Here is a 60,948-nt window from a genome sequence, read left to right as displayed (position 1 = left end):
GTTGGATTAGGTTTAGGAGTACTAATGGGCCTCGGATCCAGAGGCCCATCAGGAACCCCTATAAATAGAGGGGTGGGGGCGCCCTAGGGTTTCACACCTTTTGGCTGAACACACCTGCCGCGCCTCCCACGCCCTCGCTTGTTGCAACTCGCGGATCTAGCAGTCTGGCTTGCGACGCTTCCTCCCTGCACGTGTGGATACCTTGGAGGTGTTGCGCCTGCAGCACTTGGACGAGCCATCGACGAGCCACGACGAGCCGACGACGAGCCGCGGTACCGGAGGCGATCTTGCTGCACGTGGACGAGCTGCTGAGGAGCTGCTGGACGTGATCGACTACGTACGACTACGTTGATCGACTACGTACGACTACGTGATCGTCTTCTCTGCACCGACGCATATCTACATCTTCCGCACCAGTAGTGCGTCGAGTGGTAATCCCGTGATCCTTATACGGCAGTTCTTCCTGGTTATACGCGGTAGAAAATTTTGATTTGCGCTAGCGTAGCCTACCTCGTATCCCTACAGTAAACTCTCAATATAGATGTTTCGATCACAATCTTGTTTGTTAAACCTTGATACCACAGTTCATCTGACATCCGATCATATGGTATATGAGAGATATAACTCGCCCACAGTACTGTACTTGTTACATTATCGCTTTGGTGGCTTATATGGATGTAAGGCACCTCTTTATTTCTTTGTTGGCTTCTGCGTGTAAAAAACTCACCAAGCTCGCTGATGCTGAGTGATGTGCTGTGACGCATTAATTGTTCTGTTGCTCCGGCACGTTAGACTCGTGCTCGTTGACGCGGAGTCAAGCACTACATACAAAGTACTAGCTCCAATGAATCCGGCTCAATGTTTTTCAACGCCAGTCCAGGAATAATTTCAGGGATGACCCATGAACACGAACTTCTTGATTTGCCGAGTGTGGGCGGGCGGCACTCGGCGAACGGCCTCTTTGCCGAGTGTCGGCGTCCAACACTCGGCAAAGAACTAACGGCCGGCCCAGTCCGGTGACGAACGGTGCACGTGCGATGCACGCGCCGTTTTTTTACCGAGTGTCGGACCTTTGCCGAGTGTCTATGAGCGGTTTGTCGAGTGTCGTATTTATGGCACTCGGCAAACGACCTTATTGCCGAGTGTAATATGTTTGCCGAGTGCCCCGTTGAATACACTCGGCAAATAGGCTTTTTGCCGAGTGCCCGAAAGAAAGCACTCGGCAAAATTTTTACACTAGGCGAACTTATTGTTTCCGGTAGTGAATCATTATGGTCTAGTGCTATTTTCCTTACATGAGTAATTGTCGGTCAAAGTATTTTCCTAACAAGGCAAACTTTGCCAAACTCATTAGTGCCTCGTATAGTATTTTGATAGGGTATTACCCGTCCCAAATTACAGGTCATTTTAGATTCTTTAGTTCATCTCTTTTTATGCACATATATATACGTTATGTCTAAATACATAGTAGAAAATATGGATTAAAAAACTTAGCGATCTATAATTTGGGACCAAGCAGGGATCGGTTTAACTTGCGCAAATATGATCCCATGGATCCACCTTAAATTGCGGGAGCAGCCAATAGATTGTGGATTGTTAACAGCTGAATTCACCTTTAATTTGGATTGTAGAAGACCTGCTGATTGTGAGACAGAGTCGTGTTAGCGGATTGTAAACTCTCAATATAGATGTTTCGATCACAATCTTGTTTGTTAAACCTTGATACCACAGTTCATCTGACATCCGATCATATGATATGAGAGATATGACTTGCCCACAGTACTGTACTTTGTTGCATTATCGCTTTGTTGGCTTCTATGGATGTAAGGCACCTCTTTATTTCTTTGTTGGCTTCTGCGTGTAAAAAACTCACCAAGCTCGCTGATGCTGAGTGATGTGCTGTGACGCATTAATTGTTCTGTTGCTCCGGCACGTTAGACTCGTGCTCGTTGACGCGGAGTCAAGCACTACATACAAAGTACTAGCTCCAATGAATCCGGCTCAATGTTTTTGAACGCCAGTCCAGGAATAATTTCAGGGATGACCCATGAACACGATCTGTTGGCACCGACACCATGTCTCCCGCGGCGCGTCCCTGTTGTGTCTTCTTGCACCTGGGTTGCATTGGACAGAAGAAAATAAGCTTGTGATGGTGCTTGTCCTTTTCTACTTGATGTAATTTCCATATGCGACTTTTATTGATGTTTTCTAACTCAACCATAAATAAAATACATAGCAGCACTAATAAAACTATACCAGTTAACTAAAAATAAAACTCACTACGGGAAACCTCGAATTTGCCGAGTGTAATTACTTTGCCGAGTGTATTTTTTCGGGCACTCGGCGAAGGACCGGTTTGCCGAGTGCAATACCAAAAACACTCGGCAAACATAATACACTCGGCGAAGGACCGGTTTGCCGAGTGCCGCCAAAAAAACACTCGGCAAACACCCACGAGGCACTCGGCAATGATGGACACTCGGCAAACTGACGAGCACGTGACTTCCCCGTGCCGCCGCCGGCGCGGCTCCGTGACGGACGTTAGGCCTTGCCGAGTGTCTACGGGGGGCACTCGGCAAAGCCACTAGTTTGCCGAGTGTCGTGATGGGACACTCGGCAAACCTACTACTTTGCCGAGTGTCGGCATGGGACACTCGGCAAAGTGGCGAGTATGCCGAGTGCTAGGGGGAACACTCGGCATACTTTAGGGCTATGCCGGTTGCGGGCCGCCGGGGCCGGGGCAGGGGTCGCCGGGGGCGGGGGCGCCAGGGCCGGGCAGGGGGCGCCGGGGCCGGGGCAGGGGGCGCCGGGGCCGGGCGCGCCGGTTGCAGGGCCGCCAGGGCCGGGGCGGGGGTGGCTGGTGGGGCAGGGAGGCGGGCAGGGGGCGCCGGTGCCGGGGGCGAGGGGCGGGCCGGGGGCGCGGGTGAGGCGGCGGGCGGGACAGGGTGCCGGAACCGGGGCGGTGGCGGCCCAGCCGGCGGAGGAGGCGCCGGGGCCGGGGTGGTGGCGGCCGGCGGGGCGGTGGGCGTGCGGGGCGCAGAGGTGTGGCGGGCGGGGCAACAGGCGGCGGCGGGTGCGGAATAATGAACCGAAATGAATCGACGGACGGAGCTATGTGTTGGATAACTTCGAATCTTTGCCGAGTGCCCGCGATCTAGCACTCGGCAAGGAGAAGTTTTAACTACCGCCCAAAAATTTCACGCCGGGCACGTACTTTGCCGAGTGCCAGATCTGGGGCACTCGGCAAAGTTGTATTGTTTGCCGAGTGCCCAGATCGGAGGCACTCGGCAAAGTTAAGTTAGATTTTTTTATTTGAACCGCGGCCTAGGCAGTGGGCCCGTGCATCTAGTTTGCCGAGTGCCTCTTTGTATACACTCGGCAAAATATTATCTTTGCCGAGTGTTTTCTCTAGACACTCGGCAAAGTGTACATGAAATGACGTATTGTACTGAACTTTTTCTAATATACTTGGGCAAAATCGTGTCAACATCACTCAACAATGGTTAAATTATTTTTCTACTGATAATGTTCTATTATTTCATGCAGTTATAGCGCAAATTGCATTTATATGTACTAAAAATCTGTAATTGCATTTAATCAATAAAAAACAGTAAACGCATCCGAAAAATTTCCAAATTTTGACACGAACCAATCTGTGTTGCATGTTGCCTATACAAAAAGATTTGAAGCCAAACCTTAACTCAAGTGTCACTTGGACTACAAATCTTATTGTGTCCTCTCTTACTTCTATGAATCCTTCCAGGAGATGAGTCGGCTTGTAAGCATCATATGCCAGAAATTGGGTGAAACCTTCTCAATTTTTTACCACAGCCTCCACACATAATATCATGACATCTTGACAAATCTTGTGATTTTCATATTTCGTTTGCTTTTTTTAGAATTTAACAATCATTCAACCACACGTTCGTGGTCGTGTTTTTTAAAAACAATGTTCAAAATTTCTTTTCATTTCCTGGTTGAGACCTCAATCCGGACTCCATAATATGGATATAATTTTTCCACTGATTATAATCCATCATTTCATGTACCTGCAGTTAAAATCTTAGATGAATAAAAAAATTCCTATTAATGCAATCATTTCATTAAAAATAGCAAACAGACCACAAAATATACCAACTTTTATTATGGATTACAAAATCTCCTACGTGGGGAGTAGAAAAAGTGTGGAGGCCAGGGGACGAATTTTTTTTTCGTTCGCCGAGTGCAAAACGAAACACTCGGCGAAGTCTTGTGTTTGCCGAGTGTCCAGGGTGAGGCACTCGGCGAAATAATATGTTGGCTGAGTGTCTTGGAGCGGCACTCGGCGAACTTCTTGATTTGCCGAGTGTGGGCGGGCGGCACTCGGCGAACAGCCTCTTTGCCGAGTGTCGGCGTCCAACACTCGGCAAAGAACTAACGGCCGGCCTAGTCCGGTGACGGACAGTGCACGTGCGATGCACGCGCCGTTTTTTTACCGAGTGTTGGACCTTTGCCGAGTGTCTATGAGCGGTTTGCTGAGTGTCGTATTTATGGCACTCGGCAAACGACCTTATTGCCGAGTGTAATATGTTTGCCGAGTGCCCCGTTGAATACACTCGGCAAATAGGCTTTTTGCCGAGTGCCCGAAAGAAAGCACTCGGCAAAATTTTTACACTCAGCGAACTTATTGTTTCCGGTAGTGAATCATTATGGTCTAGTGCTATTTTCCTTACATGAGTAATTGTCGGTCAAAGTATTTTCCTAACAAGGCAAACTTTGCCAAACTCATTAGTGCCTCGTATAGTATTTTGATAGGGTTATTACCCGTCCCAAATTACAGGTCATTTTAGATTCTTTAGTTCATCTCTTTTTATATACATATATATACGTTATGTCTAAATACATAGTAGAAAATATGGATTAAAAAACTTAGGGATCTATAATTTGGGACCAAGCAGGGATCGGTGTAACTTGCGCAAATATGATCCCATGGATCCACCTTAAATTGCGGGAGCAGCCAATAGATTGTGGATTGTTAACAGCTGAATTCACCTTTAATTTGGATTGTAGAAGACCTGCTGATTGTGAGACAGGGTCGTGTTAGCGGATTGTAAACTCTCAATATAGATGTTTCGATCACAATCTTGTTTGTTAAACCTTGATACCACAGTTCATCTGACATCCGATCATATGATATGAGAGATATGACTTGCCCACAGTACTGTACTTTGTTGCATTATCGCTTTGTTGGCTTCTATGGATGTAAGGCACCTCTTTATTTCTTTGTTGGCTTCTGCGTGTAAAAAACTCACCAAGCTCGCTGATGCTGAGTGATGTGCTGTGACGCATTAATTGTTCTGTTGCTCCGGCACGTTAGACTCGTGCTCGTTGACGCGGAGTCAAGCACTACATACAAAGTACTAGCTCCAATGAATCCGGCTCAATGTTTTTCAACGCCAGTCCAGGAATAATTTCAGGGATGACCCATGAACACGATCTGTTGGCACCGACACCATGTCTCCCGCGGCGCGTCCCTGTTGTGTCTTCTTGCACCTGGGTTGCATTGGACAGAAGAAAATAAGCTTGTGATGGTGCTTGTCCTTTTCTACTTGATGTAATTTCCATATGCGACTTTTATTGATGTTTTCTAACTCAACCATAAATAAAATACATAGCAGCACTAATAAAACTATACCAGTTAACTAAAAATAAAACTGTAATATAACTATGACTACTTGGAGACGGATATGCAGGTTCGGAAATAGTACAAAGAACAAACCATGAACACAGTGGTGATACAATAACTAGATGATACAGCAAAAGTACGACTACTGGAAATAAAATTCAAAGCAGAACCCCTGAAGACGATTAGGGACACAAAATCGCCATTTCCCAAGACATAGGCAAACTGGACAGAACCACGAGCATAACTATGCCTTCATTTTGGGTTCCGAGCAAAGCGGAGAAAGTTCAGCGCAGCCTGGCTCACGCTGAGGGCGAAGGCCACCATGGCAACGATCGCCCCAAGGATCAACCACGGGTTGCTGAAGTAGGTGTGCCGGAGCAGCGCCATCCACCGGTTCCGGCGGTCGCGGTAATGCTTCTCCAACGCCACAGTGACGTCCTTGAGATGGTACTCGCTGTCGAAGTCGAAGACGATCCCCTTGCTCATCTTCTTGAACATGTCGGAGACCTCCTCGTCACTGCCCAGCTGGTGGACGAGGATGTCCTTCTCCGAGAGCAGCGTGACGTCCTCGGCTTTGCTCACCAGCTGCGACATAAAGAGCACGTAGGCCGTCACGTAGCTACCACTCGAGTCGAAGCTCTCCTGCTCGTAGGCAACTATGTTACGGAGGAAGTAGTCTGTCCGCTCGTCGACGACGATCCTTGGGATCCGCAGCACGCCGCGCGAGAATGTAATGTCAAGTAGAGAGATGGGCGGCCTCTGCGTCATCTGTTTGAAACGGATTCCTGTCTCACGGTACTCTCTTGCTCTCCTCAGACGCCTCACCTCTGGCTGCTGCCAATCATTTTCACCTTGGGGCATCGGTATCTCATGGTGAGCTCCGCGGGTTGTCTGGCTTGTTGGATGCAGGTATTGGTAGCAGAGGTCGACAAGATGATCGAATTTGTTTGGTTTCACTGCAGTTGGGATGTACTGAAACAGGCCCTCGATGAATCCACAGGCAACGTTGATATGGGTGTCAACATTGGCTTGGTGATGAACCAGAGATATCGCAGAGACAATAGCCTTGAGGACACAAGAGGGGACCTGGTTCTCAAGCAGCAAGATGTCATGCTGGATGGCGCTATCCATGGAGTAAACATGTGGCGCTGGCTTCGCTTGTGCCGACTTGTTGATGAAAGGCTGAAGCCCGCCGAGATAACTGAACAGGAAGCAGCCGTCAATCAGAAGCTGCGCTGACAGCGCCTGGTCGCCGCCGACCAAGTCGATCTTTTGCCTGTAATATATCCGAGGTTCTTTTACTTCCTGATCTAGCTCGTGGACCAGCTGCACAAGGGTGACGCCGGTGAGATTGCACAGATCCCTCACGACCAGCAACTTGTTAGCTTCCATTGGTTGCAGATCCGGTGAGCCCTGATGGTATGGCCCGATGGATACGAGCTTCGGCTTGTAGGCTTCAGGGTTTGAGACAAGAAGGCTTTGAGGGACCATGTAGATTACCGCTGCTTTGCCTTCGCCAGATGCAAGCTCCGGCAGGATCTGGTTCAGCTTGTTTTGGATGTACGCCGCCGTCTCAGAGCTTCCATTGCAATTTCTAAGGTTGGTTCCTACATGCCCAAAATCCAAATAATTATACAACCTATTTATAAATGCAAAAGATTTTTGTATTCTCTTTGGTTTTGCAAAAGAAGAAATGCTATTATTTGCATTGATAAGGGGACATGGAGGGGCAAACGAATACCCTGATCTTGCGTCTGCATCTCCGTGCACATTGTACCAGCAGCTGCCCTTTCCCCGCGGTTCTTCATCACCCTGCTGCGGCAGGTCAACAAAACCAAATAACAAATAAACAGCAAGTGGCAGTATAAATTGTTCCGCTTACAACGTTTATATGTCCTGGGTGTTCCCTCGCAAAATGTGTATGGAGCTTAACTGCACATGCCCTGGGCGTGAATGTTGTAGGACAAGCTCATTTGATTATCCACGGCTGGCTGTTTCAATCTGTTGAGTTTTGTGTACGTAGGTGTCTGTTTCTTGCTTTTGTAGCGTTTTCCTTCACGCTTCCGCCTACTAGGCATTGTTTTTCTGAACTCGTGCCACCCGAGAACAGCAAAAACTGCAACAACTTCTATAATTTTCTTTTTGAGGAACTCTAGAGTAGGCCTTCGCGGTCCTGAACATTGCCAATAATTGGGGATAAAGTTTACATCCCGGGATTTATGAAAAAAAGAGGTTGGAGAGAAAACAAAGAAAGCTACGTCACAACATGATTACATCATATAGACACTCCCTCCACGCACGTAGCCGTGATTTTTTAACCGGGCCGTATATCCGGTGGGTGAAAAGCTTAAGGTCACGAGCAGCGGCATGAAAAACTTGCAGAGTTGACATGGACAGCTTCTATAATTTTGATACAAGATCATTAAAATTTGTAAATATTATTAGGATGCTTAAATTGTTATGTATTGATTAATATCATATCTGTCTCTTACTTTAATTTTGAATAATGCTCGGCTCGTGAACCAAACAAACCGAGCCAAAGTCAATTTGTTGCTTGTCCACATTAACAAGACGAGCCGAGCTAGCTTGTCATCAAACTAGCCTTAATGAGTTGAGAGCTGGCTCATCAGCTAGTCTCTTCACAACAACTATCCTGGTTGATGCTTCGCTGTCGAGCCGAGCACCTGGCCTCATCCCCATGGACCGCCGTCATTCTTGGTCTGGCTGAACGCGGTCACCGCGAGTCGCCTCTCCACCGCTCCTCACCACAGCCACGAGGTGAGGGGCAAGCGGAGGGGGGAGGAGAGGGTTGGCGAAGGGAAAGAAGTGGAGTAGAAGGGGTTGGCGGACTCCAAACTCATCGAAAACTAGGTTCAATAACAATTTTAGGTCCGACCAACCCCATCCCCAACAAATTTTAAAATGAACCAGTGGTGAAGCTCTTCACCTCCGGTACATGGTTGGAACCCAGGGTGTGATAGCTTTTTTCACCGTGGGTTCTAACATTCTATAGCCTTACATGCTTTAGAACTGATGGTGATACTATATCACTAACAGTGATACTATATCACCGCCGGTTTATCTAAAACCGGCGGTGATAGCCCATTTGCGATAGCTCATTCTGTAGCAGTGAATCCACCTTCGATTGTGGAAGTCAGGAGAATTGAAGCTAGGTTGAAGCAGATTATTGAATTTCACAGTATAGAGTTGATAGGTTATAAAAGGCGGATTCCATGATCTTGATAGCTATAGTGTTAATAAGGGAGCTCTTTTATGGTACAAAATACTTCTAATGTGTGGTATATAGTATATATAAGACCTAACTTTTCATCATCATGGATAATTTAGTAATTATTACATTGTAAAAGGTGATATTTCAAATAGAATGGTCTTTTAAACTTTATACTATTGTCAAAATTAAAATTACAGTGATGTTATTTGTATTCTTTTACCATGATACCCTTATAGTACCTATACTTTATGTATACTACCCGTACCACAGGTGAAGATTTGAGTAGCATACAATTAATCTTGACTGTTAGATGTTTTTTACTAGTCATTTTGGAATACTAATATAGATTAGTATTGTGCACCGTACAATAGTCCTAACCAGGCATCGATCTCTTTCAGATCACAAGCTGTACTGTTAAATCCTGAAAGCATCTGTTTTATTGCCTTGTTGGGTTCTGCGTGGGAAGCACTCATCATGCTCGCCGGGTCAAGAGCTATTGCGGAGTCAAGCGCTACATCAATTGTTTGGTTGCTTCTGCATGTAAATAAGACCCGTGCTTGTGCGGCCGAGTCGAGCGCTACACGATATCCGGTTCACTGTTTTCAGGGATGGGTCACGAGCTTTCACGGCTGTAGCGACATGGGTTGATCTAGCTAGTTGCTGTACGATTGTGGTATTTCGCAGCAAGGACAAATCACCTTTGCATGCATTTGGACGTGGATTGGATGGGAGACAATGCAGCCCATGTGCCCATTTCAGGATAAATACCGTACGTCTTTCGAAAGAATAGCTAGGTCCAGTTACGTTGACTCGAGGCAACGACGACTTAAAAGGTTTGGTGCTGGTGAGCTACCTTCCCAGTAATATTTTGCCCTAAAATTTTAGTTATGCCTTCGTCTTAGGTTGTCTTTGTTTTTCTCTTACTTTTGTTATGTATTTGTTTATTGTTGGTATGGATGGTTGTATGTAATTTTTCACTTAGAAAATTAAAGGAACATCCACATAAACTTTATAGCTATACCTTAGGGCAACCTAATGTCATCACTGTATCTAAGGCAGGACGTGTATTGTCCTAATCCCCATCATGCGCCTGTGGTTTTAATTCTGTGTAAGTATGCCGGTAAACCTATAGAAATAAACATTCATAGTTGCTTTCGTTGTTGGCATTCGTACCATTTTTATTTTCATATAATTGTCAACCGGTAACGTGTTAACAGAAATTCAAATAATTTTGAATACTTTAAAAGAAAAGCATCTCTTCCTCAATCGCATTTGTTGCGTAGGTGAGATGGTAAGGAAATGTACCCTGCACCATGCATGCACATATTTCATGCGTGATGTCCTCCCTGCTGTTTGAAATATTTTTTGGCTGCAAAACTCATACTAAATCTAGCTTTACTACCCCATTGGAGACCTGGTATAAATGCTCAATACTTTTAGTACTGTATTCACTTCACGGTATCGGTCCTGAATCCGATACTAAAAGGTGGTCCCGCCCATACTAAAAACACGTTTCTCTGGTAGTGGCTCTTGCCAACCTCTAGGGTCGGTGTGTGTTGTCGTGGGTTCGCACACTTAGAAGGACCGTCGTTTCCATACAAGTACGGTGACTTCTTCAATATCGACTATCGGCTAGCTATACTATGCATTTAACAAAATTAAATCTTCCGCTGCCGAATGCAACCACTACTAGAAAAATAGCTTTCTTACCGGTTGGGAACCCCTTTAGTAGCGGTTTCGCTACTGGTATTGTTAGTTCGGTACAAAAGGGAATCTTTAGTACTGGTTGAAATAACCGGTACTAAAGAGGACCCTTCATTTTTTATTTATTTTCTCATTTTCTTTTCTATTTTTTATTCTATAATCGTATTTCATATTAGTTTCCTTTACATATACTAGTTCTAATACGCTAGTATATATAAAGTTGTATTTATCTTTAATATTACATTTGATATATATATATAGACATATTGTGCATACACATATATGAATAATATTACATTACCTCAACTTTTCAAGTTCAACATTTTGTATCAACTATTTTGAACCCGAGTCCTGACGGTGATGTAGATTTGATCCATCATTATGAAACTCCCCCGCTGGATTTACTACCTCGTTCAGAAAAAATCTAGAGAGTTATTCTTGAATTGCCCTGATGCAGTCCGCGTCGAGGACTCTTTCCTTCTTGTACATCATTTGTGTTATTAGCAAACATTATTATAAGTAGATCAATGGATTTACACAATTAGAACTAATTTATTGTTAAGAATTTTGTATACGTACCCTTAATTCATGGTCGGTCATACGCTTCGGACCTACAAAGCCAAGGATGAACTCAGATACGTAGTATCCGCATAAATTATTCTCCGACTCCTATCTCAAACACTATATATATGGCAAAAAAAAAGTTGCGAAATATTTGTTTTGTTCAAGGAAGTGTCACGAGCTGTGAAAATTCAACACATATCGGGAATTGAGGCTTCCAATAAAGTTCCTCCTTGACTTCACCCACGTGATTTCGACGGAATCGAGCCCATGCTTTGTTCAGAACGACTATGAGGTCTTTGTATTCATCTCTTAGTTTCCTCAAAGAGTCCATGACATAGATTGCGCTCACATCATGCACGACAACAATGAGTATCCAATGGAAGTTATACAGCCAAAGCTAGTTAGTCTTATGTTTAACTGCTAGTTTGAAAAAGAAAGAGATGGAAAACACGCTCACTTGAAGTTGTACAGTAGTAGTATGTACCTCTTGTAATGTTGCTTGTCGAGGAACTTATATATATTCTTCAATGTCCGATTTGGTTTATCTCTTAGAGTTGACTCATTTACAACATCGGGGTCCATGAAGCCTATGTCATTGTATCCTTTCCTCCAACAAGTTTGAATCTCCATCCTGCATGATACAAAATCGAATAGGAGTTAAAGACATCGCACAATGACTAGAGCGGGGATTTTGAAGTTAGAGAAAATTAAAAACTTACAGAATCCAAGAATTGATGAGTGACTTGTCAAGTGCTTCTTGATTGTAAAGGTAATATAATTTCTCCAATGGCACATTTATAATGTCTTCCCTACGGAAATAATGTTGATCTCCAATCCAAAAATCAAGCACGAAAAAACCATTGGCTGAAGCCTCCATATACCATTGGTGCAACTTGTACATCTTCGTTGTAAGACGGTCCACCAACTGCAGCCACACAATCAGTTTCCCATATTCATATTTCCATTTAGTGCTCTAGGGTGCTTTGGGACGTAATCCTCCCCTCGAAGTTGCGCTGGGGTGAGATTTGTATCTTTGATGAATTGTAGCAGGTTCTGATCAAACTTTGAAAGCACCTTGAGCGAGGCAATTGATTGGTTTGATTGGGTTCCGAGTTGTGGAATTGTAGCGGTGGTTTCTCTGGTTGTTTCCTTCGCTCCACCTCCACGCTTCTGATGAAAGCCCGAAGTTTACCCTTATCAAGTGGTGGATCTTTCTTCGGCTTCTCTCTTGCAAAGAAAGCTTTAACCTCAGAATCCACTACTGTGCAGAGTTTCTCATCCGTCATATCACATGGGTACTTGGGCTCTGGTTCCTTCTCCTTCGGCCCTTTCTGCTTCTTCGTAGCCGCAGTAGGTGAAATTGAAGGCGTCTTTCATCGTGTAGCCATGATCATAGTAGGGGGAGGTGGACTTATGCTAGGATCCCTATCTGGTAGTGGACTCATGCTAGGATCCCTATGTGGTAGTGGAGAGAGTACCCTGGCAGATGGCATAGGTGATATTGCCCTTGAGCCTTAAGGAGATGATCCCAAGGTCGGGGGATTCAGCTGCATAATCCTTATGTAGTGCTTGGGCCATAGAATCCAACCAGGAATGGCTTCTCCTAGATTCTTTTCCCCGTCACCTCCAGGGATATCCAGTTCCAGATCATCCCAACCATCGACCACTCAGTCCACCCCAACTTTTGCGTAATTGTGAGCAGGAATCTCGGTTGGTGCTTCCAACCGAGACTAAACACTAGTAGAGAATTGGCCTTTAGTCCCGGTTGGTAGGGTGCATATCTCTCGAAAATCCATCTGGGATAAACCAACCGGGACAAAAGGGGGGGGTCTTTAGCACGGGTCTTTTAACCGGGAGTAAAGGTCCCCCTTTAGTCCCAGTTGGTGTCACCAACCGGGACTAAAGGGCCTGCCACGCCAGGCGCGGGACAGGCCCTTTAGTCCCGGTTGGTAGAAGCGACCGGGACTAAAGGGTTACCCTTTAGTCCCGGCTGGATTCCAACCGGGACTAAATGGCGCCTGCATGGCACTGTGGCGCCTGAATATTTCATGCATGCATCACGTATACGTAGTACCGCGGCCCTTTTAATTTGTTAACCTTTAGTAGTTGAGATTTTTTTAGAACGAAATCAACTAGTATTTAAACGAATGGGATTTGTAATTATACAATTACTATATATATACACAATCCTTATACACAATTCATATACACAATTCAACTAGCTTAGTACAAATCGATCATAATTAGCGCGTATTATATATACAAATAAATCAAAGTATCTGTCTACAATCTTCCCGTCGTGGTGTTGCTGATCGGAGTGTCTAATTGTCGTCCATCGTAATAAAATTCTCCTTTTGGATTTACCACCTCGTCCATTATGAATCCAATGAGACCTTCACATATTGCCGCTACTCTTTCTTCCTTCAAGAGTCCTTGTTGAATATTTAACATCTATAATTTTGAAATTTGTGAATGTGACACGAACAAATACATATAAGGAGCTAGAAAATAATTAACTAGTAATAGTTTTATTTTACGTACTTTAAAGTTGTGCGGCGTCATCTTCGGTCCCTTGGGTCCCATAAAACTGTGCATGTGCTCACAGATGTAGTAGCCACATAGATTATTCCCGGGTTCCTATCTTAAGCACTTCAGTGCGGAAAAAAATAAGTTATGAAATATTCGTGTTATACAATGTGATAAATGTGCAGACTTCATACGTACCGGGAAGTCTGTGTTCCATGTAAGTTTTTCTTTGAATGGACCTTTGTGTGTCCTTATGAATTGTTTCCATGCGCTGCGGATTAGAATAATGAATGATATAGTGTAACAGGGATAAAATTTAGGAAATAAACTTTTGCATAGAGATAAAGGTCCAGAATTATTACAAGCCTAGCATGTATTGCACTTCTTGGTACTCCACCGGATCTTTCCTTAACGAATCGAAGACAGTGACGTGGCTTCTTTCAGGCTCAATTATAATAAGGATCCAGTGGAAGCTGCGTGCGTAAAATGTTCATGCATATTAGAGCTAACTAACATGTAGAGATAAGGAAAAAGACATCGAAAGTAGACGGTATACACACACTTACTTGAAGTTGTATGGAAGTTGTATGAAATCCTTGAATGTTTGTTTGTCTAGGAAATTGTATACTTCCGCAAAGGTTTTTTCCAGCGCTAATTGTATCTGTTGTTGGTTAACTACAGATGGATCCATGAAGCCTACATGTAGGTACGCCTCTCGGCAGCATGTCTGAATTAGCATCCTACATGAAATGGAAGACGAAGTTAGTACGGTGACGCACGCCAAAATTTACATGTAGAGATAAACGGACACTTACAGAACCCAAGCGCTGATCAGAGAGACGTCCAAGGCATCATGATGGTACACTTCGTATATATCCTTGAAGTCTAGCCACAACACTTTCTCCCCTTCATCGTGAAAATCTATCGGTTTTACCTTCAGGCCGATCATCTCCCTCGAGTCGGCGGATGCCATCATGTACCATTGATGGAATGCGTACATCTTTGTTGATAGCTTCCATACCAATGAAGGCTTTACTAGAGGTTTGCCTAGCTCATAAGGCCATCTCGGCTCAGGGGGCGGTGCAGTTGGCATCTCAACTTGCCCTATGCATTCATCAAGTCCCAGACCTGTTTCTTCCATGAACTTCAATACATTTGCTTGTTGATCCAAGGGCATGGCTTTTACCCGTTGAGCATCTTTTTTTGATAAATGGCTGAGGTCGGGGACAGGACCGCTGGAAGATGACTTTCCTTTCCTTTTATCCTTTTCATCAGCCTTTACTAAAGCCCGTTCATAGTTTGACAAGAGTGGTATCCTTTTCTTGGCTCCTTCTTCCATCCTGATAAAAAAGTTTAAATCTCGCCGACTTACTGGCGGTGGCTCCATCTCCCTTGCTTTTTTTTCTTCGGCTTGTTTCTTGAACCACTCACTGGCCTCTCGTTGAATTTCTGCCCACTGTTCCGCATGAGACATTGCCTCCCAGCGTTCCTTACAAGTCACTTCAGGCTCCTTTGTTTTCTTCTTTCTCTGTCTTTGCTTGGGAGGCGGTGCTCGTGACTTCTTTAGTGGTGGTGCAGGTTCCTTCAAGGGGGCCGCTCTTGGTGCCGGCGACGGTGATCGGGGAGGGGTGTTGTTATTGTCGTCGTCGCTCCCAGCACCAGGATGTGGTGGAGATGGAGACCTTGATATAGATGGAAGGGACGGTCCTGGAGCAGGAGATGACGGTCTCGAGGTATGAGGAGAAGGTCACTGCTGGGGATCTACGGGGACCGGTCTTGAGCTCTAAGGAGATGGCTCCGTGCCGGGAATAATGATGTAGCGTTTTCGTCATAGAATGATCCCATGAAGCGCATCTGCCAATGTCTTTTCTCCGTCGCCTCTCGGGAGGTCGAGCTCTAGACCTTCATATTGCCTATCAACTATTTGCTCTACGCAGACGCTGGCGTAGCCTGGTGGAATTTCCATGCCATGACTGCTCTGCCCCGCCAGGGTTGCTAACGCACTCCCGTACGCTACCTGTCATATAGCAGAAGTAAACAAGTTGAACTCCGATCTCGAGGCCTGGATCAATTGACAAGATTGCATAAATATTATGTATAAGTATACCTTAATAGTGAGGTTGCCGACCGGTGCATGCAGCTCACATGAGGTCCGTTGTGTGATGGCATCCACGGGGAACCGTTGCTCCTCCACAGGTAACCTGGGTGTCTGCGCATCAAGGACCCCTGTAGAAGCACAACTGCTCAAGAGGCGTTGAGAAGGGCTGGCGGTGTTATGAATCGGCAATGCTCCAGATTGGGCCAACTCCGCAACTGCGTGGGCCACCCGCCGATTGATTTCATCCATCATTCTTTGTTCTTGTGCCTGCACTTTAGATTCTAGCATCTGCCGCCAGCTCTCCTCGATCTGTTCCTTTCTTCACTTCCGGCTTCTGTACGAGGCGTTGTCGCCTCGGAAAGCAAACTTCCACGGAACCACCCCGAACCCTCGGCAACGTCCTGGGTGCTCCGGATTACCGAGGGCCAATGTGAGCTCATCATTTTCTCGGTCCACCTTCAACCTCTCAGCCTTAGAATCTTCAATGTTCTTCACAAAATGTTCGGCCTTCTCACGTATTGTGTCATTAAAAATCAACATCCCATCCTCTTGGCTTAGGGAGCCTCCATGAGCGTAGTACCAATTTTTTGATCGTTCGGGCCATTCAATAGTTGCAGGTACGATTCCCCATTCGATCAGATCTTGTTCCATCTTCCTCCACTTGGGAATTGCTGAGCCATACCCACCTCACCCTAGATGATGGTGGTAGCCCTTCTGACTAGCATTTGTTGTGTTGGTCGTGATCTTTTTCACACCGTCTTCACTCCTCTTATATTCAACAAATGCATCCCAGTGGTCCCTCAACTTTGGCCACGCGTTGAAGTCTGGAGTTCGACCCTTCTTAATGTAGTGGGTATCCAGCATCTTCTTGAATGTCTGGATTTGTGTAGCCATCTTCTTAAGCGTCCACGCTTTGACATCCTTCTCACTATATCCTTCGGGGAATGTGAAATGTCTCTTCACGTCTTCCCACAGCATATTCTTTTCTGTCTCCGGGAGGGCGTACGGATTAGTGCTTCTGCCCTTCCATTCTCTGATGCTGATAGGCACGTTGTCCCGGACGATTGCCCCGATTTGACTCACGTACTTCTTTGCTACTTTCTCGGGAGCAACCGGCCTGCCCTCTTCTGTCACTTCCGTGATGACAAGCCTCCCTTCCATCACCTTTGTACGACCTCGGGTCTTCTGCCCTTGCGTCGATCCGGAGGGCTAACAGTTCAAGATTCGTTAATTAGTACATAATAGTAACGGTGGCGTGAAACAATACAAGAATCGTTATATATACCTCGCCGGAACCTTCCGCCACGGCAAGTTGTTGCTGCGGCTGTTGCTCTTCATTCCCATCGGCGGACATGTTGAGGAACATGTCCGCCTGGGTGCCCTCTTCATCCGTGTATGATAGTGGAACGTTGTTGCCACTACCATCACCAGCGATTATCTGCTCCATGATATACCTTGCGGTCTCATCGTCTGCCATTTCAACTATTGATTGAAACATACATGGAATCATACATGACAGTCATTGAAATCGTCTTACTACAAATTTCTACAAAGTCCTACAAAGTCCGGAATCATACATGTATACAATGAAATCATAAAATAACATGAATCCTACAAAGTCCGGAATATTTATACAAATTTCTACGAATTTCTACGAATTTCTAGCAATAACCACATGCGGTGCCTAGGTTGTGACGGCGGCGGTCAGGGTGGCGGAGGCGGGGACGGTTCCCTGGAACCACGGGCGGTGCCTAGGTTGTGATGGCGGCGGTCAGGGCGGCGGTACGGCGTAGGCGGGGATGGTTCCCCGGAAGCACGGGCGGTGCCTACTAGGTTGTGACGGCGGTCGTCACGGCGGAGGGGACACATATACAAAAATCTAACTTAAAAATCTAACTTAAAAATATAACTTAAAAATCTAACTTAACAATCTAACTAAAAAATCTAACTTAAAAATCTAACTTAATTTTCTAACTTAACAATCATACTTAAAAATCTATCATAAAAATATAACTTAATTTTCTAACTTAAAAAAAAGGCCCTCCCGGAGCCAGTGTCGGCCGGCGCGGCAGCGGACCTGTAACGACCAACCCCTAAATCTCCCGAGTTAATCTTAATCGGAGCCCTTGACCTTAGTCATCTGTCTTGCTTGACCGCGCCTAAGTGCTCAGCTATCCGCCAGGTCCCGACCCCTAAGATCCGACCCCTCTCCGCTTCGCTCCTCTCCCGACCCCGGCGAGCTCAGCCCACCGTCGGATCCTGCAAACCTTCCTCAACCATCCGTTCTATCCACCGGTGGACCCGCGAGATCTTTTCTCCAGATCCTCCGCGACAGCCGCACTCGAGTTGCATGGCCGCTTCAGAGTCTTCCTGCCGCGTGGCTCGTCTTCTCCGACGCCCGCCGCTCAGTTTTGTCTCTGGCAAGCGACCAAGTGGGTTCTCGCGCCCCCTTCCCCAATGGCAGCGGAAGCCCCTCTGCACCCTTTCTGCTGAGCCTCGCCTCCCGCGCCCATCATCACGCCGCCAGATCCCGGCCCCGGAGCCTGATGTCGCCCGTCTTTTCCGTCCCTTCAGCCACAGTCGCGCCGCCCGGTCTCCGCTACCCGACGATTCCTCCACCGCCAACCCCGACCGTGGCCGCGACAGCTCCTTTCCCCCGCCTTGTCAGAAGCCGCCGGACAATCTGTTGCTCCGCGCTCGCCCGCGCGCCCGCGGCTGCCTGTCCTCTCACCTGTGCGCCCTCGATTCTAGCGCCGTTAAACCGGTCGCTTCTATCAAATCTTCCGCACGGCGACGCCCGCTTTCCGCCAAATCTCAACCACCGGTCTACCCGCTCCTACGCCGCCCTGACGGCAGAACGCAATGATCGCTGGCGTCACCCCCAGAGTTCTGCAGCACCGCCCTCTTCGCTCAATCGCCGCCCCGGCAGAGCACTCCATTGTTTCTCCCCGGCCTTCGCGCCGCTTCCCTTCTCTTTCTCCCGCACCACTTCTTTTCCTCTGCTCCAGCAGCTATAAAAGGAAGGCACCAGTCACCGGAGTTCCCTCCGCCGTTGTTGCCTCAGCCCTTCTCTCGTTCCCTGCTCAAGCTCCTAGCGCCACCCACCAAGTTCTTGAGGAGTTCTTCTCTCAGACTCTCTCTCAGTTTTCTCCAAGTCACCCCGCAGCTTGCTCCTCCGTGCTGCGTAAAAGCTCTCTTGTGATCTGCAAGAAGCACCGCCGCCGCCGTAGCATTCCCAGTCTTAGCCCTTGTTCGAAGCTTTAGTCCCTCCGCCCAAGTCTGCTTCTTCCCGACCCCAAGCTTTCCTTTCAGGAAGAAGGTGAGTTGCCGACCCCAGTCCGGCTCGCCCGACCCCTCCTATCCGCCCGACCACGGTTCCGTCCCGCCCGACCCTATCTGTTCCGCCGACCCTTATCCGCCTCCCCCGAGGGCTCGGCTGTGATCTTTTTCTTCAACCCGAGGGTGTATGTGTAAAACTTAGGAACCCTTCAGCGCTTGCGTCTGAGGATCCCTAGTTTTCCCACATCCTCTAGTTCAAGGATCAGATCATGAGTTCCTTCCCTACCCTTAGCTCTTGATCATCATCAGCTCTCTTGAACCTCCCCACCCTCCTGCTCCTTGTCGCAAGTTTCTGGGCGCAGGCTGACCCGTGTTGCTGTTGAAATAACTGTCTATGCTAACTCTTGCATTGCATTCGTGTAGAGCTACACCTCACCGACGGCTTCTATGAGTTGCACCCGGCGCCAGAAGAAGAAGCTGTAGCCGAGTTCCTGCCCGCGGAAGCCGAAGTCGCCCCAGAAGTCGAGCAGTTTCCTCCCCCTTTGCTTGAAGGCAAGCCTCGGTTGCATGAAAGTCCTATGTGTTTTACCAGACTTGCGCATGCCTTCTGTAACATGCTTGTGCATTTACGTATAGGAGTTGTGTGAAACCCTAGATGCATGACTTAGTTGTCCCCATGATCTGAGCACTAGCTGTTGGACCGTGTAGTCGCCTTGTTTAACTAGGAGACGGTAAAAGTCGAGTGATCTCCTGTCACTCGCGAGTTGTAGGAGTTGGATGTCTATCTTTCTGTTACAACTATAAGGACGATGGACAGGGCAGGGTTTTGGTAACTCTTTGGTGGTCGGATGTTAGCCCCGTCTGTCTATGAAAACTTGCTAAGGCCCGACAGTGGTGGTGTTCGTGATCAAGTGTTTGAAAGTACTAGCCTCATACTTAGTATGGGATGAGGAAGCCTAGTACCTGATTGAACCTAGACGTGAGCGGTCGCCCCATTGTTCTTGGAACGGAGTTTCCCCTGCTGGTTGTCGCACGTGGTGGCAAGCGTGGTCACAGGACGGCAGAGGCCGGGTCTGTGGAACCTTGCACCAAAGGAAATGGGCCCGACACGGGTTAGGGGATTGATGGGGAAGGCCGACACAGGAAGCGACCTCCGGGTGCGCGGATGTCGTGAGGCTAGGTTCACCATGCATGGTTAAAGAACTCGAATCGATTCGTCTGCCTCTCACAGCTTGAGATTGCTTGATCGCTATGTCACCCTGAGTAAATGAGGAATCTGATGATGGCAATGTTTGTTGTTATATCTACACATCTTGTTTGGTTCTATGAATGCTTAGAATAGGTTGCACAACCTAGACTGGTAAATGAACCTAGAACCGGAGCTAAAACTTGTAAATAGGGTTTTACTTAGTGCTTTTGGCAAACAAACCCCTCAGCCAAAAAGCCCTGCATGTCTAGACGGAGGAGTAGTTTTACTCCCACCGGTTAAGTCTTGTTGAGTTTAGTAGCTCAGCCTTGTTGTGGCTCCTATTTTTCAGGTGAAGTCGCTGCTTCCGACCCCTCTTTTGCTGGTGCTTGGCCTCCCCAGCTTCCGCCAGGCTGGACGGTCGAGTGGGATCCCTCCTCGGACGGCGAGGAGAGGACTCAGTGATGTTTCGGTTGGCCTCACCAGGACATCCGACCCCGATGAAGTCTTCCGCTAGTGTTTACCTTCTGTTGTTTTTCCTTTGAACCGTGTACAAACTCTGATGTTGGATTTTATGGCCGAACTAAATGGGTAAATTTGTTAACTCGGTGGACTCGTTGTATTCTCTGGAACCACTCACCTTCGTGTGAGTCGCTAAACTCGATCCTGTCTAAGTGGTTAAATCGGATGAAATCCGACGGCATTTTGTGTTAGCTTGACTTAAGCACGGGTGTTGCGTATTAGGCGGCTTAACCCTGTCTGATCAAGCTAATCCGAAGTGGATCCGCCACAGGACCTCTCGCGCGCGGTCGTCGACGGTGGCCGGGGTGACGAGGTGGCCGGGTCGGCGGGACGGCGGCGGCCGGGGCGGCGGGACGGCGGCGGCCGGTGCGGCGAGGACGGCGGCCGAGGCGACGACGACAGAGCCACCAAGGCGCGCGGGACGGTGTAGGCGGGACGGCGACGAGGCGGCGACGAGGGGCGACGAGGATGGAGGCGGCGACGAGGATGGAGCCGGTGGCCGGAGGTGACGAGGTGGGGGCCGGGCGCGACGGACGAGGAGGATCGAGGTGGGCCGGCCGGGGCGATGGAGGACGACGATGTCTGGGCGCGGTCGGCGGCGGGACGACGACAGCCGGCGCAATAGGGGACGACGATGGCGGCGGCCGGCGAGGGAGGCGGACGGGCGGCGACGGTGGAGCAGAACGCGCGGGACTTGGCGAAAATTTTGCTAAGTGTAACTGGCGTGGGGGTAGAAGGGAGTACAGTGCCTATTAACCCCCTTCTTTTATCCCGGTTCGTAATGGTACCGGGGACTAAAGGGCCTTTTGTCCCGGGTCCCGTCTTATCCCGGTTGGTGACGGGACCCGGGACAAAAGGGTGCGTCCGCCAGGTGGGGCTGGGAGCGTACCCTTTTATCCCGGGTGCCACCACCAACCGGGATAAAAGGGGGGGCCTTTTATCCTGGTTGCAGTTGGCAACCGGGATAAAAGGGTACGTTCGGGCGGGAGACGAAAAGTACCCTTTTATCCCTGTTGCCGTTTGCAGCCGGGATAAAAGGGGGGCCTTTTGTCCTGGTTGCTGTTAGCACCCGAGACAAAAGGTCTTTTTTCCTAGTTTTCTTCTCCCGCCTGTTTTTTGGAAATGGATTTTATTTTATCTTTTCACTGCATTTCAGGATGAAAAACAAAACCTTCACAGATTTTGTACATGCAAAAATTTATTTAATTAACGAGTAAATTGACAATAAGTATGAATTAATCATTAATTCTATACCAGTTCATTTAGCCTCTAAAATATTTATTTTACTGCATTGCTGTGATCAAGAAATTATTCAATTAAATAATTTCAATGCGCAGAAAAATCCATGTTTGTATGTGGTTAACATTGTTCATGTTTATCTAAAAAATCTTCACCTAACAAATTTAAGAACACATGAAATACATAGGGTAAATTAAAAATTGTATCAATAAATACACAAAGGTCATGTACATTTAACGCATTACAATACAACGTTGTAAAATTTCTTCTTCACGAAAGTTCCTTGATCATGATCGCGGCGTAAGTACGGAGCCTCTTCTTTGATAGCAGGATGCTTGGATCAACTTCAACGGCGAATGGAGGCATGCCATCAAACTGATCATAATCATCTGATTGGTCTGTTTTATCCTCGACTCCCACAATTTTTCTTTTATCTGGAAGAACTATATGTTACTTTGGCTCCCATGTCTCTTCTGGATTCCTCTTGGGTTTGCTACACATGTCCTTCACATAGAACACCTGATGCACATCATTGGCAAGTACGAATGGGTCATCACTGTATCCAGTCTTGCTCAGATCTACTATTGTCATTCCGTACTGATCTTTGGTGACGGCAGTTAGCTTCACCCAATTGCAAAGAAATAGAGGGATGTACAGCGGTCCGTATTCGAGTTCCCATATCTCCTGTATGAAACCATAATATGACTCCTTGCTATTATTTCTGTCCATGGCATCTATGCGGACACCACTATTCTGGTTCGTGCTTTTCTGGTCCTGGGCTCTCGTGTAAAATGTGTAACCATTTATCTCATAGCCTTGGAATTTGACGATTGTGCTAGCAGGTCCCCTGGCTAACCAGGCAAGCTGTGGGTGAATCTCAGAGTTACCCATAAGTTGTTGGCGCAACCAGGAGGGAAAAGTTTCCATGTGATGACGGGTAAGCCAAGCATCGGATTTGGTCGGGTTTTTGGAAGCTACCATCTGCCTGTGCTGCTCGATATACGGAGACACAAAGGATGACTGTTGTAGAACAGTGTAGTGTGCCTTGTCGAACAAATCAGTATCATTGCTCAAACTTGATTTCCTTCCAAGGGTGCCCATTCCTCGGAGCCTCCCCTCGTGGCGTGAAGTTGGAACCCCAATCGAGTCAATTGAATCAATAAAATCAACACAAAACTCGATCACCTCCTCTGTTCCATATCCCTTGGCGATGCTTCCTTCTGGACGGGCACGATTAAGAACATAGTTTTTTAGGACTGCCATGAACCTCTCGAAAGGCCACATATTGTGCAGGTATACAGGTCCGAGAATACCAATCTCTTTTACTAGGTGAACCAGTAAGTGCGTCATAATATTGAAGAAGGATGGTGAAAATAACAACTCAAAACTGACAAGACATTGCACCACATCATTCTGTAGCTTTGATAGCTTGGATGGATTGATTGCCTTCTGCGAAATTGCATTGAGAAACGCGCATAGCTTTACGAGCGGCAACCGGACATTTTCTGGTAGAACACCCCTCAGTGCAACCGGAAGCAACTGGGTCATCAACATGTGGCAGTCATGAGCCTTGAGATTTGTAAACTTCTTTTGTTTCATATTTATTATTCCCTTTATATTCGAGGAGTACCCAGACGGGACCTTCATACTATTCAAGCATTCAAACATGCTATCCTTCTCTTCCTTGCTGAGAGTGTAACTGGCAGGACGTAATCCATTATCTCTCTTTTCCGGATGTAGGTCATCTCGTTGCCCCATGGCTTTCAAGTCCTGTCATGCTTCCAATGTATCTTTTGAGGTTCCATAAACACCCATGAAGCCTAGCATGTTCACGCAAAGATTCTTCGTCAGGTGCATCACGTCTATTGCATTGCGAACCTCTAGGATTTCCCAATAAGGTAGCTCCCAAAATATTGACTTTTTCTTCCACATGGGTGCATGTCCGTTATCGTCGTTCGGAACAGGTTGGCTACCAAGTCCCTTTCCAAAGACTACATTTACATCCTTCATCATCTCGAACACACGCTTTCCATTACGGTGTGTAGGTTTTTTACGATGGTCTGGCGCCCCTTTGAAATGCATCCCAGTCTTTCTTAGCTGGTGGTGAGCAGGGAGAAATCGACGATGACCCATATAGACGACCTTCTTACAGTGCTTCAAGTACATGTTGTCTGTGTCGTCTAAACAGTGGGTGCATGCCCAATATCTCTTATTTGTCTGTCCTGAAAGGTTACTCAATGCAGACCAATCGTTGATGGTTACGAACAACAATGCTCGTAGATTAAAGATCTCTTGTCTATCCTCATCCCACACACGTACACCTTCTTCCTTCCAGAGCTGTAAAAGGTCATCAACCAACGGCCTTAGGTACACGTCAATGTCGTTGCCGGGTTGTTTTGGGCCTTGGATAAGCGCCGGCATCATAATGAACTTCCGCTTCATGCACAACCAAGGAGGAAGGTTGAACATACAAAGGGTCACAGGCCAAGTACTATGGCCACTACTCAACTCACCGAATGGATTGAATCCATCAGTGCTTAAACCAAACCTTATGTTCCTTGCTTCACTTTCAAAGTTTTAGAATGTTCTATCAATTGATCTCCACTGTGCCCCATCTGTGGGGTGTCTCAGCATCTCATCTTCCTTACGATCTTCTTTGTGCCATCGCATCAACTTAGCATTCGCCTTGTTCCTGAACAAGCGCTTCAAGCGTGGTATTATAGGGAAATACCACATCACCTTCGCGGGAACTGTCTTCTTGGGAGACTGCCCCTCGACATCACCAGGATCATCTCGCCTGATCTTATACCGCAGGGCTTCGCAGACGGGACAAGCATCCAATTTCTCGTATTCATCACCACGATAGAGGATACAGTCATTAGGGCATGCGTGTATCTTCTGAACATCCAATCCGAGAGGGCAAATAATCTATTTAGCTTCATATGTTGTGGACGGTAATTCATTATTCTTGGGGAGAATCTTCTTGACAATGTTCAACATCCCCTGAAATGCCTTATCGGACACACCATTTTTTGCCTTCCATTGCACAAATTCTAGTGTCGTACCTAGTTTTTTATGGCCCTGCTGGCAACCTGGGTACAACAATTTTTGGTGATCATCTATCATGCGCTGCAACTTTGCTGCTTCCTTCTCAGTTTCGCAATCTCTGTATGCATCTTGTATCACCTGACCAAGGTCATCAGTAGGGCCATTTTCTGCAAACTCATCTTCTCAGCCTCGCCCATTGTAGTACCTGCCAAAGCTTGGCCTGCAACCCAGTCCGGAATGGTGTCATCTTCCTCCTCCTCCTCGCCATCTTCCATTACGACCCCTAGTTCACCGTGCTTGGTCCAAACCAAATAGTTCGGCATGAAACCGTATTTAAACAAGTGGCTGTGAATAGCCCTCCAGGAATCCTTTGAATACTCCTTCTTGTTATTGCATTGGAAGCATGGACAACATACGAACCCATTCTCTGGCTTGTTCGCTTTGGCCACTTCGAGAAAATAATGCAAGCCATCAATAAACGCCTTCGAGAAAATCGATTAAAGATCCAAACAACATGGTACAATACAACAACATGAAGATCCAAATACACATATTTAAATTAAAGTCCCGAACAACATGATACAATACAACAAGCCATCCACTGGTTATTATCAAGGAGGACTTTAAGCATCCTTGGACGGTGAAGACGAAGGTTCCGCTGACCCAACCTCATCCTTAGGTTTATTTGTGCCGCCTGAAACGGTAGTACTAAGTGGACGTGAAACACCCGGGACTGAGGGTGGAGCATAACGACCACCAAAAGGAGGTTCCTGACCCGTGGCAACAGCTTCTTCATGACGTTGCTGCAAATAACGAATCATTGCTTTTTCCAGCGCGCTCTTTTTCTTCGGCTTATGCTGAGGGCCAACTATGATTGGAACCTTGCCGAAATAGGAACCACGATCGCCCCCACCATCGCCACTTCCTCCAGTAGCAGAAGCCATCTATGTACAAAAATTATTACCTTAACACTACATAAGTTGTTGAACTTGAAGACCGTGATCATCTCGCGAGCATGTCCTCAACTGGGCGGCACCGCACTTCGTCATGAAAGAGGTTAGATGCTACGGAAAAGGGACACGGTCACGATGTCCGTATCCACTCTTTCTCGTAGAATCGAACCTCCTTCTTGACATACGTTGCTGCTCGGCGGAGAACATCCTCGGAGAGATGAACACGGTATGCAAGTTCAACAAGTATGGATTTAAAAACCATATTGAATTTGATAAGATAAACCGTCTAGACAAGGTAGCATCATTTTTAAACCACTGCAATAATGTATACTATATATGACACATCAATCTCCCTCACATTCTAGCTCAAAATACCTCTCCATTTTTCTACTTCATCATCACATTCTAGCAAATAATCTTTCCATCTCCAAAGCATAAATCAAAGCATAACACGAGGATGAAGTAGCAAACCTTCACAACACTTGTGTTGGCCGAGTGAAATTCCCGCGAAAATGAGGGAAAAAAACTTCGGGCAGCACCTCCCTTGCTTGCTTCGGCACCACCGGAGAGTAGGTGAAGCTGAGCTCTCTTTGTCAATGTGCTGGACTGGCTCGGGCTGGAGGAGGAAGAAAGTCCTCTGTCTTGGCGGTATATAATGGGGATGAGTTTTTATCCCGGTTAAAAACTCCAACCGAGACAAAAAGGAACACCTTTTGTCCCGGTTGAATGGGTAGTCCCGGTTGGAGGGTCCAACCGGGATAAAAGGGACACCCTTTTATCCCGGTTGGAGGCACCAACCGGGACTAAACTTTTTATCCCGGTTGGTGGCTCCAACTGGGATAAAAGGGTGTCCCATTTATCCCGGTTGGACCCTCCAACCGGGATAAAAGGGTGCCGCCACCGACAGTGCTCCACTAGCCGTTGCAACCGGGACTAAAGGGGGGTCTTTAGTCCCGGTTGCAATTACCAACCGGGACTAACTCTCCCCTCCATTTTTGCCTACCGTGGCGCACCCCCTTTTGTCCCGGGCCAACTTTAAACCGGGACAAAAGGGGGCGCATCGAAAGCCAATTCTCTACTAGTGTAAAAGGACATTTTTAGTCCTGGCTGGAGGACTCTTTTAGTTCTAGTTGGAGCTACCAACCGGGACTAATTCATTTTATCTCGGCTTGTGGCTCCAATCGGGAATAAAAGCTCCATTTAGTTCCAATCCAGGTCCAAAAATAACTGGGACTAAAAACGCTGGATGGAAGGTCTATTCTGTACCAGTGCTAGATGGACGGGAACAAATGTATACTAAGTACATGGGTTTTCAGGTTAAGTAATTCATTTTTGTTTATCTCTAAAGCATAAAATGCAGGATAACAACAATAAATGAAGGGAGGATGAAGTAGCTAATATTACACTGGATGGAAGATCGTTTGTATAATAGTGACTGTTAAATCTCGAAGGCATCTGTTTATTGCTTTGTTGGGTTCTGCGTGCATGCGAAACACTCATCACGCACGCCGGGTCAAGCGCTACATCAATTGTTTGGTTGGTTCTGCGTGTAAAAGACCCGTGCTTGCTGCCGCCGAGTCATATCCGGTTCACTGTTTTCAGGGATGGTTCACGAGCTTTCACGGCTGTAGCGACATGAGTTGATCTAGCTAGTTGCTGTACGATTGTGCTATTTCGCGGGAAGGACAAATCACCTTAGCATGGATTCATGGCAGAGTGCAAAGGAGCTTCATATGGCAGAATAATCTATTTGTATATGCGACCCAAATTGAATACGTTACTTTTTTGACAGAATATTGAGGGAACAAGGAAGGAGGATGGAAAGAGCACATACGCTTCTGCCCAAGCAGGTACTTTTAATTTGGACGTGGATTGGATGGGAGACAAGACAGCCCATGTGCCCATTTCAGGACAAATACCGTATGTCTTTTAAAAAGAATAGCTAGGTCCAGTTACGTTGACTCGTAGTCAACAACGACATAAAGGTTTGGTGAGTAATATTTTGCCCTAAAATTTTAGTTATGCCTTCGTCTTAGGTTGTCTTTGTTTTTCTTTTGCTTTTGTGATGTATTTGTTTATTGTTGCTATAGATGGTTATATGTAATTTTGCACTCAGAACATTAAAGGAACATCCGCATAAACTTTATAGCTATACCTTAGGGCAACCTAATGCCATCACTGTATCTAAGGCAGCACGTGTATTGTACTAATCACCATCATGTGCCTGTGGTTTTAATTCTATGTAAGTCAAATGGTAACGTGTTAACGGAACTTGAAATAATTTTGAATCCTTCAAAAGGAAAGCATCCCTTCCTCAATCGCATTTGTTGTGTACATGAGATTGTAAGAAATGTACCCTGGGGTTTGAAATATTTTTTTAGCTGCAAAACCGTTATGCTTTATTACCTAGTGGAAGACTCGGTATAAATGCTCAATACTTTTAGTACTGTATTGACTTCACGATACCGGTCTTGAATCCAATACTAAAAGAAGATCCCACCTGTACTAAAAACACGTTTCTCCGGTAGTGGTTCTTGCCAACCTCTAGGATCGGTACATGTTATCATAGGTTTGCACACTTAGAAGGTTCGTTGTTTCCCATATGAGTATGGTAACATCTCCAACATCAACCATCGGTGATGTGCAACTGTTGTCATTTATGTGCAAGTATTCCACGTTTTCGCAGTACTTTTTGATTTGCATGGATGCGTAGCATGCCGTGTTACCCGACAATAACATCCTCGATTAGAGCTGGAGAATGAATGATAAACTGTGCTACTAGCGGCAGGTAATGCATCTGATAGCTCTCGCATGTGTCAGGTTACCTACCTGGGCAGGTGTGCCCCTGGGCCCCCAATTCCTAAGGGCCCCACCCCATGTGTCAGGTTACCTATACCTATTGACTAAATCGCGATTAGTAGTAGTAGATCCAATCATACTCCGCGTCGACAGCAGCCAAGGGTTACCGCTGCCGCGTCATGCAGGACTGCAGGTGCATACTCGTGCGCTGTGCGCATGACCAATTTGCTATTCTGCTATTCCTGTAATCCTGTTCGCTATTCCTCACTCCTGCCTGGTTCCTATTTGCTTTTCGTCAGGTTGTTCGAGAATCGTGAATCATGAATCGTGACTCGTGCTACCTGCAGTCTGCTGTTGTGCACTCGTGACCTCTAGGTGCTCAAGTTTATCCTATTCGCTGCTTGTTCACTGTTCCTCGCGATTGATGTGTTGACTGTTGAGAGTTCTATTCTACAAAGTTTAGTTTGCTGACCTTGCGATGGGGAATAATTTGCTTCTGTGATCTGGTTATTCGATTATCAATTCCCCAATTCTTCATATCATTAATTATTAATTCACTATCACAAGTTAGTTAATTTTAACTGATTTATAATTATTGTGTAGTTATAATATTTCAGCACCGTGGGATATCATGTCGTCTATAAAATATGAATCTGGTAATGAGAAAAGGAAAAGAAAAAGACGTGTCAATGAGTTGATAGAATCACAGAAGAGGAGCTATGGATAAATTTTTCAAGAGTAATCAGGGACCTAAGAGTAATACGGGCGCTTTGACGAACCCATATGAGTTGGCAATAGTTGTCGTGGATGAAGCAACTAATGGGAATCATGAAGAAAATGTTAACATCAACGTCGTTGATAACAATGTAAGTGACTCTGAGAACACAGTAAATGCATCAGGTGCACATGCACAGTTTGCTAGTGGTGATGAGGAACCAGTTTACACTTTAGATGTTTATGATCCAAGAAATTGGGATAATCTTGATAATAAACCAAGAGACATGTTAGTCGAGAAAGGGCCTATAAGAGAAGAAAATATCGAATTTCCTCTAGATGCTGCCTCAAGACATTTTTCATATGTTCATTATTCTAGAAAATTAAGCAATGGAGAGGTACATGATAGAAAATGGTTAGTTTATTCAAAGCATGTTGACAAAGTTTTTGTTTCTGCTGGAAGATCTTCAAGTCTAGCACTAGCAAGAGTCGTTGTTCCTTAGCAGGTGATGGGTTTAGAAATTGGAGGCATATCAGTGAGAAGCTTAGAGAATATGAAAATAGTGTCGAGCATATTAGTAACATGAACAGTTGGAATGATTTGAGAGCTAGACTGCGAAAAAATGAAACAATTGATAAAGAATTGCAGCAGCAAATCACAAAGGAGAAAGAACGGTTGAGGCAAGTTTTGTTAAGAATAATAGCCATTGTGAAATTTCTTCGTAAACGCAATTTGGCTTTCAGAGGAAGCAGTGAGCAGCTTTATAATGATAGTAATGGTATTTTTTGAGCTCGTGCTGAGATGATTGCAAAATTTGACTTGGTAATGCAAGACCACCTTAGACGCATTCAGAACAAAGAAATTCATTATCATTACCTCAATCATAAAATTCAGAATGAGTTGATATCTCTTTTGGCTTCTGATATCACAAGTTCTATCATAAAGGTTGTTAAAGAGGCCAAGTATTTCTCCATTATTCTAGATTGTACCCCTAATGTCAGTCATCAAGAACAAATGACTTTATTAGTTCGATGTGTTAATTTGTCTGATGGCAAGATAAAAATTGAGTAGTACTTTTTGGGGTTCTTGAAGGTGGATGACACATCTGGTTTGGAGCTTTTTAATATATTGCTTGAATCTATGGAGTCCTTTGGCTTAAAAATTAGTGACATAAGGGGTCAAGGCTATGATAATGGTTCTAATATGAAAGGAAAATACAAAGGGGTAAACACACGGTTACTGGATATCAATCCAAGAGCATTGTATGTGCCATGTGCGTGCCATAGTCTAAATCTTACTCTTTGTGATATGGCAAAATCTAGTGAGAAAATTATTTCATGTTTTGGAATTGTTCAGCATATATATGTATTATTTGCTGGTTCTACGAAAAGGTGGAATGTTTTGCTTAAACATGTTCCTAGTCTAACTTTGAAATCATTGTCCAATACTCGTTGGGAGAGTAGAATCAAAAGTGTTACAACAATAAGATATCAAGCTACTGAGTTAAGATCTGCTTTGTCTGAGTTACATCATACTTCTGACATTGAACCTAAGGATAAAAGTGATGCAAAAAATTTATTTGATGCACTTGGCAACTTTGAATTTCTACTTGGTATGGTTATCTGGTATGATATTTTATTTGCTGTAAATAAAGTGAGCAAGAAGTTGCAATCGCCAGCCATGTGCATTGACTCTACATGGAAGCAAATACAAGGTATAACACAATACTTTGAGAATTACAGAAATGAGGGATTTTCTTCTAGTCTGATCATCGCCAAAGGTATTGCAACAGACATGGGTGTAGAGGCATCATTTCCAAAAAATATCGTGCTACGAGGAAGAAACAATTTGATGAAAGCAATTGCCAAGAACAAATTCTTGAAGCTGAGAAGGCTTTTGAAGTTGAATATTTTTTGTTTTGGTTGATATGGCGATCGCTTCTTTGAAGAAGAGATTTGAAGAACTCCTGGTGATTAAAGATATATTTGGTTTTTTGATGAGCTTAAGCACTTTGAAGTCATTAAATGATAATGAACTTGAAGAATGTTGCACTAAATTTGCAGAAACTTTTACTTTTGATGGTTCATGTGATGTTGAGGTATATAATCTTATTTCTAAATTAAAGATTATGAAATTCACATTGCCAGATGGCGTAATGCCTGCTATGGAGATTTTTGAGCATGTCTGAGATGTGGATTGTTATCCTAATATCTCCATTGCTTACCAACTCTTATTTACTGTGCCTGTGACTGTCGCATCGGCTGAAAGAAGCTTTTCAAAGTTGAAGTTATCGAGGAACTATTTGAGGTCAACAATGACTTAGGAGAGGTTAAACGGTTTGGCAACATTATGCATTGAGAAGAAATTGTTGGATGAGATTGACATCAACCCTATCATAAGTGACTTTGCATCGAGTAATGTTAGGAGAAACTTTTAAGGTAATATGCATGAATAATTTGATATGAACATTGCTTTTAGATATATTTAAGTATTTATTGGTAATATTTCATATATATTTGTTATAATGTTTATATTAAAGGGCTCCAATTTTTATTTTTGCCCTGGGCCTCCCAAATCTGAGGACCGGCCCTGCCTGCTTGTTACAACTTTCAACTCCTGCACAAGAGGCTCTAAGGGCAAGTACATTGGTGTTGTCTAAGAGGTGGTCTCATGTATTGACACGTAATCTTGAGATGATTCAATAGGCAACCCGTACAATAGGTTGTCCTATAAGTTGTCTGGTAGTGGTATATAATTTCTTAATAATGGGTTGTCCTATAAGTTTTCTGGTAGTGGTATATAATTTCTTAATTTGTGCATAAGAAAAATAAAATATTATGAGTTGCGTGGAAACAATAACTCGTACAATGGTTATTAAGTTGTCTCGTAGTTCTACAATTTAGCTCATGAGGTGGTTGTTTCGCGAAGCAACGACCTCTTTCTCTCTCCTCGCTTTCTCTCCTCCACATCATCAAAAATCCTACATGGCACTGTATGAGACGACCTATGAGACCGCTGACATGTAGCAATGTACTTTCCCTAAGAAACAATACACGAGAAAAATGTCTGGGCCTTCATCCACAGATCCGATCTGTACGCTGCGCCCCACATCGTCGAAGACTCCACACCATGAATCAGAAGCCAACCCCAGCTCTGCTGGACGCAGGAGAGAACTGCAGCGTTACAGTACTAGTAAATGCATATTTCAGACGTTTTATTTAACGACGAAGGCTAGCTCATTAAGCAGCAGGGGCCTTCCTCAATCCCCGACACCAAGCGGATGCCAAGCTAGCTAGGTATCAGACACAGTAGTAACTCCTATACACCATTGATTTTCTCCCATATAACACGGGCAGAAGACATCAACGATGGTTCAAGGGGTGCGGCTGCAGGGAAGTCATTTTCGTATAGGAGGACGAATGAGTATTTTCCGCCATACACCTTTGATTTTCTTCCATATTACACGAAATCCTGAAGAACCGCGTGGAGGAGAACCATCTACTCCGGGCGGAATGGTCGGGGGTCTGGGTTTTGGACCTCCTGGGACGTTGCACCCTGTGCCCATTTCAGGACAAATACCGTATGTCTTTCGAAAAGAATAGCTGGGTCCAATTACGTTGATTCGTAGTCAACGACGACTTAAAGGTTTGGTGAGTGATATTTTGCCCTAAAATTTTAGTTATGCCTTCGTCTTAGGTTGTCTTTGTTTTTCTCTTGCTTTTGTGATGCATTTGTTTATTGTTGCTATGGATGGTTATATGTAAATTTTCACTCAGAATATTAAAGGAACATCCACATAAACTTTATAGCTATACCTTAGGGCAACCTAATGTCATCACTGTATCTAAGGCAGCACGTGTATTGTACTAATTACCATCATGTGCATGTGGTTTTAATTCTATGTAAGTATGCCGGTAAACCTATAGAATAAACATTCAAAGTTGCTTTTGTTGTTGGCATTCATACCATTTTTGTTTTCATATAATTGCCAACCGGTACGTGTGTTAACAGAACTTGAAATAATTTTGAATACTTCAAAAGGAAAGTATCTCTTCCTCAATCGCATTTGCTATGCAGGTGAGATGGTAAGAAATGTACCCTGCACCGTGCACGCATATATTTCATGCATGACACCCTCCCTGTGGTTTGAAATATTTTTTTGGCTGCAAAATCCTTATGCTTTAGTATCCCATGGGAGACCCGGTATAAATGCTCAATACTTTTAGTATTGTATTCACTTCACGGTACCGGTCTTGAATCCGATACTAAACAGAGGTCCTGCCCGTACTAAAAACACGTTTCTTCGATAGTGGTTCTTGCCAACCTCTAGGGTCGGTGCATGTTATCGTGGGTTTGCACACTTAGAAGGGTCGTCGTTTCCCATACGAGTACAGTAACTTCACCAATATGGACTATCAGCTAGCTATACTACGATCCTATTTGGTTCCACCTCCTAAAAATGTTAGGAGAATCAAACACATCTCCTAGAACCTCCTAAAAAGTTTTAGGACAACCCCTCCTAAGACATCCTAGACTCCATCCTCGACCCCCGCTACCCCTCCCGACGGCACGCGTCCCCACCCCCGCGCCTTACCCGTTCGCCCCGTGCACTCCGTTTGCGCCCACCCCGCCGCCGCTAGATCTGCGGCCAAGAACCACCGGCCAGGCGCTCCCCCGCCAGATCCCCGCTGCCGCCACCCGCCGGGATCTCCTCTCCCACGTGATGCGCCAATCGCGCTCTTCGGCCTCAACCGCTTCGCTAGGCCGACCACTTCAACATCGGCCGCTACGCCAACCTCACCGTGGAGCCATGGGGCAGCACCCCTGCGGCGGGCTCCCCGGACCCCGCGCCCGCGCCGCCGCCGCCCTCCGTCTACCGCTCCGAGGACCCATCCGTGCCGGCATCCGAGCTCACCGAGACGTACTGGAAGTTCTACGGTGCTGCGGCATGGAGGAAGGACGGCGGCAAGGTCCACTGCCTCACCACATACTACATCGTCAGCGTCCTCTGCTTCTGGGGGGAAGCACTTCTTCTGGGGCATCGCGCTCGCCGTCCGCGCCCTCCAACAGCCACTGACGCCAACGTCGAGGCGCCGCAGGAGGCTGGACGGGGAGGCAACCACTGCCTCCCACGAGCGCTAGCAGCACAGTAAGGCTGAGTTGGTGAGGAGTGGCGCTCTGCCGTCGAGCGTGAGGTAGAGGCAAGGGTGAGAGGCGGCCTCTGCAGCGAAAGCGGTGGCACAAGAAGGGATGATGTTTTCTGTGTGCAGGGGTAGTAGGGGCAGGGGGAAAGGGCAACATGGTTTCGGTTGCCATAATATTTATTGTCTTTAGTTAGTTTTAGGAGGTGGAACCAAACAGTTTTTTTACGAACTTTTAGAAGGTTTAGTTTTTAAAAGTTAAAATTTTAGGAGCCTGAAACCCCTATGCCTTTAACAAAATTAAATCTTCCGTTGCCCTGTGCAAGTATTCCACGTTTTCGTAGTACTTTTTGTGCAAGTATTCCACGTTTTCGTAGTACTTTTTGATTTGCATGGATGCGTAGCATGCCGTGTTACCCGACAATAACATCCTGGAGAATAAATGATAAACTGTGCTACTAGCGGCAGGTAATGCATCTGATAGCTCTCGCATCGAGAGAAAAGGACCCACCTGGTTCCTATAATTTTTTTTCCCAACGGAAGGGGCCAGAAGCCCCATCATATTATACAGGCATTTTAGGCATAAACAGCGATAGAGTGCTGACACCTCTGTTGTACAGAGCACACCCTGCTTGTTACAACTTTCAACCCCTGAACAAAAGACTAAGAAACAATACAAGAGAAAAATGGCAGGGCCTTCATCAACAGGTCCGATCAGTACGCCGCGCCCCACATCGTCGAAGACTCCACACCATGAATCAGAAGCCAACCCCAGCTCTGTTGGACGCAGGAGAGAACTGCAGCGTTACAGTACTAGTAAATGCATATTTCAGACGTTTTATTTAACGACGAAGGCTAGCTCATTAAGCAGCAGGGAGCCTTCCTCAATCCCCGACACCGAAGCGGATGCCAAGCTAGCTAGGTAACAGACACAGTAGTAACTCCCATACACCATATTGATTTTCTCCCATATAATACGGGCAGAAGACATCAACGAGGAATCTTTATTCTCTTCCTCATACCATTGACGACCTTCGAAATCCATCCTCCTCCTGAACCGCCTGCTGGAGAACCACCTACTGCGGGCGGAATGGTCGGGAGTCTGGGTTTTGGACCTCCTGGGACGTTGCACCCTGCACGAGCTCGAGTTGCGCACTCGGCCTTGAGGTCCATGTATTGCCCTTCGCCCCCTCCTGCTAATTGGCACGCAAAAAGGCATAAAACAGGGGGAAAAGATATGTAAATAAGCCCACATCAAAGTTGTAAAGATAAAGGCTAGCTGCTGCTAAAATGTACAGATAGAAATGTAACGTCATGGTCATGTTGGGAAGCGAAAAATGAGATGCGGCTTGCCCAAATCGAGCTAGCAAGGGCTGTCAGTCATGCCATACCTGGGCTACTGCGGCCATGAACGGCCACTTGTGGGGCGGTAGTGTCGTTGCCATTGGTCCCGGCCGGGGCGGCGGTGCCAACCGCCACCGGGGCCTGATGCTTGGCGGGCGAGCTGGCGCCTGGGAACTCCCTAGCAGCTGCGCAGCCAGGGTGCGGCTGCAGGTTGGTTGTGACGGCGAGGACCAGGATGGAAAGGGCGAGGAAGTAGCCAGGACTACTACTCATGTTGCCAGACATTCTCCCGTGTGCTCTACAACTCTCGAGTTGCTAATGCCGCTGGCCGGCGTCTATATTTATAGGGGAGAATAGACATGTGCAAGTTTATATAGTTTACTTAAAGTTAGAAAAACTGTTGAACCGCCCATAAGATCCTATAAAACCTGGAATAATGAATAGAATATTCTGATAAAGACATTGGAAAGGCGTATCGGACAAGAACTCTGGAAAGGCCTATACATTGCACGATCCTACCAGATATGGGATATGTAGGGTCGTAATTGTATCTTAAAGATTAGTTTCCTTATGTTAAATTAGGAAGTCTTAAAGATTAGTTTCCTTATGTTAATAAATTGGGAAAGTCTGTATCAGTCATTTGATGTGCCCAAGTAGGAATCCTGTGATTCAGAAGCTTTTAATCCTGCACTGCTGCTAGCGCTACCTCGGTTAGGTCCGATCTAAATGGGATGTCAGAGTAACTTTTAAGTCGCCGTGCCCGCCAGCAAAGCTTTTACCTATACATCCTATTATTTGTAGCCTTCACTGAGCTTTTACTGAGCCTTTTATCTCGTCGCATCTAAATTCATCGAGTACTAACTATTAAGTCTACCGCTCTGCTGCTAGCGCTGTCTTAATTATGTCCGATCTGACTGCTGGGGACGCTAGATTAATTGTTATCAGCTTGGTGGTTCTATCTATGATGATTTATTTGTTCAGCGATCGCTAACCCAGTCATCAGCATGTAGCCTTTAATCTATCTGGAGTGAGGTCAGGCCCGTGCGAGAAGCTGCTCCCCGCGCTGCTGCAGCCTGAGGAGGTTTCAGTTGTATGTAATTAATCTTGATCGTTGGATATTTTTGTACTAGTCATTTGGGAACACTAATATAGACTAGTATTATGCACTGTAAAAGAACTCTAATCAGGCATCGATCTCTTTTGGATCACAAGCCGTACTGTTAAACCTAGAAGGCATCTGTTTATTGCCTTGTTGGGTTCTGCGTGTGAAGCACTCATCAGGCTCGCTGGGTCAATCGCTACATCAATTGTTTGGTTACTTCTGCATGTTAACAAGACCCGTGCTTGCTGCCGCCGAGTCAAGCGTTACACCATATCCGGTTCAAGGGATGGGTCACCACTACTAGAAAACCCCCCCTTTAGCTACGCTATAGTAGTAACGCATGCTAAAAACGTCTCTACATCAGCACGTAAAGATGCTTTTTGATACAATTTCAAAAATATGTCAGAATGTTACGATATTAGACACGCTTACAGTATTATTAGTCATATAATGATATTTTTTAACACTCTATTGAAGTCGTCTCAAAATGACACAGAGTTAGAGATGCTTTAAAGCATCATTATCCCTTAAACATATTGTAAAGCGTATCAAACAATTGTCTATAGCCAGATAAAGATGCTTTCTGACTTGATTAGAAAAACGTATCATATTGATACAAAGTTTGATGTGCTTTAAAACATCCTTATCCCCTAGACACGTTGTAAAGCGTATCAAACAATTATCTATAGCCAGGTAAAGATGCTTTCTGACTTGATTAGAAAAACGTATTGAATTGATACAAAGTCTGACACACTTTAAAGCGTCATTATCACCTAGACACGTTGTAAAGCTTATCAAACAATTGTCTATAGCTAGATAAAGATGCTTTCTAACTTGATTAAAAAAATGTATCGAATTGATACAAAGTTTGACACGCTTTAAAGCATCATTACCCCCTAGACACATTATAAAGCGTATCAAACAATTGTCTGTAGCCAGGTAGAAATGTTTTCTTACTTGATTAGAAAAACGTATCGAATTGATACAAAGTTTTCTCATCTGCAATCATAAACATCCGGACATCATGTCACCAAAATAAAATGTAACATAAAAGCACAGTATGCCTACCAACTTTGGAGTCCGTAAGATAGAAAAGTTCATCTCCACTTACTACTACTATATAAGTGTCCAGTTATAAACAATTATTTACTCTGCATAGATAAAAGAATAACCCTACCGAGCCATGTATAGTCTTGATCGTCTAAAAACTAATCTTCATGTAATACATCCACGGTAAACAATGGATGACGTTTCTAGACTACTCAGAAACTCACGATGCATGGGTATATGATACAAGGAATAATTGCACTGCAACTTAATTATGCCAAAAAAGTATTAGAAATGCTGGTTGATAAATAAAAAAATTAGGAAAAAAAGTTAAAAAGGGGTGGAGTATCGAACCTGGAACATCCATCTCTATTGATGTCACACAAACCATTGAGGTACTTGTTGTTTTGTTATTCTTCTTGCTTTTCAACATTATTATACATAGTCATAATATAACTTTAAACATGTTTAAATTTCATATTTATTGTCCAAATTAAGTGATTCTGTTGTACGTCTAGAGTGTACCAAAATAGCACACCAAAATTGAGCTGATAAGGTAGTTGCATATAGTTGTGTGTATATGTTTTGGATCATTGCAGTTGGGTAAAGAGATGAGATAGGGTCTATTAAAGCATGATTTTTTAATGTTTTTACAATCTGGTACTTCTACAGCAGCCAAGTTGATGAGACTGTGCACTCGCAGCTTAAACAGCCTCAGCACGGCAGCAAGCTAAAATCTACAGACCCCCTCCTAATGAGTATGTCTATCTTTTTTTTGCAGTTGCAATGCTGCCTCACTAAAACTTTCAGGAAGCTCTCGAGCAGATGGTTGGCAACCCGGTTTCCTTTGTTTGCAGAAGACCTTGCCGCCAAGTGTCATTGTACAGTTTATAATGCAATACCTGCCAAAAGCATTCTTTCTCAGCAAATATGAACAAAGCAAAACAATAGTTCTAGGGTGAAAAGGGATGCATGAGCGAATGGCACATGGTCAGGTAAAATTCAGGTAACAGTATTAAACTTAATTTGATTCACCAAAGCTTTCTACTAAAAATGTAATATTTTTTTGCTCTATCACATAGCAGATGCCAAGCATGATAACATCCATAATTCCATACCAATGGTGACGAGAAGGTTTACTTTGAATTTTCTGAAATTACCTGCATAAATGTCACAAAGACATCATCATCATCAGGTAGTTTTGATACCTCAACAGACCAGGGTGCCTCTTCAGAGAATAGCCTTTTCTGTCTCTGTGCCTCCAGCAATATAGAGTCTCTATAGAAAAACCTCTGCCACATCCGGCGCACATTCCCAAGCATAAACTCTACTTGCGTTTCATTTATTCCCTGGTGATATGGAAACAGTAAGCATGCTGAGGCGGTATATCCAAAATAAAAGTAAGAAATTGAGTTAAAACATACTCGAAGTGTACTTATGAGGTTTGGGATGTCATCTTCTTGTAGACGGACTGCAAAACTGTTGTAGTTAAGCACATTTTCATACAGTAGAAAAATTCCATCCTACAATGCAAGCAAGAGAGTAGATAGGTTTGAATAAGACACCGCATGATGAAATGTTCTATCATGTCAACACCCAACAATCTATTCACATACACATTATATTGTCCCTTGATATGCGACACAAGGAAAATAATGTTGTATACCTGAATTATGACAGGAATACATCCTTGAAGCATGTTGTCTTCCATACGCCCACTCCAGCCATCCCCTGACAGGACACCATAGAAACAGAGCTTGCTAGTTCCTCATAATATTTCTCGGTTCGTAAATAGGTCACTACCACATAGAAATAATCAACTTCATCCCCATTAAGAGTGCGGTGAGGGCTAGCTAGAATGCTCTCATAGAGTGCCATCTGCATGGAAATAAAACATTGGTCAAATCTGCTTGCGTTGGTAAATTCATATCACTGTGAACATGGAACAGCAAACACTAAGAATATCTGCTAGCATCCAAGATTAAAAAAACAAACCTGGGCACCATACAATTGTTGGGTCCACAATGTTCTGTTTCTGCCATCGTAAATTCTGTTCACACACTGAAACTTGAAATGTCGTCCTTGTCAAAAATAACATAATAATCTCAATGCTGCAACAAATCTTAAAGTACACACACAAAAAAGAAACTTGCGACATAGACTTACTTCAAGAAGATGATTGTCGAACTCAGCTGGTAAATCATATACATATATTAGTGGCGTTTTTTTTTAACAATGGCCTTAACATTGATGGAGGTACTGTTTACAATTTTCAAGTCTGGTAGCAGACTGTTTTTGCTACAATGGTAGAGGCCAACTATGTGGCAAAAAAGTAGGATCTCTTTTATGCATACAAATTAACCGACAAGGATAAGGCAGAGATTGAGAAGTTGTCAAATGATCCAAGGATTAGGGAAAGGGTTCCTTACTCAAGATGTTAAGCAGTAAAAGTCCCGGGCTCCTAATTTATTTACATTAAGGATGGCATACTACCACGGATGATCTTCTTTGCTTCATAATATGTCTTAGGTAGATTTGCTTTAGGAGGTAGTGCAGAAGATAGTAGTCCCAATAGTGCTCCAAACGATTCTTGTGACCAACCATTTAAGCACTTCAAGTGATATAAGTGCACCAAAAATAACAGTTTTGAGTATTTACAACCAGGGTATAACCTTACGTGTGCATCCTTCAAGAACCTTCTATATATATTTTGATCCCTCCCTGAATCATCATCTTGAGCTGGAGGCGAAGCCGGCCGCTTCCAGGGGCAGCGCCGGTGGCTTGCAGGGGTGGTGGCGCAGGCGAGAGCTTGCAGGGGCGAAGCCGGCGGGGGCTACGGGGGCGGCGCCGGTGGGGCCTCGTAGGGGCGGCGACGCCGGGGAATACCAAGGCCGGCGCCGGCGGCAGCTTGCAAGGGAGGTGCGGGCGGGGGGACATCGTAAAAAAAAACATGGAACAGATGCGTCTGGGACATGCCAGGATAGGTTGCCAATTTTGGGTTGTGGGTGGCTGGGCGGGTTTTGTTTATTCAAAACAAATTTTATTTATACACTTGATGGATATACATTGCTAGCTCAATGGTAAGCTTGCAAGAATCACTTATTGGCAGCCGCAGTTCGATTCCTACGAGCCGTGATATTTTCCTTTTTTTAATTCTGTTGTACACTTTATTCCTGATTTTTTTATTTATCAACCAATCGTTTCTAATACTTTTTTGGCATAATTAAGTTGCAGTGCAATTATTCCTTGTATCATATACCCATGCATCATGAGTTTCTGAGTAGTCTAGAAACGCCGTCCATTGTTTATCGTGGATGTATTATGTGAAGATTAGTTTTTGAACGATCAAGACTATACATGGCTCCGTAGGGTTATTCTTTTATCTATACAAAGTAAATAATTGTTTGTAATTGAACATACCATATAATTGGAGATGAACTTTTCTATCTTACGGACTCCAAAGTTGGTAGGCATATTGTGCTTTTATGTTAGATTTAATCTTTGGTGACATGATGTCCGGATGTTTATGATTGCAGATGAGCACACTAGCGAGATGAGGTGAGAAACAGGGAGGGGGCAGGCGGCAGCTGCTCTCTACCTCCCCTGTCTGCTTGGTTACTCTGCTCGCGGCTCGCACTGAAACACCTGAACACGATGTCGGTGTCAATTGCTCCTCCCGTGGCAATTTTGGGGGCACATCTCTGGGTTTACTTATCTCTGGGTTTACTTGCCGTGTCAACCTCTACGCCCGTGCCAGCTTTGCTGAAACCTCAAAATTTTGACCTGTAAGGTTCTACCGAAGTCTGAACTACTAACAAGCTCGTCTATGTATAGTACAGCACAGGAACCGATGTCTCCATCGACCTCGCGCCAGGCGGTACACAGCGAAAGTTCCCAGGGTTGCAAGAAGCACTGATAAAAAAGAAAAAGACAGAACCGTCGTTAAACTAAACGAACGATAAGCGAATAGTTCTGCAACCGGTATGTGGAACCCGGCAGCAGAGTTCTGACGCCAAGAGCATGAATTGGGCAACTGAGCATGGCGTGTTGGCATGCGGTCGCGGCACCTGTTTTCTGACCCATCGTAAATTCGGATGCTTTTCGGCCATCACTTCCAGTGATGTCTGAACGCGATGACTGGCTTAAGAGCTTTAAAGTCTCTGATTTAAAGCAGTCAAGCACAAGTATAGAAGAAATGCTAGTACGTTTCAGGTTTGGCGGGCCTATTTCTAGTCATCTCTTTCTCATGATGGTCAGGATCTTCTTCTCACCTGCGTGCATCCGTTGTTTATTCCTCTACATGCTTCAGACAGTTCGTTCTTGACTCACTAGCTGGAAACACAACTGGATAAAAATAGAGAGGAAAGAAACCTATTTTTTTCTTTCCTTCCAGATTTACTTAAATGTTCTGAAACAAAATAAGCTAGTAATGAATATGCGGCCATCATTAAATGTTTTGAAACAAAATAAGCAACTTCAGGCCATCACCTTAACTGTTTAGCTGCAGCAATTTGGCACGCAGATTAATTTTGGCATCTAAGCAGCCAAAACTGACTTGGCGCCATTTACCGCGGGCTGCCACCATTTACCGCCCGCCAGCAAACAAATCGCATCTAACATCCCACTTCCTCATTAACCTCCCCATCTCCTATATTCTTTCCTTTGCCTCCTCCAATCTCGGTATTCCGATCTGCAGCGACGGAATCCGCAGCTGACGTCAATCTAACTTTGACGATGTCCGCCCGCCGCCACCGCCCTGGAAGCCCCAGGCGCCGCCCCTGTTAGCCCCAGGCCCCGCCCACACCACCCCTGCAAGCTCCCGCCGGTGCTGCCCCTGGTATTCCCCGGCATCGCCGCCCCTGGTAGCCCCCACCGGCTTCGCCCTACAAGCTCCCGCCTGCGCCACCGCCCCTGCAAGCCGCCAGCGCTGCCCCTGGAAGCGGCCGGCTTCGCCTCCCCTAGAAGCCGCCTATGACGCCACCCCTGGAATCGCCAGCGCAAAATTCAGGTAATTAGGAGGGGATAAATGCATGCATAGGTTCTGGACTTCGGGTGTGCAGTAACTGAAATTGAAGTCCCTCCTCTATCCCTTTCCCCATTCTTTTCTCTGATGTTTGGAAAGCATCAGTTTGTCTCAGTCAAGTTAGCCCAAAACAAAGCCGGGATATGCTACCCCTGTACACTGAGCACGTATCAAACTCAGGGCAGGCCTGGACCATGGCGATGCATCACAAATACCACATTATCCTGCAGATAGAAAATGCAAAGGCACCAGTCCAGGTGTGAATGACAAACGTCTCTGCATTATCTACTATACCTCACTAGCTTTCAATCAACTTTAGCACCTAAGCATCAGAAAAACAGAGGAAAGGTGCACAAAGATGCCGAGGGAAACTTCCAGTCAAGCGTTTAATTAAGTTGTTCCATTATGTAATTAGCCTTTTTTTATTACATTATGTAGTTTAGGAGATATGCCCAAAATACTATTGCTCAGCTTGCTGAAATTCAATTCTGGACATTCAGTAGTAATTTAGATTTTTTTAGTCATCTTGGTTTGGAATCTGGTATGAAGTTTCCCACCCCTACGATTATGTTGTTTATGAAATTGTATACCTACTGTAAAAATTTGAGAGCCAAGTTTTAGAGATAAGAATTTTTATTTGAATCAGCTGAAGTGGGCAGAATGTTGCACTTTAAGTTTTCCTTTTCAAAGATGTGTTCTACTGTACTAAAACTGTGCTGCTGCATTTTGCCTTCTGAGAGATAATGCACTGAACTGTAAGTGCTGATCTTGGTACCCCATGTATATGCAGAATAAATCATGGTAAGACCACTTCAAAGGTTAAGGAACTTGAACCTTGAAGAAGAAGAGGACGTAGAACCTATTGAGAATGGGCAGGACTACTTAGCAGAGAATGAGAATGGGCACGACAACCTAGTAGAAAATAAGAACGATGATGACTTACAGGGTCCTCCTAATGTTGATGGATTATTAACCCGCCTGCCACGCCACCATCCACAAACCCCCATTAAGATAATATATAAGTTTCATGTTTTTTCCTTTCATATCAAAATGCAGTGTTAAATCAATCTGTTTCATATATGTAGGACCAAAAGGAGAGGTGTAGGGCCAAATGGAGAGGTGAGACAAGTTATAGGGGATTTCAGAGTTTCAAATTTAGAGGATTTAGATGGAGGAAAGGTAATTGTAGGTACGGATGAAAATGGTATCCCAAATGAAAGGTTGGCCTCCATTGTTGGTCAGTACCTTGGACAGACAGCAGAAAAAACCATCATTAGCTCGTTTACACATTGAAAGATGGGACAATGCTCTGTTCAATACTCACAAGCAACAAATAATCAAGGATGTGGAGGTAAAATTAATCTTACTAGTTCAAGCAAGCACCTCAATTTTCATCCATCTAGTAACATTTACCTCTACTCTTTATAGGAACACTTTCAGTTCCCTCGCCAAACGCTGAATCTTATAAGGAATTGGGTGCTACGGGCTGTTAACAATAGGTGGCGATCCTACAAATCAAAGTTGAAGAAACAATATTTCAATCGTGAAGAGAGATCTCTAGATGAAATCATAAACGGGAAACCAAACAAAGTGAATGAACTTCAATGGAAAGCTCTTGTTGGATTTTGGTGCCGAGAATAACATAAGGTGACATCCTTTTACTTAACATTTATATGCACTTTGAAGGCAACAAGTGTAACAACACTTCATCACTCTTCTACCTTTGTAGAAAGTATGTGCCACAAACTCAAGGATCGCAAAAGAACAGAAGAATATACACACATCAGGGAGAAAAAGCCATGCTAGGCTGAAAAAAGAGATGGTGAAATATATTCATCCGAAGTTATTTATTATATTCACTATCATCTAATTTAGATCCGTAATGAGCCTCAAGTTACTCTGTTGTGCAGGAAGATAACCAGAAAAGGAAGGTTTATAGGCTAGAATTATGGGCCGCTGCTCATAAGAAATAGAATGGCAGATACATTACCCACACAGTGTATGCAGTAATGGTACAATTTCTGATCCTACACATTTATGTTCGATCTGAAATTCTGTTTACCATTCTATGACCTTCCACTATTTTTATTTATATAGAATGCGTCATATGATGAATTAGAAAAAAGGCAACAAAATAACAATGGTAATCTTTCAGCTCAAGATTTTAATGAGGTGTTCAATGAGATAGTTGCAAAGGAGTTAAAAGCACGTGGGTACTATGATGATAAGTACTGAAGTGAAGTTTGAGTGTCTCAAGGTCTAACTTTTGTCACTCAAACTGAGGAAGAAAGAAGATACCAAGAAAAAAGTAAATGAAATGGAGAATAAGATGCAATCGCATGGGTGGTTTCATGAAGTACTGGCTTGGTTTGATATTAGAAAAGTTTCCTGAAGAGAATTTCATCAAGGAAATGGTAGCAGATTTACATGATGATGAAGTAAGCATCTATTCGACCTGTGTCATTTCATATTACAATGAACTGTATATATGCCTAACACCTGGAAGTAAGCCATCCCTCTCTGAATTGTTTGTTTTTTCAATGATGGACTTCTAGAACCAGAAAGTCATCATGATCATAGCCCTGCATACTCACTTGGTAATGTGCACTTTCCCAGAAATGAAGTACAGGTAATAGAGTACATACTTTACTTCTAATGTACACATCTACAACAATAATATTGAAGTTTTTGCTAATGTATTATGTAATATGGCTGTTGATACTTTGCAGCAAGAGACATCCACCCAAGACCGTACGTCTTTACCTAGTGAGCAAACAATTGCCAAGGTATGCTTTTATTATTCAGAGCATACAATTAGTTTACATAGAATTTGTTTGCTGCAATTGGATATTGGGTACATCTGAAATCTATTTTCTAGTTATTTGTTATTGGGTACGAGCTGTTGGTATTGGGTACAGCTGCATGACCAAACAGTTGTAGGTTCAGCCTTTGTTACTTGCAAACTTTACTTCCTCATTTGTATAAAATCTCCTCATTATGCTATTTTTAATTGCTGCAGTAAACCAACGTGTTTGTGTGGCCGCAGCCGCTGCTGTGCTGCAGCACAGCAGCAGGCTTGCAGTGCTACAACTAGCACAGCCAATTACTTTGCTCCCAGTTCCATGCTAAATATGATTCTCCACCTCCTTCATTGTCGCCTGAATCTGCTGCTTCTACATTATTACTAGGACAATATTTTTTAGTAGACTATGTTCCTGGATACTTTTACTTATTCTGATGATGGTTTCTTTTGAAAAAATGCCACGTTATTATGTTGATTTATCTTATTGGCTTCCTAGTTCCTACTGTAATTGTTTTAGGACCTGGTTCCTTTAATAAATTAGATTGCTGTCAACATGGAAATGATTAATACATAGCATCTGTTTATACCCTCCAGAATGCTCTCCATTCTCAAGCATATCCTGAACATGCCTTAGACCTTTTTTTGACAAATGGATATGAACATTCTTTCCTTGAAGTGATACTTACTCTTTTTTTGCATCCTTTCAATTCTAATCTGATAGCCATTTGCTGGATTTTGGATATGCTTTGTTTTCTTCAAATTACTCAGTTTTCAGGGTCATAAGTTTCTAGAAGTTTGCCCTTCCTGTTGCTTCTTTTTGTTGCATGCCAGCAATACTAGGCATATTGTTTCTCTTATGAAATAGTTTTGCTTTTGGTCCTTGACTCCTTGTAATTGTGATTACTTCCTGAGCTTGATGTAGTTGTTGCGTAGCAACAATAAGATAGATTTTACTGCCATTTTTAGTAGTGTCAAGTCATGATTTCCTTAACTACAGCAGAGCTTAGCCTCAGTGAATAGTCCCTTTTTTACATCAAATTTGTCTTGCAGCACAATATTAGATAGAGTGATCTCAGTTGAATAGTGTCTTGCTAGCACTAAAAGCATGATACAGTCCTATTCCTGTTGTGATACATCTACTTTGGCCATATCTAGTTGTCTACAAACTCATACTGCTATCTACATTGTGGTGCAGGAGGCACATATTCAGAGTTCTATTTATGAAGGTAATGGTAATGCAGCCACAAATTTTTCACAGGATCCCATTTTGACAAACATGGTATGTCTAAGCTAACATTGCAATATTGTTTATAACGAGTGAACTTGCTTTAGTGATGTTGTATTTTGACTAATATAATTCCTACCTATTCTAGAGGACTCAAAGAGTTAAAGCCCCCAGTTTGTGTCAGTCAAAATCGGTACGCTTCTATTCCGCTTGTTTCTTTTATAGTTAAATTAGTTAAATGTACAAAACTCTTATCTTCATGTTTTGCAAAATGGTAGAGCCATTATCCAGTCTATCTTCTTTCACTAAGAAACAAAGGAAGAATTGTGTTCAATGCGAAGTTAGTGACTACTGATGCCAAACGAGATATTGGAGGAAGCGTGCTTGAAAGGAATATGTTGGGGTTTATGTTGAAGGTCTTGAAAATGTTGACATTAGAAATAAAGGAGATGAGCTGATACCTAGACTTGTTTCTGACATTCGTACACTAATAGATGCTATTGGCTATGTCATTGCATGGCCCGTTCACATGTAAGTTTCTTTTCAAAGATTAAACCTATAGTTTCGTAATATCTTCAAATTGTGATATTCATCTAACCTCATGCCCCCCGTTGCAGGTGAAGAAAGCTACAAGTACAAATCTGAAACAACTTGGTGATGTAACTTTTCAAGGGAGAAGTGAAGCTGCGATGGAGGGGCAAGAATGGGCAATGAAGCGTATATTTTACTTGTTATTGAAAAATTTAGAAATAATTGTATGATATTGTCACTTTGTTTGTGTTTCTTTATCAAAGTAATTGTCTTGTTGACAATACTTTAATTAATGTACTTGTTGGTTCTTGAATGAATTACTCAATTTCTTTTTGGTGAAGTAAAGAATTGATTGCCAATGCAATGTCATAGATACTTCAATTAGACATTATTAAACTATTCGAAAATAAAATGATATATTAAATTTATAAATGCAAATAAAAGAATCATTATATATCAGTATACACGAAAATAGATGTATCTATAAATCGTCTCTACATTTCTTAATACACAATATAGTGTTACTATAAAACATGTCAATATCCGTACACATGTAATAAAAATGCATCTACGATATTGTTTCTACATTTGTTAACAAAAAATTTGGTGTTACTATGAAACGTGTCACCCGCCACGTCACCGGCCACATCACGTGCCACAACATCTGCCACGTCATCCGCCACATCACTTGCCACATCATCTGCCAAGTCACGTGCCATGTCACCCATCACGCTCTACTAAATCGTCTCTATACTAATTACTACGCAATAAGACATCGCTATAAAACGCGTCTATATTAGTAGGCATGTTTTGTATACGTAACTATAAATTGTATCTATATTTATTAATATGAAATGAAGCGTTACTATACTACGTAACTACACCACTAGAGACATTTTATACGTGTGTCTGCAAAATTGTATCAATATTTTTAGATATGCATCTAACGTGTTTATAATGTGTCTCTTTCTTTCATAGCAACGCTTATAGAATTCATCTCTACAAGGTCTGACGCGGTACGTATGAAGACGCTTCTAACACGCTTTATGAAAGCGTACCTACATTGACATAGAGACGAAATAAAGCGTGTCTAACTCTAAATCTAGCGTAGCTATAGGGGGGTTTTTAGTAGTGCACGAGCTTTCACGGCTGTAGCGACATGGGTTGATCTAGCTAGTTGCTGTACGATTGTGCTATTTCGCAGCAAGGACAAATCACCTTTGCATGGATATTCATATGGCAGAGTGCAAAGGAGCTTCATATGGCAGAGTGCAAAGGAGCTTCATATGGCAGAATAATCTATTTGTATATGCGACCCAAATTGAAGCCGTTACTTTTTGACAGAATATTGAGGGAACAAGGAGGGAACAAGGAAGGAGGATGGAAGGAGCAGATACACTTCTGCCCAAGCAGGTCCTTTTAATTTGGACGTGGATTGGATGGGAGACGAGGTAGGGCTTTTGGTATTTCACAACCTCGTAATATGGAAAATATGTTTGGCTTGATGGCTTACGGGGATTAGTCCTAACCTAAAACCTTTAGTGTTTCTTGGAGCAGCGGCTACATGTTGATCTTTGTGGTTGTGCAGAAATGATGTGATATTTGAGAAGAAACAACATTCTTTTTTTGCAGGTTATCTTCTCAATCACACACTGGCTTTCATGAGCTATCCTCCAGAAGCCTTCTACACAGGGTTTGGTTGTAGCGCGGAATCTCAATGCTTGGCGCAAATAGGACTTTTTTACCAAGGCATATGGGTGGAGGCTTAGTATTTGGATTGAAAGTCATTAGCGTGCGTGCCTTCGTGTTTCCTTTTGTAAAGACTGTATACTATTTTGGTAAAGGTAGGGAGTTCTTCATGTTCTGTTGTATCACCTTGATGTAACGTTACTTGAAATTAATAAATCTTCCATTTCAGGAAAAAAATGATTCTCTACAGCAAGGAACAGAAAACTAGACAACAACTAGTTTGTACCTACCCGGAAGCCTACGAATTTATAGGTGGAGACTGACTTGCTTTAGCAGTGCCTGGCAGCCAGCAACCATTTTTAGCCACAGATGGCAGTCATTCAAGCAAGCATGGCCGGTTTCACAAGATTGTTCATCGTAAAATACAAGTAGAGTAAGTCAAGCACGGCACTTATAGTTGTTCGAGTCTTCTGATGGTATCTTTGGACTTAAATATGAAGCACTATTATGTGCAGTGGCCTTTTTATTCGATTCTCTCCCGTTCACCTATCACGCTCGCTGCCAAGTTGCCAAATGCCGAAAGCAACTAGCGTTTTGCTGCAAATTGATTTTTTTTAAACAGAAATTCGGACTAAGCCAGATGGAAAGACCTGGTCATCCAAGTCAGTCAATGCACACATGAATCTGACCAGGCCGTCCTAGGAAATGCACACACGGATCTGACCTGTACTGGTGTCGACACCGTCGCTAACCATCTTATACTTAACAAGGAGTTTGCATAAATAGTCCTTCCTCAACCTTGGAGTAGCAGCTGCCAAGTGCTCGATTCAATCAAGGGAAGACAACTAACACCACCACACCATGCTGCCGCATAGATTAGATGCACTGCTATGTCTTGGAGTATTGCTCGTGCTTGCGGTAATACTCTCTTCTGTTGAAGCATTGCCGCCGCCTAGCAACAACTGTCAGAGAAAATGCGGCGAAGTCGATATCCCATATCCATTTGGCATTGGGCCTGACGACTCGCCTGATCACTGCTCTTTGCCCGGCTTCAACCTGAGCTGCAAGGAAGTCGGCCATGGATCATTCAGGCCATTTTTATGTAGATGTAGAGGTTCTGAATATCTCGCTGCAGCAAGGTCTTGCCCGGATGAGGATGGACATGTCGACTTATTGCTACAACACCTCCACTAAGGAAATGGATTACCTAAACTGGCGGCTGAACCTGACAGGTGCGCCCTATAGATTCTCAGAGACTGCAAACTTGTTTACGGTCGTTGGGTGCAGAACACTGGCATACATTGGAGATGAGGATAACGTGGGCAGGTACATGAGCGGTTGTGTCTCCAAGTGCCGGCGAGGCGATGTAAGAACACTTACTGATGGCTCATGCTCCGGAATTGGTTGCTGCCAGACGGCCATCCCCAAGGGCCTGCAGTACTACGAGGTGTGGTTCGCTGAAGGCTTCAACACGTCGAGGATCTACAACACCAGCCGCTGCAGCTACGCGGCGCTGCTCGAGGCATCCGAATTCAAATTCTCCAAAAGCTACGCTACATCATCGGCGTTCTACGATGCTTATTCTGGGCAGCCGCCGTTGATCGTGGACTGGGCTATTCGGAATGGAACTTGCGATGAAGCCCGGAACAAGCCTGAGTCATATGCATGTGTCAGCAGTAGCAGTGAGTGCTTTAATTCGTACAATGGACAAGGCTAAATCTGCAACTGCACCAAAGGGTTCCAAGGCAATCCGTACCTTGTTGACGGATGCGAAGGTAATGAAATCTATAGGTGCAATTCCTTTTGCGTGATATGTTTGTATAAATAAGAGAGGTAATGTTTTAGCCTTTGATTAGGTCATGAGATAATCTACTGCCACTGGAAATCTTTACTCGATATTTTATATACCACTGCTAACATTGCAGATGTTGATGAATGTAATAACAATCTGGAGAAATACCCTTGCTCTGTGAAGGGAACTTGCAAGAATACTCAAGGAGGATTTCAATGCATTTGTCCTCCGCGTTACCCCAAAGGCAACGCATACACTGGGACATGTGAGAAGGACCACTCAATTCCTCTAAAAGTCACAATCCCAATAGGTACTACTCGTATCTTTCTGCACTGTTCAATTAGATCTGTGAAAGCATGACTGAAACAATTCTATCCTCATGGTGTCACATTTGTGAAGTGACTAAATATTGTATTTAAGTGACACAAGTATATATAAACCAACCAGTACACCAGTAGTTGTTTCAGTGAATAGGTCTAACCATACTTCTTTATTTTTTCCTTCTACCAACTTACGAGTTAGATACATGTCTGACCTGCAGGAATGTTTGCCTGTGTTTTGCTTGGTCTATTACTTTATCTTGGTAAAGAATGGATCAAGCACAAGCGACAAATAATAAGGCAAGAATACATAAGGAAGACTGATGAACGCTTTCAGCAGAATGGAGGGAAATTGCTAATGGATATGATGAAAGTAGAGAGCAACAAAACATTTAAGTTGTATAACCGAGAAGAAATTGAGTTGGCCACCAACAACTTTGACAAAAGCTCAATCATTGGTGAAGGTGGTCAGGGGACTGTTTATATGGGGCAAAATCTTGATTTAGAAAATAATCCTATTGCCATCAAGATCTGCAAGGGATTTGATGAGAATAGGAGAATGGAATTTGGTAAGGAGCTTCTTATACTTTCTCGAGTCAAACATGAAAACATCGTCCAGCTTCTAGGTTGCAGCTTGCAATTTGAAGCTCCAGTTCTGGTGTATGAATATGTGCCAAATCAAACTCTACAACATCTTATTCATACACAAGTCGATCCGTCCAAAAGAACTCTAGAGGTCCGTCTTAAAATTGCCTCTGAGATTGCTGCAGCACTTGCATACCTACATTCTCTTAGCCGCCCTGTCTTTCATGGAGATGTCAAGTCCGTTAATATTCTTCTAGGCCATGATCTCTCTGCAAAAGTTTCTGATTTTGGGTGCTCCATGATTAGGTCAGCTGATGAAAATGTTCAAGTAGTGAAGGGGACGATGGGCTACTTAGATCCAGAGTACCTTTTGAACTTTGAGCTTACTGATAAGAGCGATGTTTTACAGCTTTGGTGTTGTTCTTTTGGAGCTCTTAACACGAAGGAGGGCACTGTCCAAAACAAAGGTAAGCCTCGTGTCTGTCTTCATGGAAGGTGTGAAGGAGGGCAAGCTTACAGAACTCATAGATAGGGAGATAGACAATCAAGAAAACATGGAGTTAATACTTCAAGTGGCTGCGTAGCAAGTGCTTGACCATGACCGGTCAACAGAGGCCCATGATGAGAGAGGTAGCAGAGGAACTCCAGCGATTGGCACGTCCAGTACCACCTCGCAATCAAGGGTTTCATGGTGTTAGTGCACTCATGATGTAGGGATGGTCGTCTGACAATTCATCCGGTGACTATACTAGTGACGAAAGCACAGATTATTACATCCTCCAGAAGAAAGCCTCGATGAGCATAGAGTTTGCAAGATGAAATCAACATGGACAGATAACTGAATTTGTTGAAGCACGTGATAACTAGTATAATAATGCCTTGGTCTTCCGGTGCTGAAAGTTGTGATAAAAAATGGAGGACTATAAAAGGGAAGCACAAGTTTCATAACACATGGAGCTTGATATTTTCAATTAATGCACAGGCACTACCGGAAACTGTGGGTTTGCCGTGTGCCAAGTTCTTTGTCAAGTGTATTCCATCGGGCACTCGGCAAAGAAGCTATTTGCTGAGTGCTACCAAAAAAACACTTGGCAAAAAATGCAACACACGGTAAACAGATTAAAAAACACTCGGCAAACATTTACACTCGGCCAAAACGCACATAAACACTCGTCAAATTTTTGCACTCGGCAAAAGAGAAAAAAAACACTTGGCAAGGGGAGGCACTCGGCAAAGAACGTGCCACGTGTCCATCCGTTAATATGTTTGCCAAATATAAATTTGTGGCACTTGGCAAATAATTTCATTTTTTTTCTTTGCTAACCTTGAAACTTTTTCTACTCTCAACATACAACATGTGGTATTCCATGTTAAAATTTGGTATATTTCTGGATCTGTTTGCTATATTTTCTTAATTTATTGCATTTCTAGGAATTGTTTGGTATAAGTCAAATTTGAATTGTAAGTGATTGAAATAATAGAATAAAATGAGTAGAAAAATGATATTCATGTTATTGAGTCCAGTGTTAGGCCTTACCTGGAAAATGAAAAGAAATTTTGAACATCTTGTTCAAAAAACATGACCACGAAGTGTGACCGATTGGTTTTTAAATTATAAAAAAAGCAAACAAAGTCTATAAATCATAAGATTTGTCGTGATGTGATGATATCATACATGGAGTCTGTGGTAAAAAATTAAGAAGGTTTCGCACAATTTGTCATTTACGATGTTTACAAACTGAAGCATCTTAGAAAAAGAATCGTAGTGTTGAGAAGAAATTGGTAAGATTTAGAGTCAAAGTAGCGATCGAATTGGGATTTGACTTTAAAACTTTTTGTATAGGCAATAGAGAACATAGATTATTTTATGTGAAATTTTGGTAATTTTTTTGGATCCGTTTGATAATTTTAATTGATTAAGTGCAATTATAGAATTTTAATTGATATAAATTAAATTTGAGGTGTAAGTGCTTAAAATAATGGAATAATATTCATAGAAATATATATATATATATATTGTTGAGTTAATTTGCTAAGGTATTTACATCGAGAAGAAAAACATGTTATGAAAAAGAGAAAATAAAAAAATAATTAATATATTTACCGAGTGTATAGGATTTGAAGCACTTAACTAAAATGTGTTTGCCGAGTGGCGTAATCTGACACTCAGCAAATACACTTTCCTCTTCTCTTTCCTGTTCTTTCGCCCGTTCCCTACCCTTCATCTCCCATTCTTATCCATTCGCCCGTGCCGCGCCCGCGCCCGCGCCCGCCGCCACCTCCCTCCCGCGTCGCGCCCGCTGCCGCCGGCCGTCCTCCACCCCACGCCCGCGCCGCCACCTCCCTCCCACGTCGCGCCCGCCTCCGGCGGCCTTTCTCCGCCCCCGTGCCCACGCCACCACCTCCCTCGGCCCCTGCGCATTCACGCCGCCACCGCCGCCCTCCACCCTCCCCGCACCAGCGCCGCCACCGACGACATCCTTCGGCCTCCCTGCGCCCGTGCCCGCGCCCGCTCCCTACCCTCCCCGCCGCCCCCCACCCTTATTGCCATCCCCCACCCCGTCGCTGCCACGGTGAGGCCCTCCCCGCCCGCTCCCCGGCACGGTGAGCCCTCCTTGCCGCCCCCCACCTTCTTCCTGCCGTGGTTTTGCAAGGTATAAGCTGTGTATGTGGTTGTCGGCCATCATGCCGTTGGTTTGTTGCAGCTGTGTAGGTAGCAAGATAGAATCCTCAAAGTAACATTATCCTTACACTTGAATGATCTTTGACCATCATGTATAGTTCACGATTTTTCTTGAGGATATGTTTGAATTATATATTTACATTTACACTCAAACGTAGATTTTAAAAAGCATGCTTTAGAATATCACTAGATTTCACATAATTAAACGATGAGGAGTTGGGGTGATCTGCACAATATCACTAGTGACTACAGGTGCTTTAGAAATCGTGTAGATTTTAAAAAACATGCTTTGGAATCGTTCTGAAATGCTATTATGAACTGTTAATGTTAAATATGTCCATTGTTCCTCTGCATAATAGTTGAGAGATTTGGGATACATTATCTGTTCCTAGGAAAGAGATCATTCTTACAGTTACCTGAGCCACTCTGTATAATAAAAAAACTTGCATTGGCATAAAAGCAGATATGTAAGTACGCGCAGACCAGCACAGTTCTAACACAACTTAACTCCTCGGGAGTAGTAATTAGTAGCACCCACATATACACTATGTAAGCTATGAACGAAATATACTGAAAAGAATAGATTGCAGAAGAAATTAAGATTCAAAATTCGACAGCAATGCCAAATCATAGAACAAGCATGATGCATAGTGTTTTTGCGCAAGATTCATGAATCGACTGTAAGATGTTTGGATTATGGGTGTAGAAACAGATCATTTAAGGTTCGAGCTCTGTGTCATCTAGAATTATTTAATCTACACTTCTATATATACTGAAGCTTAACAGCTATACAAAGGAGATCTATAAGTTGTGATATCTTCTCATCGTTTTTTGTGCAGAACTACACACATCAGTGCTATCTCAAGGATTCAAGCATATATGTTCGCAAGGCTTCCCTGGTAAGCTTCCTTTTATGCTAGGCAAGTGCTGCCTGATTTGTTCTCACTTTTATGCTAGGCTGCTGTGAGCTCCTGATATCTGAGGCCATATTGCTAAAAATAAAACGCATCGATTGATTTCAGGATAGTTGATGTTTGATAAAATGTTTGGGTATTCCTGCATGGAAAGCATTTTGCAATGCCAATTATGTTACCTACATGGCTACATGGCTGGGTTTATTTTTTGGGGAGTTGATGTGGAAGTTGGGGTGTTGCAGGTCATGGTGATGCTTTGTGAGGAAAGAAAGAGTTCCGCAAGGCACTGGTAATGTTTCTGATTTACTAACATTGTGTATGTGTTGCCGCATTAAGCATAGAGTCGCTGTTAAAAGGGTGCTTTGAGTGCAGAACTGCAGATTAGTTTGAATTTTCCATGTTAGTTCAGAACCTTTGTGTGCTTCATTGCCAGATTATGACAGTGCGACTTTGGAGGATGAGGTGTTACAAGTTTGTAGTAACTCTTTCTCCTTTTGGTAGTCAATGGATATTTCTGATGAACTTCATCTCTCAGACTTCACAAAATTCAACTACAAAATGTATTTCAGCAAGCTCTCATTGACTTACAAGATTTTGTTCTCCGTTTAACAGGAATTTGCACCGCTGTGTTTTTGGGCCTGATTATTTTTCTTGCGGTAGAGTGGATCAGGCATAAGCAGAGGATCCCAAAACAGGATCTCATCAGTAAGAGGGATGCTTATTTTCCTCAGCACTGAGGTAAACTGTTAATTGATATGATGAAAATAGAGAACAGTTCATTTAAGTTGTATGGCTGAGAACAGATTGAATTTGCAACAAACAACTTTGATGACCGAGGAGTCATATGTGAAGGAGGTCAGGGGACAGTTTTTAAAGGGTATAGTATTGATTCAGACAATAACCCAGTTGCAATCAAGAGATGCAAGAACCTCGACCAAGATAGGATCCTAGAATTTGGACAGGAGCTGCTCATACTTTCTCTAGTCACACATGAAAACATTGTCGAACTTCTTTGTTGCAGTTTACATTTTGAAGCTCCAGTTCTATTGTACGAATTTGTTCCGAACGATACTCTACACCATCTAATCCATGTCCAGGACAAGGCATCCATTAGAACACTAGAGATCCGTTTGAGGATTGCAGCTCAAGCTGCTGAAGCCTTGCCTACCTACATTAATTTGGCTGAAAGGTTTGTACGCTGAGCTTTGTGGAGTTGAATCTTGCATAAGTTTGCACTGTGACTGTAAGTGATCTTCGCCTGTCCAGATCAGCAGCATAATCAGAATCCACATAGCCAACAAGACCCTCATCAGTTCTTCCAAACTTTAAACAGGAATCTGCTGTGCCTCTAAGGTACCTGAAAATCCACTGAACTGCCCTCCAATGTTCTTTGCCAGGATTAGACATATATCTACTAACAAGACTCATAGCATATGAAAAATCTGGGCGAGAGCAAACCATGGCATACATCAAAGACCCAACAGCACTAGAATAAGGAACCCTTGACATGTATTCAATCTCTGCATCTGTACTAGGACACTGAGCAGCTGACAACTTAAAGTGAGGTGCAATAGGGGTACTAACAGCCTTAGCATCTTGCATGTTGAAACGCTGAAGAACTTTCTTGATATAATTTTGTTGACTAAGAAATAGCAAACCAGATTTTCTGTCTCTACTAATTTCCATACCAAGAATTTTCTTAGCACTACCAAGATCTTTCATATCAAAACCACTACTCAATAGCTTCTTTAACTTATTGATTTCAATCTTACTCTTGGCAGCAATCAGCATATCATCAACATATAACAGCAAATATATAGGTGATCCATTAACATGCTTGATGTAAACACAGCTATCATACTTAGATCTTTTGAAACTGTGTGATAACATAAATGAATCAAACCTATTGTTCCACTGACGAGGGGACTGTTTCAAACCATACAAGGATCTCTTCAACTTGCACACATATTTTTCCTTGCCAGGCACTATGAACCCTTCTGGTTGGTCCATGTATATGTCCTCCTCAAGCTCTCCATGCAGAAATGCAGTCTTCACATCTAACTGCTCAAGCTCAAGATCATGTGAAGCAACAATACTAAGGAAAGTACGAATTGAACTGTGTTTTACCACTGGAGAGAAAACATCATTGTAGTCAACACCCGGAATTTGACTGTAGCCTTTAGCAACTAACCTTGCCTTATACTTTGGAGGCTCGCTTGGAGATAAACCCTCCTTTCTCTTGAAGATCCATTTGCAGCGGATGGTCTTCTTATTCTTAGGCAAAGGTACAAGCTCCCATGTACTGTTCTTCTCAAGAGACTGCATCTCCTCATGCATAGCAGAAATCCAATTCTCAGTATCACCACAATGAATAGCTTCTTTATAGGTTGCTGGCTCATGAACATTCTCCACCTGTTCAGCACAACTCAAAGCATGGTAAGACAAATTACACTCTTCAATAAGATGTTTTGGAGGTGCAATTGTCCTTTTTGACTTGCGTTGAGCAATAGGTAAATCCTCCTCTAACTGCAAAATAGGAGGAGTTTGCTGAACATCATCATGAGCATCATCCGACCCCGGGACCAAGGGGTCGGGCGCATCAGCAACATCATTATCATGGTCACTGTGCTCATCAACAAACGGCTCCACCGGCACACCTGTATCATCATCAACATGCTCCACCTGCATGCGCATACGCTGCAGCTCTTTTTCTGGAACATGATCTGAGGGCAAACTGTCAGCAAACATCACAGATTCATTGAAAACAACACTCCTGCTCATAAAAGTCTTTCCTGTTTCCGGGTTCCACAATTTATAGCCTTTGACACCCGAACTATAACCAAGGAAAAGACACTTAACAGCTCTAGGCTCTAATTTTCCATGATCAACATGAGCATAAGCAGTGCATCCAAAAACTTTCAACTGTGAATAATCAGCAGGCGTACCAGACCATACCTCAATGGGAGTTCTTTTATTTAGTGGAATAGAAGGCGACCTGTTTATCAAGTAACAGGCAGTATTAGCAGCTTCAGCCCAAAAACGCTTGCTCATCCTGGCATTAGACAGCATGCAACGGGCCTTAGATATGATGGTTCTGTTCATGCGTTCGGCCACACCATTCTATTGTGGAGTATGTGGGTATGGTGTGATGCCTAACAATGCCTTCCGATCTGCAATAATCATTAAATTCACGCGAACAAAATTCTCCACCATTATCAGTACGAAGCAATTTTACCTTCCTTTCACTTTGCCTTTCAATCATTACTTTCCAGTCCTTAAAAGCAGCAAAAGTATCATCTTTCTGTTTCAGAAAATAAGGCCAAACCCTTCTAGAGTAATCATCAATAATTGTAAGCATGTAACGAGCACCACCAAGTGAGGACTTACGGGAAGGACCCCATAAATCAGCATGAACATAATCAAGAGTACCTTTAGTGGTGTGAACAGAAGTGTTGAAATGTACCCTTTTATGCTTCCCGAAAATACAATGCTCACAAAACTTTATTTTACTCGAAGTGCAGCCATCCAGCAGGTTTCTCTTCATCAATTCTGCCATACCATGGTGACTCATATGTCCCAGACGCATATGCCAAAGGTTAGTTTTACTAGGTTCCTCATTAGTAACAGCAGCAACAGCGGAATCAGAACCAGGTAAAGTACACCCTCTAAGGACATATAACTTTGCAGAATTAAGATTCTCTTTCAAGCAGACAAGAGTACCTTTTGATACCTTCAGAACACCATCTGAACCGGAATATTTGTAACCTTCTGCATCAAGCGTGCTCAATGAGATAAGATTTCTGGACATCCCTGGTATATACCTGATGTTTTTCAGAATGCGTGTCATGCCATCATCAGTCTTGAACATGCGGACAACATCCCCTTTCTGCACAGGGTTATACGAGCTAAACCAATTTCTGTTAGTGCAAATATGAAATGAACATGCGGAATCGAGAATCCATTCATCATGACCAGCAACACAACCAGCAAATACTATCAGACAATCTCCAGAATCTTCATCAGACACAGCAGCAGCAACAGAGACCTTACCAGCCGACTTGTTTTTTCTCTTCTCCTTATTCTGTACTTTTCTGCAATCCTCAACATTATGATTTGTCAGCTTGCAATAAACACAGAATTTTTTATTACCATGCGGCTTGGACTTTGAACGTCCTCTCCTTTCGTAGTTTTTTCTTCCATCATTGCCATCATTGGAGGATCTGTTTTCAGTTCTGCCTCTCACAAGCAAAGCATTGCCCTTGGAGGACGAGGTCCTGTCATTCTGCACCATACCTCTCATCTTCTCCCTAGACTAGAGAGCCTCATAAACTTCCTTTAGAGTTAGTTCATCACGGCTCAAGAGTATGGTGTCACGAAAATTTGCATACGAATTTGGCAAAGAACATAGCAGTAAAAGACCTAAGTCCTCATCATCATACTTCACCTCCATTGACACTAGGTCGGCGACGATCTTCTTGAATTCAGCGATGTGGCTCATCACTGAAAATCCTCCTCCTTCATCTTCAGGGGTGAACAGCTTCATCTTCATCTGCATCTTACTGGTTAGATCCTTGGACATACAAATTGATTCCAGTTTCAGCCATAGTTCTGCAGCAGTTTTCTCTTTCAGACACTCCTGCAAAATATCATTATGAAGATGCAACTGTATTAAGGCGAGCGCCTTCTGATCCTTGCGGATCTCTTCTGGAGTCCACTCGGCGATCCTCTTTCCGAAACTATCCAGCGCCTCATCATAGTCATGAGTCTGCGCCAGAATCCCTCGCATCTTGACTTGCCATAGCGAGAACCGCGTGTCGTAGTTCAGCAGCGGAAGATCAAACTTCATCGACGTTGTCATGAACCCTAACAGCAACCAAAGCTCTGGTACCACTTGTTATGAACGACGTATGGAAATATGAAGTAAATAATCAAGCCACAGAGGAGACACACGATTTAACGTGGAAAACCCCTTCGATGTGAAGGGGAAAAACCACGGGCACCAGCCAGCAACAATCTCACTATCTCAAGAGTTTTGGGTTACACGCCTATGGCGGCTTACAAGAGAATCAAGTCTCCACAAAACCCTAGCAAGGGTATATATATGCTGTACCGACCCTTGGTCCCGGGCGAGGGTGGAACTCCGCCTCGCCCGACCCTGAGTCCTTGGTCCTGGGGTCGGATGCGCCCGACCCCTTGAGGGTGGAACTCCGCCTCGACCG

At 44.0% G+C, this 60,948-nt stretch overlaps 1 protein-coding gene, 1 long non-coding RNA gene, 1 other non-coding gene and 2 pseudogenes across 3 annotated transcripts; 3 read left to right on the top strand and 2 right to left on the bottom strand.

Moving 5' to 3' along the window:
- Positions 1-5,727: 5,727 nt before the first annotated feature.
- On the bottom strand, positions 5,728-7,860 carry LOC117863416 (UPF0481 protein At3g47200). Its single transcript, XM_072295203.1, has 2 exons — positions 7,407-7,860; positions 5,728-7,272 (listed from the first exon to the last, which is right to left on the bottom strand). Exons 1-2 carry the CDS (start codon positions 7,471-7,473, stop codon positions 5,918-5,920), a joined length of 1,422 nt encoding a protein of 473 aa, XP_072151304.1. The 5' UTR covers positions 7,474-7,860; the 3' UTR covers positions 5,728-5,917.
- Positions 6,324-12,913, top strand: LOC117863420 (uncharacterized). Its single transcript, XR_004642218.2, has 3 exons — positions 6,324-6,460; positions 6,575-7,264; positions 9,296-12,913. It is a non-coding gene; the product is annotated as an uncharacterized lncRNA (long non-coding RNA).
- Positions 12,914-35,149: 22,236 nt separating this feature from the next.
- LOC117863418 (uncharacterized) lies at positions 35,150-36,440 on the bottom strand. The gene is made up of 2 exons (XR_011898850.1): positions 36,063-36,440; positions 35,150-35,864 (listed from the first exon to the last, which is right to left on the bottom strand). It is a non-coding gene; the product is annotated as an uncharacterized protein (transcript).
- Positions 36,441-50,296: 13,856 nt separating this feature from the next.
- Positions 50,297-51,587, top strand: LOC117863415 (wall-associated receptor kinase 2-like; annotated as a pseudogene).
- Positions 51,588-51,758: 171 nt separating this feature from the next.
- On the top strand, positions 51,759-53,366 carry LOC140220076 (wall-associated receptor kinase-like 1; annotated as a pseudogene).
- Positions 53,367-60,948: the final 7,582 nt, after the last annotated feature.

The sequence above is a fragment of the Setaria viridis genome, chromosome 7 (genome assembly GCF_005286985.2).
Source record: "Setaria viridis chromosome 7, Setaria_viridis_v4.0, whole genome shotgun sequence".
Classification (NCBI taxonomy): domain Eukaryota; kingdom Viridiplantae; phylum Streptophyta; class Magnoliopsida; order Poales; family Poaceae; genus Setaria; species Setaria viridis.
This window is presented reverse-complemented; position numbering and strand designations above follow the sequence as displayed.

Bases quoted from the DNA above. Each gene is read 5' to 3' on its own strand.
- LOC117863416 (XM_072295203.1), bottom strand. From the start codon at position 7,473: ATGAAGAACCGCGGGGAAAGGGCAGCTGCTGGTACAATGTGCACGGAG. The intron at 7,273-7,406 runs GTATTCGTTTGC...TTGGGCATGTAG, and splicing joins GATGCAGACGCAAGATCAGG to GAACCAACCTTAGAAATTGC.